Genomic DNA, 68,072 nt, shown 5'->3' with positions numbered 1-68,072 from the left:
GAGAGGCGCCTGGGTTGTGGGATGAATGTCATTGTCGGGGCTCACAGGACTGTGGAGATGGGTCCAACCCGTCCAGGGAAGGATTGTCAAGCAGGGATGGGGAGCAAGTCAGGTTCCCTGGTGCGAGCTCAGAGATCTGGGCGAAGTAGGATGGGGATCGGGGACGAGGGGACCTCCCTGGGCGATGCTGGTGTGGGGAGCAGTGCCCTTGGCACGATCTCCAGGCAGTGGGCAGGGGTCCTGCCAGGACCCCCACTGGTGACCAAGGGAAGCCTCGAGAGCCAACGGAATTCAGGTTCTGTGGCCGGCACTCGCCCCAGGCAGGACCCATTTAGAAAAGCTGACCCCTTATCCAGAAGCCTTTTCCTCTGACCTAACCCTTCCTCAGAGGCACAGCGGGAGGGGAGAGGCTGAGCCCGGGCCTTGGGGTGACAGGGACTGACGGTGCCAGGCCTGGGACACTGTGCCTGCTCTCTGACGTGTGGCTCCAAGCCAGCAGCGACAACAGAAACAGTCCCCACCTGACTCAGGCCAAGGTGTGGCAGCTGTGGGGACCGAAGGGGAAACATTGGTGAGACCTGCCCCTGGTACACCCAGAAGCTTCTACCCTGAACGTCCCAGGACCGGGAGGCCTTGTCACCTTATTGCGCAGGATGCCCTTATCCTGGCCCAGAGGGACCCCGGAGCCCTGAATGGGACCCTCGACCTTGTAACAGAGGTAGGTTCTGGAGGGCCAATCATCATTGCGGAAGTTCTCGTTGAAGGTGTCCTCATCCAGGAGGTGTCTGTGGACAAAGGGGCGGAGGAGAGGCTGAAGGACACGGCCTCCCCCTGGAGCAGTGAGAGTCCTCTTGCTGATGTGTGTTGGGAATAGAAGAGAGGTTTTCCGTAAAAGGTGAAGATACTTCAATCTTTAAAAATCTAAACTATTTCTTATGAGCTCATTGTCTTTGGCTGGTTTCTTGGGCTCCTCCGCCCCAGGCCTTCCCCCCTGCACCCCACATACTGGCCGGAGCTGCAGAGGACGGGCTTCCACTGGCTTTGCTGGGCCACCCAGCCTCCCTCTGCGACCCTTTCTGGGATCCCCCGGGGAGGAGGCCAGGCCAGTGCTCTGTCAGGTGACCCCCAGGAGCTTCCCAGGGCGCTCAGACTCTCTGCTGGCCTCACCATCCCATCCCTGTCCCCGCTGGCCTACTCCCCTGCGTGGAGGGACACCTGGGGCTTTTCCCTCTTGACTTCAAGGTTAGCCCGTGCCGCAGGGTGCACTGGGGCCGAGACATGCCCGTGCGGGACCATTGCCGATAGGAGAACACCAGAGCCTGTGCTTCTGAAATAATCATGGGCTTTTCTGTAATGATGAATATACCACAAGCCCTTTACAAAACCAAAAGCTAAAAGCTAAAAGGGACCTTCCAGTGCACAGTTCAGAAGGGATCCCAGGCAGAAAGACCAGATTCCTGAGGGGATTGGAGGGAGCCAAGGGTGGGGACCCTCACGGATGGGTCCTCAGGAGTCATCCTGGGGGAGGCTGGGTGGACAAGCAGACCGGGTGTCAGATGACAGGGCTCGGTGGGCCTGGGCTGGAGTGGCAGGAGCAAAGCAAAGAAGAGCAGGCGCCCCCAGGGGTCCAGGAGGGACCTGGAGGGAGTGGCGAGCCCCCATCAGGCAGCCGGGAGGAGGGGCTCAGGAGCAGGGCTGACGCAGGGGGCGGGGTTACCTGTCCCAGGCCTCTCTGCCAGCATCCATGTCTAGGTCCCTTCACCAGCTGTGGCTCTGTGTCCACAGCTTCTCTGCCTTGTCCCGCCTGTGCCGTCCTCTCGGGGTGCTTTCCAAGGACCCAGGAGCCTTATATGCCATCAGAGCTCCTGGAAGCGGCTGAGCTGGCATTACGGGGACACACCCCTTGCTAGACTCACGCTACTCATGCCACCCTCATGGGTGTCAACACAGGAGGAACTTCTCTGCCAGCTGTCATGTCCCTAAGTCTTTGGGGTCAAGTTAAGTTTTGGTTTCCCTGCTCTGACGAAGGCCCTACCCGGAAGTCTGAAGGAGTGACCGAGGGCAGGTGAGGTTCGGGGAGGGTGCGGGCTCTCTGGGCAGCAGGGACCAGCAAGGCAGGAAGTGAGAGGACAGGCGTCCCCCCTGGAGGAAGGTCCTGGCCCAGGACACAGGGCCCCTGGAGGGCAGGCTCCTGGGCAGCCCCACCCTGAGTCCCGGTCCGCAGCCAGCACGGCGGGGGCGGGGGGTGGAGGGGGTGGCCCAGGCTCCCCGGGGCCAGCTGGGTGAGACACCTGGGCACCCGCACATGACAGGGGTTGTGGAGGGCGGGAGCGTCTGGTCTGAGAAGTCGCAGCAGGGCCTTCATCCCTGCACCTGCCAAGGGAGGAGGACAAACACGTGCTGAGCTCCCCTGAGAGCACACCGCCCAGCGGGTGATTGCAAACTGGACGTGGAGCCTTTGGCCCATCACCTGCAGGGGAAAAGAAAGGCTCCCAGAGGGAATGGGACTTGGCCAGGACCCTACAGGCATTGTTGGATGCAGGGATGGGGGGATGGAGACATCCCACTGGGCGGCCACCTGAGCCCTTTCTGTTCACCCCCAGGCCTCAAGGAATGAGGGGGGATTCGTATTCCAGCCCCAGGCAGGTCCCTGAGCCCTAGCTGGCCATTTGTCCCCTCAGGGCTGCCCCTCTGTCCCACTCACTCCCCCATTCTGGCTTCCCTTAGAACCCCCAGTCCTGGCCCAGTGTCCCCTCCCTGAGGGATGTGTCTGTCCCGGGACTAGCTGGGCCAACCGGGGCCTGAGTCACACCCTGGCTGCCTGCACCGAGAACCGCTGGGCTGATCACCCTCCCGGGCTGTCTAGTCACATCCTGAGAGTGGAAACCGTAGCACCGTGGCCCCTCCTTCTCGGGCGGGCATTCCCTGTTCCTGGACAGAGGGGAGGGTGTCCTCCCCGTACCTGCACTGAGCCGTCTTCCCATGTCTTCCATCCCCTAGACCCGGTGCCCTCTAGCCCTGACCCTGTCCCCTGGGGGCCAAGGTGGTCTCTGGGCCATCCTACCTGCTGCCCATACTTCCCAGGTCCCAGCCCGTGCACACAACAGACCACACATAGCTCGCAGTCTCCAGCCCCCCTGAGCGGGAGCCCCCATCCCTGCCTGGACCAGGGCTGCAGAGGCCAGGCCTGCCCCTGAGGATTTGGTCCCAGCTCTCGCCTTCCAGGGGGGAGGATGCCGCCCTGATGCAGGCCTGGCTCTCCTCCAGGACCTCCAAAGTCCCTCCCTATTGAGTCCAGAAAACAAAAACAAAACAAAAAGGCGTGATTTGATGATGTTTCTTCCAGCAACTACCCCTTGGGGAGTGTCAACATTGTCTGCTTTCCTGCCCTGGGGAGTGTGCTCTGGGTGTGTCTGGGAACCCCGAGGAAGGTCCTTTTTTTAGTCACTCTGTGTGTGTGCGTGCGTGCGTGTGTGTGTGTGTGTGTCTATCTTTTGATTCGGGGCAGCTGCCCGGGCACAGCTGTGTGCCAGGTCCCACATGTGTTTGTGTATATGGGATGCCTGAGTTCCCGGGGCAGCCTGGTGAAACCACGAGCTGAAAGCAAGCATAAGCCTCTGGTCACAGAACCAGGAAGCAGTGCCACCCGCCCTGGGCGCTGACTCAGAAATTAAGCCGCAGCTTTGAGCCCTCTGTGGCCCCTGCCCTGAGGTCTGTCTCAGTTCTGAGCACCAGCTCCAGGACGGCATTCCCCTTCTCTGTGGCTCTTGTTGGCTGTTCCTCTCCCCCCTCCCTCCTCTCTGGTCACAGTCCTGGACGCCCCATCCTTTCCCCTGCTCCTTCCCCAGGAACTGGCCCCATCCTGCATCTCAGGGGTGACCACTCTGCTGAGGCCACTGCTCACCCTGCCTCCCCCACGTGGGGCTGCTAGGGTATGAGCCAGAATGTCCGGAGGACTGGGGGGTGCACTGTGCGTTGAGTGATTTATTAAACAAGGATAGCCCCTCTATTTTTTTTTATTAATAACATCATCATTTATTGAGGAATAATGATCTCAGACATAGTCTAAAGCATTTGACATTTGCTTTGTCATTTAACTGCCACAACAGCCCCCATGGTCCTTCATTGCCACTGTCCGTGTGTTTAGGGGGAGAAACCCAGGGCCCCTGAGTATGGAGAAGCCTGGGCTCAGAGTGAAGTCCAGGACTTTCTGACTGTAAATCGTCCCTACAGAGACTCCACGGGGGGAGCTGCTCCGAAACCGGGGATGCAGGACGAGCACATGGGGGCCGAGGGAGGGAGTGTCCACCCCCCACCCCGGAGACTTGGGGGGAGGCGTCGGGATAGGGCTGCAGGTAAGGAGCCTCAGCAGAGAGGTGAGTGGTGTGGCCAGAGCAGGACCAGAGCCAGAAAGAAGGGTCTGGAGAGAGAGGAGGGTAAGGGGTTTGGTTGGGGACACTCAGAAGAAGGGGCCAGCGAGTAGGAGGGCTCAGAGAGGGGGAGGACAAACGCGGTCTTCGAATGAAACACCCTAGGAACTGTAAATGAGTGGGTCTGTCCCGGACCACACTCACACTGGGTGACCACACTTCCCAGGCACAGGCCAGGGTGTTAGGTTGGCCCTGCCCTCTTTGGCCCTAGGATGAGAGCCGGTGCCTGGAGGTGGGCAGCCCTCTGGTCGCAGAGGAGAATAGCAGAAGACGATCACGAAGAGCTGAGCTGGGGGGGTCGGGGCCCCGAATTCTGACAGCATCCCTGACTTTATAAAATGGAATTTTCTTTTTTTTTTTTTTTTTAAGATTTTTATTTATTTACTTGACAGAGATAGAGACAGCCAGCGAGAGAGGGAACACAAGCAGGGGGAGTGGGAGAGGAAGAAGCAGGCTCATAGCAGAGGAGCCTGATGTGGGGCTCGATCCCACAACGCCGGGATCACGCCCTGAGCAGAAGGCAGACGCTTAACCGCTGTGCCACCCAGGCGCCCCTATAAAATGGAATTTTCTATGCGACAGAGAACACCCAGGAGCCCGGGAGAGAACTCTCGCTCAGCGCAGAGTGAAGGCCCAGACACTCTGTTACATTTTGGTGATTTCCCTCTTCTTCTGAGAGCCCAGGATGGAGGCCAAACCCCTGCTTGCCAACAAGAACCCTCCCATCCCCCCCGAAGTCTACACACGCGCACACACACACACACACACACCCGGGGCACAACTGTAGGCACAGAAAAGGGAGGGGGGATAGATCCAGGAGCTCACAGACTCAGGGCCTAGGTCTCCATCCCCAGGAGGAGGGGCTGTCAGAGAACGGAGCCAAGGCCTCGCTGGCCCAGACAGGTGATAGCCACAGCTTTCGGAGTAACCGCAGTTTGTCAGAGCCTGAAACAGAGACAGGCCCCAGACGCTTTCCTCAGAGAACTCAGAAGTGGGCATGGGAGGGCCCCACAAGGTTCCGTTTGCCTTGGGGGTGGGAGAGACTGGGTGTGTTGGATGCGGCCACAGCCTTTTCCTGCGTGAATGTCTGCATCTCTGAAGCAGGTGCACGTTGGTAAAGTGAATAATACCAGTACCGGGAGTCAGTCGTCCCACGTTCTGCTGTGCTGCGGGTCCCCAGCACAGAGCAGAGCCAGGACTCCAGCCCAGCCCAGAGGGGGCCCAGAGCAAGCACTGGAAGCCAGGGGCACAAATGGGAGGGTTCTGAGCAGGGAGAATGCGCTGTGGGGAGAAGGGACAGGGACAGCAGCACATGGCTCATACCAGCCTACGTTTTCCTTGCAGGCTGAGGTGCAGCTGGACATCAGGCCTCTGTCTCCGGCCCGTGAGCCTTGCGGGTGCGTCACGTTAGATGACTTCCTCCTCTGGATATCCCTGGGACCTCAGGACACACAATTATGACAAACCCTGGTGTCCCATATCCCTGTGCCTGAGCACCCAGGCCCAGGCACCCCAGGACGCACACAGCTCCTCCTACAAGCACCGACGTGACAAAAAGGAACCACCCGGGGATTACTGGACACACCCAAGTGCCTCTCCGGGTCGGACCGAAGACAGGATGTTAAAACTTCGCAAGAGGTAGTTGTTGGAAGAAACGCATCATCAAGTCACGCCTTTTTGTCTTGTTTTTGTTTTCTGGACTCAGACGGCAAGTCACCAAAAAATCCACAATGCAGTCACTCAGGGCAAACGGGGCAACCCAGATAGAAGACAGAGGTCTGACACGGGGAAAAAGGTCCCCATAGCCAGTGTTTTCAGAGGGTACGTTCCAGGAAGCCCTGACCCCCATCTCCCCAGGGTCCAACTCCCCAGGGTCCCATCTTCCCAGGACCCCATCTCCCCAGGACCCCGGTCCCAAAGCTTGGCCCATGACCCAGGGACCACCAGGAGGTGCTGGGAAGGGGCCATGACACGGCCTGGGAAGACTGCTCCATCTTGGGCTGGGCACGGGCCCCCTGTCCTGGCCTCTGGCTCTAGGGAGGGGAGGCCACCCACAGGGGGCAGCGCTGGGGCCTCATCCAGAGCAGCCCAGCCTGGAGTCCAGACACTAATGGGACCTTCCACTCCCTGAGCCCCAGAGAGACTCAGGCTGAGCCCACGTGTGTGCGCCCTCCCCGGGGTCCTCTAGCTTCAGTCTGTGTCTCTGACCCCAGTCTGGACCCCCCGCCCCCCGCCCGGGGCAGCCCGCCCTGTTCCCAGTTTTCCTGACAGGGGAACGGGATCAGTCCTGGCATGGGCTGCCCCTGCCTGGAGTTTGGGGTAAGGGGGCACACATTCGCTCTCAAGAGGGACCCAGGCCCTCCTTTCCCTTCTGGGACCGTCACACGCTTTGAGGGAGAATTCTAGCGGGACTCCCCTAGGGATCTTTTCACATGTTCATTCAGTGTTCCAGAGGCAGATGTGGGGGACAGGGCTGTCATTCCCCATAGAACAGGATTGCACTCTTCTTGCTTCTAGCCTCGGAGACTGAGGGAAGCTGCCTGTGTGTTTTGAGGTCATGGCCAGTCTGTGGTGTGGAGTGCTCCTCCTGGACCCAGAGTTCACCACCAGGCTCTACTGTGGCCTTTACCAAAGCGTGTCCTCCCTGGCCTCGGCGACACCGGGCCAGAGAACACAGTAGTCCCTGGGCCTCTGCTACACCAGGGAGTCAGGCTCCGGGGAGAGGGGAGGATGTGGGGGAGGATGCCGGGGCGGGGGTCCTTCGGGAAGGACAAGGGGCACGAGAACAGAGGGGAGGCCCACCCACGGCCCAGGCGCTGTCTCCTCGTGCTCCTGCCCTTCGTAGCCCAGACTCAGACAGGTGGCTCAAGACATAAGGTTCAGGGGAAGGGCAAAGCCCTGTTACCCACGATGTACCCTCTGGTCTTCCCAAGACAAGGAACCCCTTGCCACCTGCAAAACTGACCTACGGACTTGGAGACACCCTGGGCCAGTCTGGCCTGTGTTTCAGTGGGCAGCTGGGGGCAGCCAGTGCAAGGGAGATCAGGCCAGGCTGGGGCCAGGGGAGCCAGGAAGGAGGGGGTGCCGGGAACATTCCAGAACTGGAGACCTCAGAGCTGCTGGCAGAGGAGCTAGACTGGCAGGGAGACTGTCCCCGGGGAGGCAGGAGGAAAGTGTCCTCCCTGCCATGTAGCCCCCGTTGGTCTCCCCACAAAATGCTACAGGACCATTGAAGGGGCACCTTTGCTCAGCAGAGCCAGTGATGCAGGCTGAGCCCAGAGAGACACGGGTGCTCTGGCTGCAACAGCTCCCTGGGACGGCAGGGGCCGATGTGGGGGGGGGGGCTCCCCCTCAGAAGTCCTCCCGGGGCCAGGGGCTTGTGCCCAGGACCCCACACTCCTGGAGCCCCCTCTGCCCCCAGCACGGGACTGGGTGCACGGGGGTCCCTCCACGGAAACCTACGGTGTGGGGGGACCAGCAGCGCTCCCTCGAGCAGGGTGAGTGACCAGAGGGACTTTGGAGGTCCTGGAGGAGAGCCAGGCCTGCATCAGGGCGGCATCCTCCCCCCTGGAAGGCGAGAGCTGGGACCAAATCCTCAGGGGCAGGCCTGGCCTCTGCAGCCCCGGTCCAGGCAGGGATGGGGGCTCCCGCTCAGGGGGGCTGGAGATTGCGAGCTATGTGTGGTCTGTTGTGTGCACGGGCTGGGACCTAGGAACTATGGGCAGCAGGCAGGATGGCCCAGAGACCACCTGGGCCCCCAGGGGACGGGGTCAGGGCTAGAGGGCACCGGGTCTAGGGGATGGAAGACATGGGAAGACGGCTCAGTGCAGGTATGGGGAGGACACCCTCCCCTCTGTCCAGGAACAGGGAATGCCCGCCCGAGAAGGAGGGGCCACGGTGCTACGGTTTTCACTCTCAGGATGTGACTAGACAGCCCGGGAGGGTGATCAGCCCAGCGGTTCTCGGTGCAGGCAGCCAGGGTGTGACTCAGGCCCCGGTTGGCCCAGCTAGTCCCGGGACAGACACATCCCTCAGGGAGGGGACACTGGGCCAGGACTGGGGGTTCTAAGGGAAGCCAGAATGGGGGAGTGAGTGGGACAGAGGGGCAGCCCTGAGGGGACAAATGGCCAGCTAGGGCTCAGGGACCTGCCTGGGGCTGGAATACGAATCCCCCCTCATTCCTTGAGGCCTGGGGGTGAACAGAAAGGGCTCAGGTGGCCGCCCAGTGGGATGTCTCCATCCCCCCATCCCTGCATCCAACAATGCCTGTGGGGTCCTGGCCAAGTCCCGTTCCCTCTGGGAGCCTTTCTTTTCCCCTGCAGGTGATGGGCCAAAGGCTCCACGTCCAGTTTGCAATCACCCGCTGGGCGGTGTGCTCTCAGGGGAGCTCAGTACTTGTTTGTCCTCCTCCCTTGGCAGATGCAGGGATGAAGGCCCTGCTGCGACTTCTCAGACCAGACGCTCCCGCCCTCCACAACCCCTGTCATGTGCGGGTGCCCAGGTGTCTCACCCAGCTGGCCCCGGGGAGCCTGGGCCACCCCCTCCACCCCCCACCCCCGCCGTGCTGGCTGCGGACCGGGACTCAGGGTGGGGCTGCCCAGGAGCCTGCCCTCCAGGGGCCCTGTGTCCTGGGCCAGGACCTTCCTCCAGGGGGGACGCCTGTCCTCTCACTTCCTGCCTTGCTGGTCCCTGCTGCCCAGAGAGCCCGCACCCTCCCCGAACCTCACCTGCCCTCGGTCACTCCTTCAGACTTCCGGGTAGGGCCTTCGTCAGAGCAGGGAAACCAAAACTTAACTTGACCCCAAAGACTTAGGGACATGACAGCTGGCAGAGAAGTTCCTCCTGTGTTGACACCCATGAGGGTGGCATGAGTAGCGTGAGTCTAGCAAGGGGTGTGTCCCCGTAATGCCAGCTCAGCCGCTTCCAGGAGCTCTGATGGCATATAAGGCTCCTGGGTGCTTGGAAAGCACCCCGAGAGGACGGCACAGGCGGGACAAAGCAGAGAAGCGGTGGACACAGAGCCACAGCTGGTGAAGGGACCTAGACATGGATGCTGGCAGAGAGGCCTGGGACAGGTAACCCCGCCCCCTGCGTCAGCCCTGCTCCTGAGCCCCTCCTCCCGGCTGCCTGATGGGGGCTCGCCACTCCCTCCAGGTCCCTCCTGGACCCCTGGGGGCGCCTGCTCTTCTTTGCCTTGCTCCTGCCACTCCAGCCCAGGCCCACCGAGCCCTGTCAGCTGACACCCGGTCTGCTTGTTCACCCAGCCTCCCCCAGGATGACTCCTGAGGACCCATCCGTGAGGGTCCCCACCCTTGGCTCCCTCCAATCCCCTCAGGAATCTGGTCTTTCTGCCTGGGATCCCTTCTGAACTGTGCACTGGAAGGTCCCTTTTAGCTTTTAGCTTTTGGTTTTGTAAAGGGCTTGTGGTATATTCATCATTACAGAAAAGCCCATGATTATTTCAGAAGCACAGGCTCTGGTGTTCTCCTATCGGCAATGGTCCCGCACGGGCATGTCTCGGCCCCAGTGCACCCTGCGGCACGGGCTAACCTTGAAGTCAAGAGGGAAAAGCCCCAGGTGTCCCTCCACGCAGGGGAGTAGGCCAGCGGGGACAGGGATGGGATGGTGAGGCCAGCAGAGAGTCTGAGCGCCCTGGGAAGCTCCTGGGGGTCACCTGACAGAGCACTGGCCTGGCCTCCTCCCCGGGGGATCCCAGAAAGGGTCGCAGAGGGAGGCTGGGTGGCCCAGCAAAGCCAGTGGAAGCCCGTCCTCTGCAGCTCCGGCCAGTATGTGGGGTGCAGGGGGGAAGGCCTGGGGCGGAGGAGCCCAAGAAACCAGCCAAAGACAATGAGCTCATAAGAAATAGTTTAGATTTTTAAAGATTGAAGTATCTTCACCTTTTACGGAAAACCTCTCTTCTATTCCCAACACACATCAGCAAGAGGACTCTCACTGCTCCAGGGGGAGGCCGTGTCCTTCAGCCTCTCCTCCGCCCCTTTGTCCACAGACACCTCCTGGATGAGGACACCTTCAATGAGAACTTCCGCAATGATGATTGGCCCTCCAGAACCTACCTCTGTTACAAGGTCGAGGGTCCCATTCAGGGCTCCGGGGTCCCTCTGGGCCAGGATAAGGGCATCCTGCGCAATAAGGTGACAAGGCCTCCCGGTCCTGGGACGTTCAGGGTAGAAGCTTCTGGGTGTACCAGGGGCAGGTCTCACCAATGTTTCCCCTTCGGTCCCCACAGCTGCCACACCTTGGCCTGAGTCAGGTGGGGACTGTTTCTGTTGTCGCTGCTGGCTTGGAGCCACACGTCAGAGAGCAGGCACAGTGTCCCAGGCCTGGCACCGTCAGTCCCTGTCACCCCAAGGCCCGGGCTCAGCCTCTCCCCTCCCGCTGTGCCTCTGAGGAAGGGTTAGGTCAGAGGAAAAGGCTTCTGGATAAGGGGTCAGCTTTTCTAAATGGGTCCTGCCTGGGGCGAGTGCCGGCCACAGAACCTGAATTCCGTTGGCTCTCGAGGCTTCCCTTGGTCACCAGTGGGGGTCCTGGCAGGACCCCTGCCCACTGCCTGGAGATCGTGCCAAGGGCACTGCTCCCCACACCAGCATCGCCCAGGGAGGTCCCCTCGTCCCCGATCCCCATCCTACTTCGCCCAGATCTCTGAGCTCGCACCAGGGAACCTGACTTGCTCCCCATCCCTGCTTGACAATCCTTCCCTGGACGGGTTGGACCCATCTCCACAGTCCTGTGAGCCCCGACAATGACATTCATCCCACAACCCAGGCGCCTCTCCTCTGGGCGCCCCTACCCCATTCCTCTCAGCACAATGAGCCCTTTTCTATCACCCGTGGGCGAGGCCCAGAGCAGAAGCTCCTGGAAGTGCTGGTGCATAGGTGGGAGGGACGTTCGGTGGGGGTGGATGGGATCCCTGACTGGAGGAAGCACCCACTTCCACAGCGTCAGGCCAGGGTCCTTGGAGCTCACCTGGCCTCCTGTCTCCCTTCCTGGGGCTCTTCCGCTGCTGTCTGCAGGGCCCCAGTTAGGTACGGGTCCCGAAGACTCTTCCCTTGGGCACAAGCTCAGAGGACTCCAGAAGCTCAGGGGTCAAGTTCAATCATATTTTAAAGCAATCCTTAAAAGTCGAAATTCCTGCAAATCCCATGACAAATCAAATCACAACAATGCAAATGAGGACCAGTCAGGTGCCCTGCCATGCAGAGCCCTAGTGAGCAGAGGCAGAAAGCAAAGTGCTCAGCACCCCTCATCGGGCTCCTAGGAATTTGCCCTCCTGTGCTTGTCTGCCAGTGGTGCTGACCCGGGATCCTGGGAATACCGCACTGACATCCCAATCAGCTCCACGCTGAGAAGGGCTCCCCCTGTATTTTGTGCCTGAGGCCAGGACTTCCCTGCCTGGCCCTGGTCCCACCCTCTCCCACGTTCACCACCAATGACAGAAACCCTTCCTGCCTCTTCTGTGCTCAGCCTGCCCAGGGACCTGAGCCCTCCTGCCACGCGGAGTGCTACTTGCTGGAGCAGATCCAGTCCTGGAACCTGGACCCGAAGCTTCACTATGGGGTCACCTGCTTTCTCTCCTGGAGCCCCTGCGCTAAGTGTGCCCAGAAGATGGCTCGGTTCCTGCAGGAGAACAGCCACGTGAGCCTGAAGCTCTTCGCCTCCCGCCTCTATACCCGAGAGCAGTATGATGAGAATTACAAGGAGGGGCTGCGGACCCTGAAGAGGGCTGGGGCCAGCATCGCCATCATGACCTACAGGGGTCAGCGGGGCCCTCCCGGGGGTGGGCAGAGGGCAGGGAGAGGCCTGGGCAGGGCGGCTGCTGGGGGGAGTGGTGGGCAGGAGTCGTGTCCCTGGTGGTAGACCCCGTTGGCTACCTGCGGAGGGGAGGCTGGAGCCTGGACAGCACAGGACAGCAGGGTCTGTGGGAAGAGAGAGGCAGGGCAGGACAGGTGTCTCCGGAAGGGGAGGGAGCATGAGGGGTGGGCAGGCCACACAGACCCTGGGCTTCCAGGAAGAAGGCCAGTCAGGCTGGCTGAGGTTCCAGGCTGAGGAAAGATTCCCAGGGTCAGGGGAGCGCCCCGGAGGAGAGTGAGCAGAGGTGTATTTAGGAGGGGCACAGCCTGTCCCTGGGAGTCAGACCCCCTGTGGGCCCTGGGCCTCCCCAGAGTCAGGCTCATGTCCCTCCTCTGCTTGCTGCAGAGTTTGAGCTCTGCTGGAAAACCTTCGTACTCCACGACCAGGAGGGAAGCTGCTTCCAACCCTGGCCATTTCTGCACAAGGAGAGTCAGAAATTCTCTGAGAAACTGCAAGCCATTCTCCAGGTGGGGGTCCTCCTTCCCTTCCTGCCACCTCCCCTGCCCTCCTCCCCCCTCTCCTCTCCCTGGCCTTTCCCTGCCCCTTCCAGAGCCTCCACTGGCTTACCTGCTCCCCCCTGGGGGTCAGCTCCACCCCTCTGGCTGCCTGGGACAGACACCTCTGTTTCCTGTCCTCCTGTGTCCCCTCCCTTCCCCATCTCTGTGGCTGCCAGACCCCTTCTGTGTTCCCTCTGCCCCCCTGTCTCACTGCCCGCCCCATGCCACTCCACCTTCTCCTCCTGGAGCAGGGAGCCTGAAGCATGGACTCCAGTCTGGCTAAAGACCGCAGGAGACCTCTGTGAACAGCAGAATCAAACACTTCCTCCCGGGAAATGCAACCTTGCCCTCCACCCCCATCTCCAGAGGGATCCAAAGAAGCCAGCAAAAGCCAAGGAGCCCAGAGGAAGTTGTCTTGAAAGCAAAATCTGAGTAGATTTACTTGTCATGGGAAACCTGTCTTAGGTTCCGAATATACCTGATGAAGATTGCCCTCGTCTCTGTCAGAAGAGTTTTCAATTTTCAGAGAATAATTACTTTAATTGATTTCAAATGCAAAGCAATGAAAGGGGATATTAAGGCTCTCCTACCAAAGGTTTTCTCTGGAAATGTGTCACAATGCCCAGAGAGCCACACCAAGGCTTGTAACCCTGTGCAAACCTGCAAATACCTCTCCCTTTGCGGTGGGCCCTTCGGGGAGCAGTCACACAAATTCCCTCTGTTGCGAGTAAGAATCAGCTAAGCCTTATGGGGGGGGGGGATCTAGAAATCAGAAACCTGCCCCCTGCCAACCTGTCCTATTGTCAGCCATGCTGATCTGCAATGACAGCCTCGCTGTAGAGAATAGAAAGAATGAGTCTAAATATTGGGGAGGAACCCTCACATTTGAGGTAGGGGGGAGGGTGGGAGGTTCTCCAGTCCTCACCCCTGCTACCTGCCCTGCCCTGAGAGGAAGCCTGAGGGAGGGGCCTCCCTGCTCAGAAGCTGAGCTCTGCTGCTTCATGACACAGGGCACCTGGGACAGAGCCCCCGGGTCAGGGCCCACACAGGACAGGGCACTGGGCAGAACCCCCCGCAGGCCTGGCATCGCCCTCCCGCTGCTCTCTGTGGAGTCCACACCCCTGAGTGCAGCCCTGGCAGCCGGTGGGTCCGCACAAGGCCTTCCTGAGGCCCAGCACAAGTCCCCGGTCCCTCCTCACAGACTTCTGCTCCCCTGTCAGGGCCTAAAGGGTGTCCCAGCCTCACACAGTGACTGTAAGGGGCTGGAGAGAGGCTTCATTCAGGTTGGGACAAGGGAGGGACTGAGAGGAAGGGATAGAGGACCATTGTCAGGCGGGGAGGAAGGGGCTGTCACGGAGGGCTGGCACCCCAAAGTGGAGGAGCTGGAGGAGAGAAGCGAGCCAGAGAGAGGGTAGAAAGGAGAGGAGAGGAGCACAGCGGGGCCCAGGTCTGCCGTGGAGGACGGGACAGAAGGAGCCTGAGGACAGGACTCTGGGAGAGAGGGGCTGCCAGCCAGGGAGAGCTGCCCTGGGGGGTGGACTTTGGGGCTGTAGCCCAGCAGACAGGAGGGGAGGGGCTCAGCGCTCCTATCAGCACCTGCCCCACCCCCCTGCCCCTGTTCCCCAGCTCCCCTCCAGGCACCTGTCTTCTCCTGCTGGGCTCCTGGGCCCCAGGGCAGCCTGCCCCCAGACAGCACCTCCTCCAGCCTGCATGGCTCACTCCCAGGAGAAGAGAGAGGGGCACTGACCCCAGACTTCGGAGCCTGTGCGTCCTTCCGTGGGCAGGAGCCGTGTCCATCCCTGGCAGGTGGCAGAAGGGAGACCCCAGAACAGGGTTCCCACTGGGGATTCCTCCGGAGACCCTTTTGTGCTGCAGAGGGAACCAGATTGTCCTCGGGGCTCGTCACCTGGAACCTAGGGACTGACCGGGGGCTGTGTAACCGGTCAGTGTCCAGGGCTGAGGACAAGGTGTGACATGGTTGTTCCTCCACGCACAATGCTGCCGTGGAACGGAGGGGATGTCTCCGCTCCCGTGGGTCCCTCAGTCCGCAAATACTCCCTCCGTCCTGCTCGTTTGGGCTCCTGGCTTGAGCAGCCTGGCGCTGGGAGGCTGAGCTGGTTGGGCAGCCTTGGGGCCCTCGCCAGAGTGACAAGTGTAAGAATCGCGGTTTATGCAACTTTACAAGCAACATCCTAACCTCAGATACCACGTTCAGAAGGAAAAAGAAAGGGGCTCCCTTGTAGGGGAAGAAGAAGTTATACAGGCTCCCGCAGGAAACAATTACTTTTCAGAAAGGAAGCCGACTTGGCCTTCATTTTCACAGACAGAACTTTGGCAACAATCTCAATCACTCCCGTGTCCGAGTAGAAGCCCACCGTTAACATGCTTTCGTAAACGTTGGCTGAAGTAAAGCTGTAAACGGAACGCCATGTGAACACCCCGTGCCCATGGCCGACTTCAGAAATAGACACAGGACAGCCGACCTGGGTGCCCGGGCCCCCTATGTCCTGCCCCCTGTAAGGTTCCGGAAAACCAGTCACCCCTGCCTTCCAGCTCGGACTCAGGAGGGGCGAGGGAGTCAAGGGAGGGAGGGGACAGGCACAGCCCTGGGAGCGGGGCGGCCTCTGGCCTGCAGGCGGTCCCTTGTCCCACACTTGCACACAGACTGTGCCCACACCTGCGGGCCTGCTCCCCCGCCCTCCCCAGCACATCATTCTCGGTCCCCCAAGTCTGACACATGTCGAAAAAAGAATGCATACTCTTCAAATACTGGGAGGACCACATCGATATCCAAAAGGACGCATAATATTCTCTCCGTGGGGCTGAGCCCTGGAGACTCACTTGATCCCACCAAGCCCCTAAGGAGCACATCTAGGTTCTTTCCAAACATTCAGAATTCTCCGGAACGCCGCAGCGCTGAGTTGTGTAAATGCTCTGGCATTTTGGACAGATGGTCAGAGGAAATCCCCAAAGAACTGGTTGCGGGAGCTTTGGTCCCTTTGACAGACTTCCCCGTGACAGCTTGTGTGGAGCTCCTCTCCCACTGGAGGCTGTGAGAGGCGCCTGGTGACACCACCACCCCTGGCCCTCCTGCATCTGGGGGGTCCTGGCAGGGGAGGAATAGGACCGTCCCACTGCCTGGGAGCAGAGCAGCCCGAAACCACGTCCTGGCCACTCTTCTGGAACAAAATCCCTGTGTACTGAGCTCAGATCACTCTGGAGAACGGCCCCACCTGCCACAGCGGGGCTCAGCAGAGTCACCCAGTTAGAGGGTCCCATTATGGCCGCCTAAAGCTGCTCCGTAAAGGAGAAGGGGTGCATGTTGGGACCTGTGTGGTCAGAAGCCATGGGCAGGGGAGAAGCCCAGTGGCCATGGGGACAGAGGATCAGTGACCTGGGGCAGGGGCCCTGGGGACTGTCATCACACATAGGGGGCCTGACAGAGGGAGCAGGCAGGCTCTGGGTCTCCGGGGTGACCATGTCTCCAACTCCAACAGAGAAAAGCATGAGATGTGTCCTCACGAATCAGCTGAATTCAGGGCTGGGCTTCCCCCCGGCACCAGTAAAGGCAACAAAGGCTTCCCAGGCTGTTACCAAATGGTTCGAGACACAGAGATAAAAAACCACCTGCCTGGTCCCCAGGAAGCCCTCTGTACCTTCCTTTTTTCTGCCTCCAGTAGCCTGGTGCCCCCAGATGACTTTCTCTTTCTCGGACAGGAGATGGGTGGCACGAGGCTAACCTATGTTACCATCTGGTGCAACTGGCCAGTGGTGCCCGTGTGGCTTCACAACGACGTCCTTCACAGCCAGGCACCAGGCAGGGACAGGCCCAGACATGCCTGATGTATAGGAGAAAAGTGCAGCTGTAGGTGGGCTCTTCTCAGTCATACACCTGTCCTCCCAGCATGTGTAGCTCAAAGGTATTGGTGGCGTGGCAGTGGGTGGGGACAACAAAGATGGAAGCCTGGTCCTGAGTCGTCCCCTCAGCTGTGTCCCCTCAGCTGGAAGGGCCAAGTCCAGACTGCAGGGTCTATGGGCGGGTAGAGGGGGGTCTGGGGGATGGAGAGGCTGGGTCACTGGCTCCTCCCCTATCTGCTCCAGACTGAGATCTTCTTGAGGACAGGACAGTGCCTGGCCCATCCTTGCCTCCCAGGTTCCCCCCGGCGTGGGACCCTGAGTTGGGGCTCCCGCATGCTGTTGAATGGCTGGGGGACACAGTGAAGGACCAAACCAGTCTTGCCTTCCCCGTGAGCGGGAATCTCGTCATGTGGAAGTGTGGCCCACATGCTTGGAGAACATTCTGGGGAAGCTGAAAGCACACGGGGGCTGCCGGGTCCCATGGTCCATTTCCCGGAGCCCTGGTTCTGAATGTGCCCAGAATGCCTATGTCCCTGACTTGAGCACAGAGCCCCCTGCCTGAGGACTTTGTAGCCTGGACCCCAGCACTGGTCATCCCCACAGATGGCCCGGAGCTGGCACCGGGCACAGGGGCCTCCTGGGGGTCAGTGGCCTGGCCGGGCTGGTGAGGAGTGCCAGCCAGTCCCCAGAGGGAGGATTCTGGCCTGTGGTGAGTGTGGGGGCAGGGTACTGGCGTAGGTGACACTGGGGACAATTTCAGTGTACCCCTAGGGCAAGGAGACAGACAGGGGGCATGTGTGGTGGTGGTGGGGTCTTCTGCTCCCTGCAGGGAAGCTGCCTGTCTCCTTTCCCACCACAGAGTTCCCAGGATGCTGGGAGGACTCAGGGACCCCAGGGAGGCCTGTGAGCCCTGGTGTGGCCTGCACACAGGTGCTGGAAGGGTCCTGGGGTGGGACGCCGTCAGCCCCTCGGCCCTTCCCTTTCCGTTTCCCCCCTCACTGGCCCTTGGTCCCTTTGGGGGAGACCCTCCTTTCTGTAGGTTTTCCTTCTCCCCCAGGCTCCTGCTGCCTCTTTCCAGTCCCTGTGCTCACTTCAGCTTAGCTCTGCTGTCCCCAGTCAGTCCCCTGTCGTTCTGTCCCTCCCTCCCTTCTTCCGTGTCTTCCTCCCTACCTCCCTCTGTCCCTGCCTCCCTCCATTTTTCTTGTCGTGGATCCTTTGCTTCTCTCCCACTGCCCAGAGTGTTTTACTGTCCTCTCTGATCCTGATTCTGTTCCCGCACTCCACTTTCTCCTCTCTTCCCTCATGGCGGCCTCTTTCCTTCCCTTGGAGCTTCACCGCTCACAACTAGACTTGATTTTCTCTGTGTCTCTCTTAGATCCACCATGAAGTAAGGCCTTGAGTTTCTGCTTCGACCCTTTGGGACTTTCCTCTCCAAGATGCCCTGGCACGAGTCACCTCACACGACCATGGCCTGAAAAAGCCCTTCTTGGAGATGCCACCTTGCAACCTGAGCCATGTCCCTATGTCACCACAGACAGCTGACACCCCAGTGTGTCCCTGTGCCCGGGTGTCTCTTTGGGCTCCTCAGTAGAGTTTGGAGTTTGTCTTTTCATCGTGGTTCTTTTTGAGCAGGAAACAGCATCCTTTCCTCCCTCCCATTGATGTCCAGCTGCTATGGGAGCGGCTGTCGCAGCCCAAGTGCCCTCTGATGCCCAGCTCAGTCCGTCTTGGGAACAAGCACTCACCTGCTGAGACAATGGATGGAGGCTCTGTTCCACCCCACTGCTCACTCAGTCCTTGGCTCAGCAACTCTGATCACAGGCTGTGCCCTTGCCTTTCAACCGGGCCCCATAAAAGGGGGGCTCCTTAAAATAGTCATGGGGTATATTAGTTACCACAATAACAAAAGTTATTGGGAACCCATTCTTACATATTTCAAAAAAATATTTTTAATAGTGTTGGCATCTACTAAAACACCCAAGCAATTTGTAATCAGTAGAGTAAGAAAAAAATCTCTTCTCTCATGCCTCCTGCCCACCCCATCCAGCCCTTTAGGAGAGTCCTGTTTCTTGTGGTTGTAGATCTTCAGTCCTCCTGGCTGCAGGATAGTCCCTCCGTGAGCACGCTGCACTTCCTTTATGAGCTCCGCTGTCATGGGCACTGGCTGCAGGATAGTCCCTCCGTGAGCATGCTGCACTCCTTTATGAGCTCTGCTGTCATGGGCACTGGCTGCAGGCAGGTGACTGTGGCAGAGTTCAAGAGGCCATAGGGGTGTAAGAAGAACTGAGGCTACCCAAGCCCAACTTCACCAAAGCTACACTCTTTCCCCAGAACATACCTCATTAACTCATTCACTTAGTCTCTTCAGTGTTTTCCAATCAGATATGGGCTCTGGTGTTGGTCCTAGTGTGAATTCCCTGATTACCAGGGAGGGATGAGGTGAGGTCTTTGTTTTAGACTCTACAAGGGAAGTCCTATCCACCTTCTTCCCCTCCCCCCCACTCTTATTTTTTTAAGATTTGGCTCTACCAATCTTCTATTGGCTTTCTTGCTAACTAGCGATACTTCACAACCTCATTCTAAAAAATCTACAAATCTTCATAAATACAGAATAATGTAAGATAGAGATGAAAATGTCCCTTCCTGCCACCACAGAAATTGAGGGAGAGAGATCTTACTGTGTCATAATATTAGTTCAAAGAACTAGTTCAACGAATCTGAATGTAAGATTAAAATCTCACATTCACAGAGCATCAGTCTTGATTTTCGGTGCTATTGTGTGAACACCAGCAGCTGTTACCCAGCAGTATAGAGTAGTGGTAGGAGGAGAGACTCTGGAAGCCAGCTACCTGAGTTCCAATCATGCCCCTACCACTTACTGGATTATGACATCTGACAAGTTCTTTAGCCAAATTATAAACATATGAATTGGAGATAATAATAGAACTTTCATCTATTTGTGTTTTGTGAGGCTTTAATGACTTTGTTCATATATATATCTACATATATTGTGAAGAGTGCCTTACCTATAGTAAACATGATAAGAGGGTTTGCTGTTACCTATTACTAGAAATCTGTCTCTGAAAACAGCACTAAACATCATCTTGTAAAAGTATCTTAGATCCGTACACTGAAAACTACAAAATGTTACTAAGACAAAGCAAAGAAGATGTAAAAACAAAGGGAGAGATATGCCATGTTCATGGATCAGAAGGCTCCATATTGTTAAAATGCCAGTTCTGTAGATTCCATGTAATCCCAAGTGCATTCTCAGGGTTGTGCCCCCTTGCAGCAGCTCTGATGCATGGACTTGGCCAGGCTGAAATACATTTGCAGAATTCCCCTTACAGTAGTCCTAGATAGAGGTGGGCCCCAAGAGAGGCTAGTTTGGCCAATTGAGGGGAATGCTGTGAAGAAGCAGTCTTCTCTAACAGGCTCCCATGTTGAGGTGCTGACTTGACTCACCTCCTTAGTGTGAAACCACAACAGTAAGAACCTCCCCCACATCCTCCTTGAGCTTCTCCCACCCTGGAGTGAGGTGTAGTTTGCTAGCCCTGTGGCAAAGGAAGTGTTAAGAAAGAAAAAAACAAACACAAAATGGAGTCGGTTACTCCCCGTGACAGCAAGCCAAGACTCAATTGCAGGGTCAATCTGTCCTAAGACTGTAACCTTTTATCATTCAATCTGAAATTTTGTAATTGGCCCTAGAGAGGTCATCTGCTTGATAAAAACCCTACTGGTCCCTTCCCCCCAAAAAGAAGATGTGCAAGACTGAAACAACCTTCTCTTTTGTTTTGCTAACAACTTCCTTGCTCCACCCTCTACCTATGAAAACCTTCACTGGTACAATGCCTCAGAGCATCTCTACTTGCTAGGTGTGGTGCTGCCCAATTCCTGAAGCGTTTAATGAAGCCAATTAGATCTTCAAATGTACTCAGTTGAGGTTTATTTTTAACAGGACCCCACAGGACACCCAGACCACTAAAGTCAGGGGCAAGAACAAGGACATGGGTTTCTGCCCATCCTCACGAGCTCTACAGCGCATCCCTTAGGCTCCAGTTTGTCCTTGCTCTCCCACACCCTACATCCACCATCCCATCACAAAGTTCTTGTGCCATGGACTTCATGTCTGCTGCACACCGGACATGAAGACAGCACCTTACTGACACTGCTTAACCTGCCCCTACCATGGCATAAAGTCAGAGTCCCATAAGAAGTCCTCGTATGTTCTGTATGATCCAGCAATCCCACCTCTGGGTATATAGAGCAAGATAGCTCTGTAGAGAGCAAGACAGAGTCACTCGTGTCAAGCAGTGAGTCATGTCAAGCGTTGATGTAAGCAGCCCAGGGCACTGTAGGTAGGACCAAAAATCCCCAAAACCAGCACAGGCTGACAACGCCCGACACTGAGAACCAGCAGGCCCAAGGGCAAAGGCTGACTAAAGTCCAAAGGAGTTTTAAAAAGAACTGTAGCAAACTGTGCATCTCTCCTGATGCTGATTCTTTTACATCTGGCCGCATCAAAAAGGCAACTGTGGCCGAAGGCTCTGCCCAGTTGATCTCTGAACATAATACAGATCCTCCACTGCTTGAACGTAATAAGCAGCAAGTGCCAAGAGCTGACCAGGACTGGACAGAGGCCTCGTCTCAATTGTGTGCCCACAGACCGACTTCGAGTTTGGTTCATCAACTTTGTAACCCTTGTATCTTGTTTGTTGTGTGACCTTGTCTTGTGCTTTGCTTGGTGTGACATGTATGAAGCCAATTTAGAAATTGGGCATATGAAATGTCATTGAGTTTGGAATCCTGAACTTGCTTTACAATTACATTAACCTTGCTTTAGGACTGAATAAAGCTGGCATTGTAGAAAGACAACTCCTGCATGCACCCTCATAGCATGCTTGTGACAATAGCCAAAGGAAAGGAAATCAGTATTTTGAAGAGATATTTGCACCTCTATGTTCATTGCAGCATTATTCACAATAGCCAGGCTGTGGAAACAACTTAAAAGTCCAACTGACTGATGAATAGATAAAGAAGATGTGGGAGATTGTATATATATATATATATATATATATCTGAAGGGAATAACAAAAGTATTATAATCAAAACCTAGTACTTTGAAAAAAATAAGAGAGAAAGCAAAAATAAACCAAATTATGAGTAAAAAAATGGGGTCTTTTTTTTTTTTTTTTTAAGATTTTGAAGTAATCGCTATACTCAGTGTAGAGCTCAAACTCATGACCCCGAGATCAGGAATCACGTGCTCCACCGATTGAGCCCGCCAGGTACCCCTGGGGTTGTCTTTTACAGAAGCGTAGAAAGTCGGAAGAGAATACTATGAACACACTTGCACCAATCAGTTTGAAAAATGAGACTGAATGGATAACCTTCCAGAAAAAATATGATAAAAATGATACCAAAAGAAATACAACACATGGATTAACCATAAACCATTAAAGAAATGCAATTTTTACTTAAAATGACCACATAAACAACCGTATCAAATAGCCAGCCCCAGAGGTTTTATGGTAAGTTCAATCAACCATGTAAGGATCAGAATTGAACTTTCCTAGGAAACTAGAAAAAAGTGGAACTCCCCAACTGATTTTCGATAGGTACAATAATCTTGATTTAAAACTAAATAGGAAGAGGATGCCTGGCTAGCTCAGTCAGTGGAGCTTGTGACTCTTGGTCTTGGGGTTGTGGGTTCAAGCCCCATGTTGGGTGTAGAGATTACTTAAAATTTAAAAAAAATAAAAAAAAACTAAATAAGAACATGAGCAAGAAAAATTATAACCATATTTATTTATAAACGTAGATGCAAAAATCATATTAAACTGTTAGCAAACATATTCAAGCCAAGAAAGATTTAAAGACTATGGGACTTCAACTATACTCAAAAAAAATTATTAAAAAAAAAGATAAATAAAGAACTTGGGGTTACAATTTTCTTTTCTTTCTTTTTTTTTTTTTTAGATTTTATCTATTTTTATTTGAGAGAGAGAGAATGAGTGGGGGGAGGAGCAGAGGGAGAAGAAGACTCCCTGGAGCGTGGTGTGGAACTCTATCAGAGGACCCTGGGATCCTGGGATCATGACTTGACCCGAAGGCAGATGCTTAGCCAAAGGAGCCACCCAGGCACCCTGGGACTTACAATTTTCTATTTCCCTCTTAGAAGAATTTCCCTTAAAATGGAAGGACAGAAGAGTCCCCTTTACGACTGCTACTGTTCAACACTGTGCTGTTGTCCAAGCCAGTGTCCCAGGAGACACAATAAAGCACAAGAGCTGTGGGGATTGCAAATGAACAGAAACTATTAGAAATAGTAAGCAAGTTCTCAGTGAGGTGGGTGGATCCAACTTCAACTTAGGAAAATTAGTAGTATTCCCAGATACTAGCAACAAATGACAAGTGTAAAGGTAGCTGAAGGCTACAATAGCTCCCCAAAAGTTTACTAGAAGTGAACCTAACAAAATGTGTGAGACCTTTTTGAAAAAGTACAGGAAACATAAAGAGAAGACCTATAGAAATTGAGGTATATATCATGTTAATGGATAGAGACCCTCTGTTCCAAGATGTTTATGCTTCCCAAAATTTCTTCCCCCTCTCCTTCTCTCTCTCTCTCTCTCTTTAGCAAAGGCGAGACAGTGCCCAAGAGGAATACCTCCATGATGACGTGGAAATGCCCCCTGTCAAGGCTGGGCCTTATAATAAAGGGTAAAGAAGCAGCCAAGGAAACCTGCACAACCAAAGAGCCCAGGTTGGGGAGGAAGCAGGAGGGACGCGGTGCCCATCACTCCTTTGTCAGGATTATAGGCAGGGCTGAGGGTGAGGACTCTCCCCAGTCTCCAGGACACCAGCTTCAGGGGCAGCTCCTCTATTTTGCATCTGCTATGAATCTATCTCCCAGCCAATGCGCCTTCGCTTCTTTTATTCCCATCAGGAAGCTCCCATCCCTGCTAGGTGCAGCACTGGCCCAGCTACCATCACTCACGGGGCCTCCAGGGAGGTAGCAGGGAACACAACTTCTGACCTCCAACCTCCAACCTCCAGAAAGGCAGCCACAGAGCCCCGAGATTGAGATTCAGCTCCGGGTGTAAGGCAGCACCCCCCCCCCCCCATGCAGCAGTGTGAGGAGGTCAGCCCTCCTGTCCCTGAGTCAATGAAAGGAATCCTGTCAGTCGCAGTTGTTATGGGCTGAATGTTTGTGTCCCCCAAATTCATATGGTAAAGCCCTAAACCTCAGTGTGGTGGTGTTCAGAGCGGTGGGGGGGTGTCTTTGGGGTGATTACGTTTAGGCAATATCATGAGGGTGGACCCCATGAGGGGATTAGTGACCTAAGAAGAGGAAGAGAAACTAAAGCTGTCCCTCCTTCTTCCTCTCCCTCCTTCTCCACCTGTTCCTCTCCCTCAGCTCTGTCAGATGAAGGCTGAGGGGCCTTAGGCAGAGGACCCACCACAGACTTAGGAGCTCAGAGCACATCTGTGCCCTCACTGCTGGGGAGTCAGGAGAAAACACCAGAGTCCTGACATGAGATCCACACTTCCATTTCTCTTCCACTCATTCAGCAGACAGGTGGAGAGCAACACCTGGGCCCAGACATGGGGGCGCAGGGGTGATGAGGAGAGGGCTCACTCTGCTCCCCAGAGAGCCTGCCTCTCCTGGGAGCTGGCCTCCCCCGCCTCCATCCTGCTCTCCCCTGCCAGCCTGTCCCAACCCCCTCTGACATCCTACTTTCTCTTTCTCTTTGCAATAACTCAGGTCCTGCTGCCTGTCTCCACCCCAGGGCAGGAAGCCTCGCCCCCCCCCCCCCAGAGAAGGAGAGAAGGGGGGTCTGAGCCCAAGGAAGTGCAACCACCAGAGGGCCCTCCCACCCCTGAAGCCAAAGCAGGAAGGAGGTGGGGCATCTGTGGAGGCACCCGGGAAGTCTCAGATCCCGAGGCTTTCCTAAAGCAAAGCTGGGGAGAAGAATGGAGCCCTGGCATCACCACCCAAGGTACTGCAGCTGCTGCTCGCTCTGTCCACGCGCCCCCACCCTGCCCCCCCTTCCACAGCTCCTCCTTCCTGGTGGCCCTGCCCATGTGTGCCACTGTCCCTGGCCTCCTCCTCCTCCCTGCTGTCCTCCTTCCCTTCTCTCCCTCTCTGGGCTCCTTCTCTGCAGGACCCACTCCTGCCTGGGTCCTCACCCTATTCTGGGGACGCTCCCACTACTGCTCCGAACATACCCCTCCCGCACCTCCACCCAGCCCCGTGATCCTCCAGGCCAGCCTCTGGGTCTGAAAGTCTGTCGGGCCTGCCCCTCCCAGCCTGTGCCGGGTGATGCCATTCTCTGAGGCTTCTGGAAGTTTCTGTTCTCTGTTAACGCTTAGAATTTAACTAAAGGATGAGCGAAGAAGTAGGTGGATTTAGTTTTAAGCACTTTGATTGATTTTCTATCGTATTTACCCCATTGTAAACACGGTGTGAGGCTAGCTCTTGGAGGCAAAAAGAGAAGTCATCTGTTGCTGGGCTCTCCCAATCCCGCGCAGACACGTGAATGCAGCCTGTTCTCGACCTTACCCGCAACCTAGGTGACCAAGCTTCACCCTTCACGTTTGTAACGACCGCTGACTGGCAGCTGGGGGCAAGATGCCAAGGTCAGGAGAAATGCGCATATTTAAAATGAAGAGGAGAAAGAGGCAGGTCGAGGACCATAGTCATGGGAGGTCCTTGCTGGAAATAGCTTGGAAATAGCTGCCCAGGGACCGGCCGCAGCCCCATCACTCACTAGCCCTGGGCTTGGAGAGGCTGCTCCATCTCCTGCCCCTGCTTCCTTTCCTCTACAGTGGGGGTGGCTCCCACGGGATCTGGGGAGGACTCTGTGAATTGAGATATTTAAAGCACTTGGAATAGTGACCTGAACCTGTGCATTAACCTGATACTTAAAAAAAAAATGCAAAGATAAAAAATCAGGAACGAATTGAACCGCAGTATTAGAAAAGCCGTTCTCCGGGGATGGAGGGTTCCTATTTCTCTTTGCAATTTTTCTAATGCGTCGGAGGAAGAATGGGCAGGAAAACCGGCGTGGCTGGCAGGAGCAGGCCTGCAGGGGCCCCTATGGGAGAGGTCCCTGTCCCTGATGTCCCCGGCAGCACCCCGCCCATCCAGTCTGGAAAAGCAGCAGGCGATGCTCAGGACCCCGGAGCGGGAGCTGGGCAGGGAGCCCCCGTGCCCAGGGGAGGCCAAGGGTCAGGGACAACTCCAGAGAGCATTCTCCGCATTTTGTTTTCTGTCTTTCGCCCCCAGAAACCCAATGGAGTGGATAAGTCCTAAAACCTTCTTCTTCCAATTCCCAAGCCTGTGCTACGCTTGGGGGCGGAAGTTCTGCTACCTGTGCTTCCAAGTGGAAAGAGGGGGGCACCCCCTGAGTGACTGGGGGGTCTTTCGAAACAAGGTAAGGCCCGTTGACAGGCAGGAGCTGCGTCAGTTGGGAAGGGGGAAAAGAATGGACTAAAATGCCAGGTGGAGGCTCTCCGCGGGGCATGCTCCTTCCTCCGACGTTGTCCTAAGCCTTTGGCCCAAGAGCTCCCTGCTTGATCCTCCTGGAACGGGATACGGGATGGCGTTTGACTTACCCTGTGAGCCTGGCTCTAAGAGTCTGCCGGCGTTCGAATCCAGGTCTTGTCCTGGAGCTTGGCCTCTAGCAGTCTCTGATGAAAGAGCATCTTTAGAAAGTCGGGGCCTACTGGACACCAGAGCCTTTTCTGCTCTAGTAATGGTTTTGCCGGTTGAGTCCTCCGCCGCCCCACCACTGACCCCTCCCGATCCAGGACCTGTGATCCCTCAGGGGAGAGCCTGCACCCCTCGTCTGCCCGCCCCCGGCCTGCTCCCAGCCACAGCCCCGGGGTCCCTGGCAGGTGGCCACAGCACCAGTGACCAGCTTCCACGGCTGCTGGAGCCAGGCCACCCCCCTGCAGCCCTGCCCCCTCAACACCTGCCACTCCTGAGAGATGTCCCACCACACCACACCCCTACCCTCTCCTCTCTCCTGACACTACAGACTTTTCAGAGCCTCTTTGCAGGACAGAGCCCTTACGGGCTGGGTCAGGGGTAGCCCAGTACTAACCCATAGAAACGTCATGGGGGTCACGTATGTCATTTAACGTTTTCTAGTACCCAGTGTTCAAAGACTTAAGAGAAATTGATGAACTGGGTATTGATAATGTATGGGATAATATATCTAAGATTATTTCAAGTTATAATTAATATAAAAATTCTTCATGAGGTCATTTACACTCATCTTTTTTACGTTGTTGGAACAAGATGTGTACTTTACACTTGCCCCACATCTCAATTCAGACAAGCCACGTGTCAAACGCTCTGGAGACACGTGGGGCTAGCGGCTTCCCTGCAGGGCAGCATGGCTATGTGGCCCTCCCCAGCAGACAGCACCCACGGAACCAGCCTGGACCCTGGAGGGCCTGGCCTGGGGCCAGGGGGATGCTTGTAGGATGGATGGATGGGTGGATGGATGGATGGATGGATGGATAGATGGATAGGTGGATGGTTGGATGGACAGATGGACGGGCGGATGGACAGATGGGTGGACGGACAGATGGATGGATGGAGAGTGGATGTTGGAATTGATGGTCGATGACTGTGAGAAGGGATGGCTCAGTCAAAAAAGACAGGGTGGGGAAAGATGGAAAGGAGGGATAAATCAATGAACACCATGCCCCTGGGACTCCTGCCCCCTCGTCCGTCCTCTCTCGGCACCCAGCACTGCCATGCTGTCTGCTCTGCCAGCCAAGAGTATCCCCTTCTCTTCTCCGCCTCTCCCAGGTCCATCGCCGGGCTCCCTACCATGCAGAACTCTGCTTCCTCTCTTGGTTCCGTGCCCAGAATCTGTCCCCTGATGAGAATTACCATGTCACCTGGTTCTCATCCTGGAGCCCCTGCCACACCTGTGCAGATGAGGTGGTCAAGTTCCTGGACCAATACAGGAACGTGACCCTGGACATCTTCGCTGCCCGCCTCTACTGCTTCTGGGATCCACCCTTCCAGAATGGGCTTCGCGAGCTTCAGTCTGCAGGGGTCCAGCTGGACATCATGTCCTTTGAAGGTGACAGCAGAAGGAGCTGGGACAGGGCTGTGGGAGGGAGTAGGACCCGGGCGGAGGTGGGGAGTGGTGGAGGGTCTAGAGCGTCCCTAGGGAGAGTGAGTGGGAGGAGAGTCTGGGAAACTGAGGCAAGGACTGGTGGCGCCTGGCCGGGAGGTCACGGGAGGGTCAGAAGAAGAAGGCCTCCAGGACCCACCTGACTTCCTCCTTCCCTCTTTATCTCAGATTATCAATACTGTTGGGAAAACTTTGTGGACCACAAGGGGATGCGCTTCCAGAGTCGGAATCTATTAAGACATAGGGATGTGCTGGCCACAGAGCTTGAGAATATTCTTAGGTGAGGACGTCCTCAGCCTCCTGGCCTTTCCCTGCTGCTGCTCTTCCTGGCTCCAGCCACCTTCACCTCCCTCCCCAGTCCCTCAGCAGTCCCCACTTTCCCCCTGCGCATCCTCCCTCCTCCCTCGAGACTTCCCTCTCCACCGGGAGGTGGCCCCCTCAACCTGGCTCCTCCCATCTCACCACATTAATCAAATCTCGTTAATAAACGGAAGGTCAATGGGCCTGAACATGTCTAAGTGTGAAAACTGGAAACTGTGAGAGACATCCTTCCTGAGGATATGACTTCTCAGAGAACCAGGGTCCTCTGCGCTCATCACGGGGAACCCCCGGTGTCCTTCTGCGTGTCCCCGTCTCCCCGACTCGTAACAATATCAGGCAGATTGGATCCGGGCCCACCCTAAAGGGCCTCCTTTTAACAACCATCTTTTTAAAGTCTGTACGTCAAATGTAGTCGCATTCGGAAGCACTAGGGTTGAGACTTTAGCTGACGGATTTGGGGGGCACACTGTTCAGCCCAGACAATGACCCAGGGCCTTTCTGAGCTGAAGGCATGGGGCAAAAGCAAGATCCTTATTCTGCTCTCTGCCTCCTGGGTTCCGCCTGAGCGGCCCCTGCCTCACCAGCTTCCCTTCCAGCCCTTGCTGCCCTGGACCGCCCCGCCCCCCACAGTCACTGCCTCTCACCAGGTCAGCACCACCCCTGCCCTCACTCCCACATCCCTTACCCCCTTCCCACATTGCTGCCAGAGGGGACAACAGAGATTGCAGCCTGGAGACAGCAACGGAGAGTGAGCTAGAAATGAATTATTCAGTTTATGTTTAAATAAGGCTTTTTTTTTTTTAATGTAGGATTGGGTTTGGGAGGCCTGAGATCATCAGAACTTTTCCAAAAAAGCAGAATCAAAAGTGGCAGGCGGCTGAGAATCAAGTCGGGGAGACAGGGAAGCGCGCAAGCAGTCGAAGTAGAACAGGGACCATCTGGGTCTTTGACCACAGAGCCGACGACCCCATAAACATACTGGGGGGAAAGTCAGAGGCAGGGCCCCCTGGGGTGGTCTGGACCAGGGCACGGCGAGAAGGAGCAAGAGGTCAACCTGAGACGGTGGGATTCTGGGCAGGCAGAGGCAGGAAAAGCAAGAGGGCAGGTGTTCGGTTTGGAAGACATCCCTAAAATCACTGTGGAGAATGTCTTGGGTCCCATTCAGACCAGCTGTTTCTCCCTCTGATCTTGGCTGTCTAGGTGTGAATTGTTGGTGGCCCTAGACCGCTGTCCCTTCCCTCGGCTCCCTGTCTCTCCTGCTGCCTGGGGGCCAAGGGCAGAGCTCAGAAGAGCTCGGGCTGCCCCCCACCCCAGTCTGCCCTGCTGCTCTCCCTGCCCGCACAGCCTCCACGCAGGGAGGCACGGAGAGGCACATGTGGACAACGCAACTCTCGGAGGCCTGCATCGTCAAAACGGGCCAAAGGAGCCAGCTCAAAATATCCCCTCCTTCAGGAGGAAAGAACCAAGCGGAAGGCTAGTCTTAGAGATCTGTGGGGGCCTTCAGGACATTTCCTCCAAAGCAGTCACGCTCCCACTCTGGCACACTGCCGTTCTCTGCCCATCTCCAATGGCTAGCAAGAGTTCAGCCCTCCTGCCCACCCTTCCTGCTTCTCGGGCCAGAGGCGTCTTAGCTGTCATTTTGACTAACACCTGAGTACGCAAATCTGATCACTTTCTTGGAAGGGCCGGGGCCCAGCTCATTCTGGAAGCTTCTTCCATTGGCTGGGGCCTCTAGACATGAGACCAGATGGCAGTGAATAGTGAACTATTCCCTCAGATCCTCCAACTCTTGCCCGTGCTTTTGTTACCCCCTTGGGGCCATCCCAGGGCCAGTAGGGCAAAATAAGGTGTGCGTGTGGCAGGGGCCACCAGCTGGGAGAAGTTCTGCGGGGACTCATATATGCATGTCGTCTGGACTGGGGGTGACAGGTGGCTGCTCTAAGGCCTCCTATCTAGGATTCAGCTTTTCCTCTCTTTGTTTTTCCATCCAGGGGTCTTGGTGGACCTGTGACAAGGCAAGCGGATAGCTTTCAGGTCACACATTTCAATGTCAGGTCCTAGAGATGTCAAGACCTAGGAGGCCTTGTGGGGGCAGCAGTTTCCCTCCTCTTGTGTCCCACCCCCCAACTCCTACTCCAGGAACACTGAGGAAGAGGGAAGGGCCAGGCCAGTACCCTTGGAAGGCATTCCAGCTCCGCCATTTGCTTGCTGTGTGGCTTTAGAGAGTAGCTTAGCCTCTCTGTGCAGGGACCTCATCGAAGATGTCAGGATAATGGTAAGCCCCTCCCAAAGCTACTGGGGGCTTTGGTAGCGGAGAGAGTACAGGCTCTGCTCAACACACCTGCCTTCTCCAGGGTTAGGGATGAAGATCTGACCCATAGACCTCACCTTCCAGATGCCCAGAGTCCTGACACGATACTGAATGACTCTAAAGGGCAACACAGGGGTAATGGGGGAAGGGCTCACTCCACTCCTCAGAGAGCCTACCCCTCCCCAGGAGCCAGCCTCCGTCCTGCTTTCCCCAGCCAGCCTGTCCCAAGCCCCTCTGGCACCTTACTTTCTCTTTCTCTTTGCAATAACTGGGGTTCTGCTGCACAGTGGGGCCTGTCTCCATCCGAGGGTGACTCAGAGAAGGAGAGAAGGTGGGTCTGAGCCCAAGGAAGTGCCACCACCCGAGGGCCCTCCCCTGTCCTCCCACGTCCAAAGACAAAGCAGGAAGGAGGTGGGGCATCCGGGGAGGTCACTCCAGATTGGGGCTTTCCTGAAGCAAAGCCAGTAAGAAGAATGGAGCCCTGGTGCCCCAGACAAAGGGCAGGCCTGGGACAAGCCAGCTGAGGCAGGCAGCTGCCTAGGGACTCCCAAGGTCAGGTACGTTGGGAGGAAAGAGGGTGGGTGGGAGCCCAAAGAAGCACAATCAAGCTAGGGCCTCCCACCCCAGCCTTTGTCCGGCAGGAAGGGGGTGGGTTCACCACTCAGACTGCTGTGGGAGGACACCCAGAGTAAGGGGCTTTCCCAAGGCCAAGAGCAGCCTTGTGAGAGGGGAGTGGAGCTGGAGAACCTGGGCCCCAGGCCAGGATGGGACGAGCCTGCCAAGGAGCCTGGGACGGGGCTGCAGGGACCCAAGTACCACTGCTCGCTCAGCTCTCTGCCTCCTTCCTGCTCCCAGCCCGACTTCTCTCCCTCTCTGACACCTCGTCCAGTCCATCCCCGTCCAGTCCATCCCTGACCGTTCCTGCCTCTGGCTCTTGCACACCACCTGGGCAGGTGCCCATCCCCCCACCCCAGCCCCACCCCTGCTGCCTCCAGCATCCTGTCTCTGTCTCCGTGGCCCTATCCCCTAGGCCCATCCCCTAGGCGTGGCCCCTGGGTCTTTCTCAAGCACTTCCTTTAAGCTTAGTTATAGACTTTAGATTCAAGGACGATTGAGACAATTGTTGGAGTCAACTCCAGATTTATATATTTTATTTTAAAGACTTGCACGGTTTTGCAAAGAATGCTGTAATTTCTGTAACCGACCTGAGCAAGAGTTCATCCGCCTTCCATTTTGGCTGTGAGTTTCTCAGACTTTCCTTGTTTTTGATGACCTAGACAGTTTTAAGGAGGACTGATCAGGAATTTTGTTGGATGTCCTTGGGATTTGTCTGATGTTTTTCTCATGCCTTGACTGTAGTTATGGGCTATTGGGAGGAAAACCACAGAGGTGAAGTACCATGTTCAGCACATCATATCAACAAGCCCTGTTTTTTATATTTCAGGAAGCCAACAGAGAGTTGACGCTGGGCTTCTGTGCTGAAGAGACAGGCTAGTTACTGGTGTGCTACCACCCAGGGGAGCCGGGAGCTGATGCTCAAAGGTCCTGAACTCCCCGGTGGTTTGCAAGTAAGGGTGTTTAAGGGCAAAAACTCAAGGTTAGGGGTCCAGGCTCGTGGCTTCTTCTGATTTATCTGGGATTAGGTAAACTTCAAGATTGATTGACTTGTCTTTCTGGTACCAACCGGTCTGGTTTCATCCAGATTGTGGTCAGTGGTCCTACCGCTTCCCTGGTCCAGGTCTGCAGGCCAGCTCAGCAGAAGCAGAAGCCAAGCACCTCGTGGCTCTGGTGGCTGCTTAGATGATGTTGCCTGGGTAAAGTTCATCGTCTTAAGCAAAGCATCGTCTAAGCTCCCACTGGCGTTTTCCCCAGCAATCTTTAACTGCGGGCAACACGCCTTTCTGCAGACTTAATTCTATGGATGGTTTCATTTCTCTACTGTGGAGGGAAAAATCATCTCCAAGACAAGAAGATAAATTGTTTCCAGGGAAGACACTACCAAGTGTGCAAAATTAAATTAGTCTTTAAATGCTTCTTACAAGTTGTTTCCATCATCCCTCGATTTTAGCTATTCAAGGTCAAGCTTCAACGTTTGTGCCATAAAGATAGTGTACTTGTCTAAAATTTGAAATATTTCAGCCCTGAGTGTCCGGGTTTGCCAGGGATTGGGGAGTCTCTCAGGGCGTGGGAACTTCAAGGCTAAAATCGGGAAGCCGCGGGGCAGCTGGTTGTGCTAAGTGTGCGATGAACGGATGTTTCCGATCCGATGTTCGCGCTGAGCGCAGCCAGGTGCCCTAACTGAGACTCGCAGCTCTGGGGGAGGTCACTGGCGGGCAGTCCAAGGCCAACATCCAGGGATGTCTTTTTCAACCACAGTCATTGAAATGCACCTGAGGCTTTACTAATCAGCATAAAGGGTGTCGGAGATGGGTTTCCATGATGAAATAGTGGCTTTGTCAATTAGCGTAGCAGATGACAGAAATGGTCTTTTGTTGGTGGAATCCATGGTTCAAAGAGTTGGCTGGAAATATGGGAAGGCACCTCCGGCCTTGAGGGAGCACGGGATCCCGTAGTCTGTACAGGAATGGCACCCTTGGCTTGATACCTGTGTCCGGTTCCAAGCGTCTGTGGTCACCTGAACCAGACTCAGTAGTCGGCCAGGTCACATGAGCTTCGGGTGGAGTTTCCAGAAGGAGAGTGGGCTGCGGCCCCATCGAGCTTCCCCAGCGCGTTCAGACTGGTTGGCGTCTGCTTGGTCAATGATGTCCACATGCAGTGGGGCTCCGCCGGATGGGTTGTCAAGCACTTCTCGGGGGCAGACAGGAAGGCTCCTAGTTCTGTGTCCACGTACTTGTCTCTTTGCAGCGCCGACGGCTGTGCACGCACGCTCACATGAACCAGGTCACTCTGCGACTGAAAAACGAGCCAGATAGGAGACGGAATGCTCTCCAGAGCACCGTCACAACTGGGGGGAGGAAAAGCTACGTGAGTCCTTTAGCCAAAGTCTCGGTCACAACACGTCCTTGGTGACAACAGTTTTTCCTGTTCACCAGCCTCTCTGCGCTTTGTACAGTCAAGATTGTCATACCCACACCTAAGCAAAGAGCACAGAGTTAGAAGAAATACCAGTGCAGCCCCTCCCTCCCCAAAGAGAAGGGCTGTGGCATTGGACAGCAGGGTTGAGATGTCCGTGGGACCTGAACAGAGGGGTCTGGGGCACAGGACAAAGATGGGTGAGCCAAAGAAGGACATATGATGTCGAGTTCTCAGGGTGGGGCCCCCCAGCCAGCCCAAGGCATCTGGCCAGCAATGACCTCCAGCGTGGGCGTGGTGGGTGCTCCCCCAGACCAGAGGTGGGGCTGTGTGCAGCTGGGAGAGCTCACCCTCTTCCTTCTCCCTTCCCAGCCCTCCTGGCCAACAAGGAAAGAGGAGAAGGTCCCTTCCCTCCCCACCCCAGGGGCCCAAGTGGACCCAAGGAGTTGGGTTCAGAAGGTGACAGAGCCTGGGGTGACACCAGAGGATGCTCTTTGCATCTTTGGTTTTCTTCCTCTTGCGCAGAACCACGATGAACCCACTACCACGAAAAGTATTCTACCATCAGTTCGGCAACCAGAAGCGGGTCCCAAGGCCCTACCGCCGGAGAAAGACCTACTTGTGCTACCAGCTGAGGCCCCAGGATGGCCCCGTAACTGCCAGAGGCTGCCTTCAGAACAAGGTGCCCGGCGGGCTGTCTGGACACGGGGCCGATGGGGAAAATGCCGAGGCTTCACCGGGTCTCAGTGAGCCCTGCTTCCCGGGAACTCGGCATGATTATCCCGTCCCTGGGCCTCCGCAGAAGCTGTTCCCTCCAGCAGAGTGCTCTTCCTGCCCCTCTTTGAGGATATAATATTTACTTGTCCTCTGGATATCAGTTCAGTCGCTGCTTCTGAGAAGCCAAGCGGTCTTCCAAGGACTGAGCGCTCAACCCCACCTCCAAGAGCCCCTCATACACCTGCCCTCTGCCTTCCCACCTGCCCCGTCCCGCCTCCCTCCCATTCGGAACTGCTTCTTGGGAACCCCATGCTCGAACATCTCCTGATGTCCAAAAGGCGAGGTCTGCTGAGCATCTGGGATGGTGTCATGGGGGTGTCTGTCTGGCAACCCGTCTCCTCCGGGGGGGGGGGGCGGGTCGGGTCTGATTCAGATCAAGCTGCCGATGCTCTGGGGGGTGCTGAATTAATGGATGAGTGAGAGAAGGAAGGAAGGAAGGAAGGTTCTTTCCCTGTCCTAGGCAAGTTCACAGGGCAGAACCCCTTAGCCCCAGTGGCGCCCTCAGTATGTGACCTCTGTTCTCTGCGTTGTAACTAAACCCTTCTCTCTGTCTGGGACCCTGTCTAGAAAAAGCGCCATGCAGAAATTCGCTTTATTGACAAGATCAGGTCACGACAACGGGACTCATCCCAGACATTGGAAATCACATGCTATGTCACATGGAGCCCCTGCTTCACCTGTGCGGAGGAACTGGTGGCGTTTGTCAGAGACCACCCCCACGTCAGACTGCGGCTCTTTGCCTCCCGCCTGTATTTCCACTGGCTGAGGAAGTATCAGGAGGGGCTGAGACTATTGCACAAGTCCAGGATCCCAGTGGTCATCATGAACCTCCCGGGTAGGGAGAGGGCCGAGCTGTCAGGGGACGGGAGGGTTTGCAGCTCCAAGGACGGAAACGCCACTGGGGGAGAGGGGTGACTGGACTGAAGGGTGGTGGCCCAGCAGAGGCCCAAGCTGTGACACCGCCAGGAAGGGCAAAGGAAGGAGGGGTCCCTGCCGTGGCAGGGTGCACGCTTGCGGCTCCCCTGGCCCGGGGGCCTGACTGCCTTCCCTCTTCATCTCAGAGTTTCAGAACTGCTGGGGGGAGTTTGTGGACAACCAGGACAAACCTTTTCAGCCCTGGAACAAGCTGGAAACGTACAGTGAAAACATAAACCGTCGGCTCCAGAGGATCCTCGAGGTGAGAAGCTGTCCCCGCTGCAGGCTCCTGGCCCCCCTCTCCCCCTGCGACCCCTCTTCCCAGCTCCAGCGCCCCCTTGTGTCTGTCACTCCTCTCCTTGCTCTCTATCCCCACTGTCCCCCCACACCTTTCTCTTTTCTCCCAACACCCTTCCCTTCACCCCAACAGGGACTCCCACTTCCTTCCTTATCTCCCTTTTCTTAGGATCTTGTCCATTTTCTGGTTCCCTCGAGGCCTCGATGGCTTCTTTGACTTGGCTCTTCTTGTCCCCTCTCCTTAGCTTGCTCCCCGCACCGCTGGCTGCCAATAACACTTTTAATTGTTCTCTTTCTCTCTCAGCAGCCCCAGAATGATTTAGAAAATGACTTCAGAAATTTGCAACTTCGATGACCCTCAACCCCTTCCCCCATTCCTGGAGCCCCTCAATGCTTCATGAACCGGCTGACTTTTAGAAGCAACGTGTGAGTTCCACAGTCACACCTGAGCCTCCCTGGAGTCCAGAAAACCTTCCTCCTTCGTTCTTTTGTCTCCTCTTTTTTTTTATAAGTAGGTATATATTTTTATAACTGAAAAAATAAAAATAATTTTTAAGTCTGTAAAACTTGGGTGACTTTCTAAAAGAGAAATCAGGACTTTCCGTCATCAAAAAATGAGTATAAAGGATTTTTTATCCTACCGCACCAAGGAAAAAAAATGTGTTTGAGAATTCCCTCTAAAGTCTAGAATAGTCGGATCATTTTGTCATCCCAATATTCTCTGTTCCTTCTCAGCAATCTACTGTGTGTCTAAATAAATAAGGTAACACAGCTGAGCGCACACAGTTGCTCAGAGGACTGCCTGGGGGGGGTCAATAAAACCAGTTGACGCGGCGTTATTCGGTGTTCTTCTTTGAAGCAATAAGCACGAACACCAGCTGATTAAAACACGGGAAAAAAGATTCGTTATAAAGATATTGGGTGGCTCCTTGAAGCTCTAGGAAAGAGGGAGAGCTAGATTCTGCCGCTTCCAAGCCAGGACGGAGCCCCCAAATTATGGGGCAGAGCCTGTCTAATAAAGGTGGCCCCGCCCACCTCAGCCGCGCCTGGAAGCTGGTTGCTGACCTAGAGCCCCCGCCTTAGCTGCCTCCACTGCCAACCCCGCCCCCCGCCCGGAACGGAGAAAAGGAAAGGAGAAGAAAGGAGTGACAATAAATAATGAACAGAGCGGGGGCACCTGGATGGCTCAATCCATTGTCTTAGCGTTCTAATGAGGGCAATAAGACAAAGAAATTCCATGATCAGTGTGAACATTGGAAAAACACATAAATTTTCTGTTGTTGACGATTTGACACCCTCCAAACCCAAGAGACTCCAGTTTGGTTGGGGGGGAGGGGAGAGTAAATAAGACAGCTGAATACAACATAAATATCTAAAACCTTTTTTTATGGGGCGCCTGGGTGGCACAGCGGTTAAGCGTCTGCCTTCGGCTCAGGGCGTGAGCCCAGCGTTATGGGATCGAGCCCCACATCGAGCCCCACATCGAGCCCCACATCGAGCCCCACATCGGGCTCCTCCAATGGGAGTATGCTTCTTCCTCTCCCACTCCCCCTGCTTGTGTTCCCTCTCTCGTTGGCTCTCTCTATCTCTGTCAAATAAATAAATAAAATCTTAAAAAAAAAAAAAAAACCTTTTTCTCTAGGTTAACAACAATCATCTAAAAATGGAAAAGGGGGAAAATATTTCACTTAAAATAGCAATAAAAAGTATTAAATCCAATTCATACAAAAATCAGTTGTACTACTATACACCAACAATGAACAGTCTGAGAAGGAAATTAAGAAAGCGATCCCATTTGGGACTCCTGGGTGGCACAGTCAGTTAGGGGTCCAACTCTTGATTTTGGCCCAGATGGTGATCTTAGGGTCATGAGTCAGGCTCTGGGCTCAGCGGGGAATCTGCTTGGGTTTCTCTCTCCCCCTCCCTCTGCTCCTCTCTCTCTCTCTCAAATAAATAAATAACTAAATAAGAAACTATCCCATTTAATTAAAAAGAAGAAAAAACTAAGGACTAAATTTAACCAAGCAGGCATAAGATCTATTAATGGCCAATTGCAAAACATTGTTCAAAGAAATCACAGCCACAAATACCTGGAAAGATGTCTCATGTTCATGGCTTGAAAAACTTAATGTTGTTAAAATGTCCACAGTACCCAAGATGATCAGCAAATTCAGTGCAATCTCCATCAAAATCTTAATATCATTTTTTGCAGAAATGGGAAAAACCATCCTAAAATTCGTGTGAAATCTTAAGAGACCCCCCCAATTGCCATGCAACCTTAGAAAATACAGAAGTTTGGAGAAAGATGCCAATCTCCAAAATTAAAATCTGTATAACAAAGGAAAACTTCACAGTCCCCAATGCCACAAATAAATATTGCAAATAAATAATAATAATAATAATAATAATAATAATAAAGAGACCAAGCTTAATGATGGAAGATTTCAGCTTAAATCTCCTTCGAGTGTACCTCTCAATAAGGAAATCAGTCTCGATGACTCAGATCCTGCACTCTCGATGGGCCTGAAATATTCTGTGTCTGTTTGGCCTGTTATTTAAGATGTCTGCAGGGGTCAAAAGGATCAATCACAGTAGACTTGTGATTGCCATCTAGGTTTGAAGGAGCTGTAATTAATCACATTATTAATAATGTTTAAATGTTCAGGGAAATTGATTTCCAGAGTTCTATTACTTTCATAAATTGTTCAATGCACTAAGTACCCATACAATTGAGTGATCCCCTCCAGGCACAGAAACCTCCCGGATGTTAAAGGATTATCAAAAATGTATTAGTTACATTGAGACTGCCTGAAAGCAACGGAAATCCCCCAAACAAGGGGCTGAAACTAGCCGGGAGCAGGGGCCGCTGAGGATGGTCTGTTCGCCTCCAAGCTCCTAGGTCTCCGTTCACATCCTCTGCCGTGGGAAGGCGCCCCCTGCCTTTGTGCAGAGCGGCACTCCCGAATGGACGATTATCTCAACAGAAAAATCCAGATATAAGCTGCAGAGCGAGGATGACCCAGGCTGCTTCCAGCTTTCCACTCTCGTTCTTGGGATGTGTAGGGTCTTTGTCCTCGTGGCCCCAAAATATTGCGCAGTTGTAACATCTGTGTTCTGTCAGCTAGGATGGAAAAGAGGAGAATAAAGGGGCAAAGGACCCACCTGGCAGTCTCCTAGGAAGAGTCCCAGAAGCTGTCATTGGGCCTTTACCGTCACATCCCACTGACCAAGACTTAGTCATTTGGCCACATGGGGCAGCAAAGGACTCTGGGAAATGTAGCCTTTATTTGGGAGGGCCATATAACTTGGGAAATGTCAGGGGTTATACGTTGACAAAAAAGAGAATAAATAGAGTGGAACAATTAGTCTCTGCCACATAAGTGAGAAAGTATCTAATAATAAATGTGAAATGTGTGTGTGCTGAGTGGGAGAGCATCCCCTCCAAGATATATGTCCTTTCCCAGAATCTCAGAATGTGACCTTATTTGGAAATAGGGTCGTTGCAGATGTAATTATTTAAGATGAGGTCACACTGAAGTAGAGTGGGCTTTTCATCGAATACAATCCGTGTCCTTATGTGAAGAGGGGAGACCCAGACCCAGACTTGCAGGGAGAAGGGCCTGCGAAGACCAAAGGAGAGCTTGGGTCTACAAGCCAGGGAACGCCAAGGGTTGCCAGCAACACCGGAAGGGAAAAGCCCCCACCTGTAGAAGACGCAAGAAAGAACCTCCCCTAGAGCTCTCAGGGAGATCGCAGCCTACGGACACCTTGATGACAGACTTCTAGCCTCCAGAACCAGAGAATACATTTTTGCTGCTTAAAGAAATTCAGTCTGTGGTACTTGGTCATGGCGGCCCGGAAACGAACACAATGTATATACAAATGGCGGTCTTATTAACTAATGATCCCCAATTTACAAATACTTATCTGTGGTTGGTGGAGGGGAGGGATACTATTCTCGAATGTCACAAAAATTATGAACTGCATAGGAAAATCCCTAAGAAGAAAGATGTACACTCTATGAATATAATTTTAAAATGTGGATGAAGGATATAAAAATAGAAGCTAGATGAAGTGAGGAAAAAATTTAATATTCTTACAGAAAATATTGTACTTTTTCGTTTTTTCTCCTATAAATTCACAGCACTCTTAACCAAAATTTCCTTTGAATTTGTTTCCATAATTGGGCCTATCAGTTTTAATCTCAATATGAAGAGAGAAAATCTGCAAGAACAGCCAAAAGAATTCTGAAAAAGAATAACAATGTTAGGAGGGAAGAGAGATTGCCCAATGAAGGGTTTTAAAGCTTTAAGAATATTGAACCCTAAAGCTAGAATAGTTAAACTAGCTTACAACGGCTCCCACTAGCCAAATCTGAGAAATTCTGAGCATTCAAGTAAATAATGATATATGAATTATAGCCCATTGAGTGAAATAGGGAGACCATGAATCCGTACTAATATAAATACATAACTACATTGAAAATGTGATGAAGAATGGGAGGGTTACATAGTTTCAAATGATCTCCAGAAAATAGCTCTTCATTTCAACAGGAAAAGGAGTAACTAGAGGATACCACCTTAATCAAATGATCCAAGAGGACCTGCGAAGCGATGGGGCAAACAGACATCGTGTGCTATGTCTTGGGTACCGTGAGAACACAGCATCACCTTGGTAATGTCCCTGTTGAAGATGCATGACCTGAATCTAATCATGAGGAAGCATTAGATGAGCCCCAATTCAGGGGCAGACTGCAAATTGCTCCCTCACTTATCATTGGTCCTATAGCACCCCTAGTGGTCGGGAGCGGCATTTCATCGGGTCAGTTGTTTCTCCCCAAATGAATGAAGGTTCTGTTAGCAGGAAGACAGTTGGGTATTGGGGGTTGTTATGGGCTGAACTGCGTCCCCTGCAAAATTCCTTTTTTTTTAAAGTAGGCTCCACGGCCAATGTGGGGCTTGAACTCACGACCCTGAGATCAAGTTCAAGAGTCACAGGCTCTACCCACTGAGCCAGCCAGGCACCGCATCCCCCCTTGCAAAGTTCCTGAGCTGAAGCCCCAATTGCCAGGACCTCACAATGTGACTGCATTTAGGGGCAGAGCCTTTAAAGAGAGGTTGAAGTCAAATGATGTCACAGGGGCGAACCGTAATCCAGTAGGATTGATGTCTTCATAAGAAGAGCAGAGTACCGGGGCACCTGGATGGCTCAGTGGGTTAAGCATCTATCATCGGCTCAGGTCACAATCCCCGGGTCCCGGGAACCTGTTTCTCCCTCCCCCTCTACCTGCTTGTGCTCTCTTTTTGGCTCTCTCTCTCTCTCAAATAAATAAATAAAATCTTTTAAAAAAGAGAGAGATTAGAACACAGACACACATGGAAGGAAGACCAGGTGAGGCTACAAGAGAGGTGGTCATCAGCAAGCCAAGGAGTGAGGCCTCAGAGCAAATAACCCCACCAGAACCTTGATCTCAGCCTTCCAGCCTCCAGGACTGTGAGAGAATTTCTGTGTTGTTGAAGCCCAGCTCTCAGTTCTGGGGGCCTTGGCACGTTACCACGGTGAGTACCGGTGTCAGCAAGCAGCGAGCTGGCTGGGGGAAGGCAGGGCTCAGGAGAGTCCACGCACCCAGGCCTTTCTTCAACAAGAAGTAGGTATGAAACAGAGGACGGGGTGGCGGGGGGTTTCACAGCTATTGGAACCGCTGTCTTCCCTCTTCCCTGCTGCGTTCCCTGACTCTGATGTCCCCATCAGAAGCACACCGGGGATGCCCCCCTCCCCCATCGTAGGGGCCCACCTGGCCAGTCATTTCTGGGGAGCTCCTGGCCCAGCTGACTACTCTGTTCACGTGTCGTAAGGCCCTAGACGAACAGGTCACAACCCCCAGCACGGGGGGTGTTCTCGAGGTCTGTTTGAGAAACTCGACTCTGTCGCTGGGAGGCCAGCCACCCCTCCTTCACCTGTCCTGGATGTGCGCTTTACCTTCTGCCCGTGTGCTCTGATGTTCCCTCTGCTACTCTGCCCTTGGCCACCTTTACACCTTCTGGAAATTCCTCAACCTTTGTCATGTGTTGAATGGCCCCTCCTTTCCAGCTTTCCGGTCCTGCTATCCATATTTCTCATTTTAGTTTTCAGTGTTGATTGGTCGTTTGGTTGTCATTTTACTGGGATTTTAGGAGGGAGGAGAGGTAAAGGCTTGGCTCAGCTTTGCCCTCTTGAACCAGAAGTGCAGGCGGTGTTGGCTGGAGGGTTGGACAGATGGAAGAATAAAGGGGAAAGTGTGCGAAGAGCCGAGTGGATGAAGACCATTCACTCTTCCTGGCGGGCAAAGCACAGCATAGCCCAGTAACTGAGGGCTGGCAGGTGGGCGGCTCTAGGGTCAACCTGACCGCTGGCTTGGTCGTTCGACCAGAAATCTTGCCCTGCCCTTCTTGGCCGCCCCGAGACTCCCTGGGCTGCAGCGCTTCCTCGGCAAGACTCCTTCTTGTCTCAGGTGGTGCCGGGCCTGCATCCCACCCACGCCCTCCCAAGGTCTGAATGTACCTGGTACAGAGAGAGGCTAAAGAAACCACTGGAGCCACTGGCTGAGGGCGGGAGAGATGAGACTCCCAGGAAAGAGCACCAGAGCGCTGGGCTGGTAGGATGACACCAGGCTCAGACGCCATCTGAGTCCACCTAAGAAGGGCGGTCCAGGAGCCGATGGAAGGCCCTGTTGTGCAGTGCAGGGGTGTGTGCAGTCCTGGGGCCCGGCTGCTTCTTCCCCTTTCCCCTCAGATTTGCAAGGACAGTTGGGAGACTTTGGAAAGACAGGACGACTGCGGGCTGCCCCAGCAGAGTCCCAGCAAGGGCGGCCTCCCTCTCTTTCCTCCACCATCTGTGGAGGTGGTCCTCTCTCACTTCTCCACTGTAGCTGGTCCCCACGCAGCCTCTCCAGAGCTGGACCCTCCTTCCCTCTCTTTCCTCCCGTCCAGCTTCCACCCCGTCAGACTCCGCAGCTCCTCTGACCGCGGGTGGGAGCTCCCTTGCCCTCTGCACAAGCACAGCTCGTAAGTACAAGAGACTCGACGCCCTGGGCATCCTGGACGCTGAGGGATAGAAGCCCGTGGGTAAGCAAGCCTGTCTCGGTCCTTCTGGGGGAGGCTTTCGAATGCTTCTCAGAAAGTCTACGTGGAATTAAACCCCTGTTGCTCACAGCATCAACCTCAATGGTTCCCAGCCCCTCACTCTTGCTTCCCAGGACCACCTCCTAAATAAAGCACCCGCACCCAAGCCTCATCTCAGAGCACGAATGAGGGGTGCATGCGCGGGGCAGGCTGGGAGGCCTGCGGACTGAGTGGGGCGATAAATGGCCCAGGAGGAGGTGTTGATGTGAGAGCACCCCCCCACACACAACTCAGGAGTTACCAACTGACCAGGACACCTGCCGCCGGCCCCCGTGTCCTGCTAAGACGGCTCCATGAGGCCCGGGCCTGGCGACAGCCCATTCCGGGATAGAGATACTGTGACGAGGGGTCTGAAGCCCCTTTTTGATGTTTAGCCACTGACAGCTTTTATGCCTACTCCCCTCTCCCCCCCTTGCACCCCACACCTGGGCAAACTGATAAGAAAGCCTTCTTTGGTACCAGCGGGAGATTCAAACCCAGTCGGTACAGGGGCACTTGGCCCGGCCTGCCCTCTCACAGCAAGGAAACCCGGGCCAACTGCCTCCCTGGGCGCTCTCGGGCCGTTACGAGCCACACCACCTACCCCATCACCGCCACCGTCACCCCGCAGAGGCGGGCCACAGCCCTCCAGGATCTAGTGTATGCGCTGAACCATCGGTGCTGCGTCCAGGGAGAGCCGCGGGGCGGGCGCCGCACCGGCCCTCCTCACCCCTGCCACTTAGACCCTGGCCCCAGTTTCCAGTGGAGGGAATGCTCCCACCGGGGGACGGTGGAAGGAACGCCTCAGAAGCCAGCACTGCCACTTGGTCCCTTGGGCAAGAACGGTGGTCCCTTAATTGATGCGGTTAACCAGCTTCAATGACCCAAGATGCCAGGCTTGCTGCTCCATACTGCGGGCAGAGGGGTCACTGAGGTCCCTTCCGGGGCCCCGGGGCCATCATAACCAGGCGCTTCCGGCAGACTCGGCTGATATGACGAAGACGAGTCAGCAAGGGCGCAGACTCTTCCCGCAGACTCACCCCACTGGGCGAACAGCCTAGACCCAGGGGCACCGGGGCCGAGTGAGGGGCAGAGGCGGGAGATGAGGGGCGTCCAGGACAGGCTTGGGGCCGGCGGCAGCACGGACGACTCTCAGCGTCAAGTCTTTGTTTAGAGATTGTCACTGGCCACCTCTTTGAAGACTCTGAGAAAGAGCGAGTCTGTATGGAGAAGGCAGGAAGGGGAGCAGTGCGAGGGGTGGCCGTGTCAGACGCCTTCAGGGGCCCCCAGGGCACTGGTGTCTTGGCCGCGGCTCTGTTTCGGCTGTGGGTGGGGCACACGGTTGCCTGTCCCCACTCCCTGCCCCAGGCTCTTCCAGCAGCACAACACAGGGGGTGATGGATGGCAGAAGCCAGCACGTGCACAGCTCAGAAGTTGGGGGCTTGGGCTAGCGCCCCCCGGGGCAACCCTCGGCCAGCGATGGATGGCGACAGTGAGGAATGCTCCCGTTCCTCATTGTTTGGGAACGGACAACTCTGGGAGCCGTGGCTGTACTTGGGTCACTTCGGGTGGAACGACACAGTTGCCAGACCTCAGTAATGCACCTTCCCATGGCTTTTCTTCCTTCCCCGACCCGTGCTACCCCTCACGCCTGCTCCCGGGATCACTCCCCAGAGAACACCCCTGTCTTGGGCTCTGCTTCTGGGGGTGACCCAGGTACCTCCATGCCTGCTTCTCCTCTTTCAGGCTCTGTCCAGATGAAGAACTGGCTACTCAGCTGTCCGTTGTCCAAACTAGAAACCCGGGCATAACCGTGATGCCTCCGTTCCCCTCACACCAAATCACTGCCCAAGTCTTGACAATTCTACTGCCTAGGTCTATCGCCAGCCTCTCCGTTCTCCCTCTCTCGCGGACATGTCCTCAGCTGTGGCCACCACCATTCCCCTCCTGGGTGGCCGCTGGGAGGGCTGGGACGTGAGCTGATTCTTACCTCCTCTCCGTCGCCAGCCCTGGGCGCTCCCGTCCAGCCTCTACCCTGAGCCCGGAGTGAACTGAAATGCAGAGAAGCTCAGAGGACTCTTGCGGCGGTCACTCATTTTGGCCCCAACCACCGCGCTCCGGGCTCAGACAGCTGTGCCGAGCGTGGCCGCCCAGCAGAGGAGCGTTAGCTCACGACAGTCCCGGGTTCCAGAACCTGCAATTACAGAAACCTGGGATACTGACCACCCCTGGGTTCTAGAACAGAACACACTTGGCAGGAAGCAGAGAAAGGGTGAAGAGATCAGAAGCACTGCTACGCCTCTGATGACACCCTGCAGGGACCCGCACGGGGGGCATCCGCCCATCTACGCGCCAGCACCCCCCACCCCGCTTCATCTCACTGTACATCTGGAGGCCTCCACAAATGGGCTGGCCTGTCTAAGCTCATGGCTGGCAACTGGCAGACCTGGGACCTCCATCCCAGGCTGCCACCGTGGGGGCTGGAGCGCCTTCCTCGGCCCAGCTGGGACACCGCCAAAGCAAAGGCTCAAATGCAAGAGTTTTTTTCAAAATCATCTTTAATGTATTTTTAATAATTTTTTGCCTCATTTACCAGATAAATCATCTAAATAAATAGATGCTATACAGTCTCTTACCAATATCAGTACAAAAATAAACCGCGCTCTGCATCCGCTCTAGCCCTCCCAGCACACGCTCACGCAGAAAACGCATGTGCTTGGAATCAGCCTGCACCCCCAACCCTCCCAAATACATTCACGTTGTCTGAACAAAGCTCGACGCTCATTCCGTGCAAAGGCAGCGTTCTTGTGCTGAGACGTGGAGGCCAGGCTGGCCACTTACAAAGCAAAGCGAAGCCACCTTACACGGGCATAGCGCCCCCCGCTGCAGGAGGGGAGTCAGCGATGGGATCATCACCTTGGAGGGATGACAGGGCTCGGCTGGGCATTGCAAGTGGCCGTGCCAAGGGTGGGGGGAATCCTCTCTTCGCCCCATCCTACAGCAAGAGGAAAGTACCGACCGGGCTCTCTACATTCAAAATGGGTGGGGGCTGGGGAAGGAAAGGCAGGCGGTCCAACTCTTTCTAAGCGCCCCCACCCCTGCGAGTACTGGCCTTCTGGGGTGGGGTGGGGTGGGGCGGGGTGGGAGCTCAGTGTCCCAGGCCCCACCCGGACGCTCAGGGCTGGGCAAAGGCCTGCAAGACCACACCCAGCCCCTCATAGAGGTCTCCGTCCTGGGGAGCCGTGGGGAGCCCCGGCTTGCAGGGTTCTGCCCTCTCTGAGATCCCCTCTACCCTGCACGCCTTAAAGGGCCGAGGAAGAGGCGAGAAGCATCCTGCTGCGGCAGACAGAACATCAGCTGTCTTGCTCCACGAATGGTCCCCCAAACCCCCCCGCCGAGCCCGCAAATTGCACAAACAGCTCTTTGAAAGTGCCCATGAGGCAGGAAGAGGTCCCATGTCCCCTGGGGGGTGCGTGTCTGCCTTCTATTGCAAGCTGCCAGCCCAGCCCCAAAGCCACGGCCAACAGCATTCGATCAGAGAGGAACCCCTGGCCACCCCTGTCCCACCACCCTCACATCTGTTGGGAGCCTGTGTCCTGGGACAGTCCCCCCACTCCAGGCTGCCCTTCCGGAACCCAGGTTCTCACAGCTGGATGGGGCAGGGTGGGGTGGGTTCTGCTGTCCCTCCTTCCCTGGTCTGCCCCCCACATACTCCTCTAGAGTCAACTTCCCAGGCTGGGAGGAACCACCAGAGGGGACCACCCCCAATGGAAGCACTGAATTGACCCTGGACAACGAAGGATTAAGGAGGAAGGGGAGAGAGAGACTCAGGGATTTAGGAATCTTCCCAGCAGGGCACCCCAAACAAAAATGGGGTCCAGGCTGTCTTTGGTTTGGGAACTTGGGAAGAAGGGGTCTGGGGGAAGAATCACCCTATCCTCACCTCATCAGGATTCTGCTGAATTCCTCAAGACCCATCAGAGTGGGGAGAGAGCAGGCAGCCCCTGCACCCCCCCCCCCGCCCCTGCCAGTGCCCAACTCTGAAGATGGGGGAAGGGTGGAGGGAGCCGGCCTTTTACTTTTGCTCCCCCAGGTGCCCAGCCCCACCTGGCTTTTTCTCCCTTACAGGGCTGGAGCAGGGGAGCAGCCCCTCCTCGAGGCCTGGGAAGCTACTTGGCCACAGGGCACATCTGTACAAAGCAGGAGATGAGAACCCCTCCTCCTGGAGCCACAGCCCCTTGCTGGGTGGGCGGGGCTTCTATACAGCCTGAACCACCCCCCCCACTGCCTCCCGACTTTGGGAAGACTTGGCAGAGGTCCCCTCGTAGGAACAGGAATGCTAGGTCACTCCTGGCTGTGGCATTTAGGATGAACGGGGAAGGGACACAGAATGGAAGGAGGAAGGGTTTCGGGAGGCTGCCCTGAGAAGGTGGTGGGGCGCTCCCTCCCTCTCTGGGAGGGCAGCAAAAGAGAGGAGTGGGTAGGGTTGAAAAGTCACCTGAGTCAGAGAAAACAAGAGCCCCTCAGGGGAGGAAGGACAGGGCCCAAGTGCCTCAGAGCCTGTGTTGACCCACGGCACACCTGCGGCTGGCCAGGGAAAGCCACAGAACCACATCGCATGCCCGGGGCCTCGGCGGCCATCTGGGCCTCTGTGCACAGCTGTGAGCAGACTGTGTCGGGAGAGCTCCCGTTACATGACGTGCTGGGCAAGGCTGGTAAGTGTGGGTGCCCGTGACAAGTTCTGAGGTGCTGGGAGTCACCCCACAATTCACCAGGTTGGGGTTTCTAAACAGGAGCTCTGCAAGACCCCCTGTACGCGTCCGCAAACACAGCAGCCGGGGGTGCCCGTGTGGCTGCGTGTGCATGGGAGTGTTTCTCACAGGCCAGGTGATGGGGGGGGGGCTCCCAGTGGAAGGGGCTCAGCTGGCAGCCACCCCCAGGGAAGGGTATGGGACGCACCCCAACAACCTCAAAGGCTTCCTCCTGCCCCCTCCTCTTGACCCGGTCATTTTTGGTCAAAGCCAGCCTCCATGTTCCACCGCAAAGCTGGAGTGGAAAGTTAAAAATAAAGGCCCTCCCACCCCCCAAAAAGGAAAAGGGAAACCAACCAGAAAGGCGGGAGGTGGGGGGGCTCAAGGGAGAGGGTTTGGGCCCTCGCATTCTCCTTTGGGTCCTGGGACGAGCTGCTGCATTTCTAGAGAAGAACGGTGATGGAGGCATCCAGGGGTGGGTGGCCCTGTCTCCATCCTAGCCCAGAGATGACCCCCTGACTGGCAGGGCAATGCCAGGCCGCCCCATCCCCAACCCCCAAAACAGACCACCAAGCCTTTCTGTAAACATCAGGCGCAGAGAAAGGGGCGAGGTGGCGGGAAAGTGTCGGGATCTTGCCCCCTGCTCCTGTTCCATACTTTTTTAAATAAAATAATTACCCCGCCCCCAACCCCTCCCCATCTCTGGAAGTCCCCACCCCAAGCCCAAAAGCAAACAGTTTACGAAGAGTAAAAATGGTGACTCAGAACTTCCCGCCGCGGTCCCGGAAGAAACCTTCAGCCGCCTGGGCCTCACGGAAGGTGACGGTGACGGAGTTGGCGGTGATATCGGTCACTGTCACTTCACTTGGGGGGAGCACGGGTGTCCAAGGAGGGGGCCCCTCGGCCAGGTCTGCATCTGCGGCAGGCACGGGAGAAAGACGGAGAGATGAGGACGGCCTTGACAACACCGCTGAGAAGGCGGACTGGGAGTGGGGGCAGCATGCAGACCCCTGCCCGCCCAGCACCGCGTCCCCCCTCTGAGTCTGCAGCCAGCTCCGGGCCTAGCTCAAGGCTGGACACCTGGGAGGGGGTCACTACATTTGTCTTCCCTTGCCTGGACCACCCCACCCCAGCGGGACCACAAGAAGCGCTCGGGCGGTGCCGGGGCCCCTGCAGGCTGTGTGGTCTCAGGAGCGCCCTGGGCCCTCTGGGCATTGCAGCAGTTGGCCTGACGACTCAAGGGAACTCTCTAGCTCTTGGGGGCTCTGGGACGCGGCTGAGGGGCCCGGCCACCTTACCCTCCTCCTCGGGGGGCTGCTCAGCAGGCTCCCACTCGCTGGCCGCCTGCAGGACGTCCGGGGCTGCGGGCTCCTGCAGGAAGAGCTCCCGTGGATGGCTGTGACTCTCCAGGTCGGGCCCGCGGGGCGGGAACTTCTTGCGTGAAAGCCGCAGGTACTTGTGGGCCTTGCGCGGCTTGCGGAGCGGGAAGGGCAGGGCGGGCACCAAGGGGCCCTTGTCCACCAGCTCGGGCGCCCCTGCCTTGACCACCCCCTCAGGGCTCCCGCTGCCGAGTGGGCACGTCAGGGAGAAGCAGAGCTTCTCCTTGCCCTTGGCCTTGTGGGAGCTCCGCAGGTCCATGCTGTACAGCCGCTGCGGGGGCAAGCCAGGGCACGGCGGGTCAGCCCTGCCCTCCCGGCTGCGGCCGCGCCTTCGCTCATGCTGTTCCTCCCACCTGGAATGCCCTTCCCTGTGTTCCGTGGCCCAGAGCCAGCCATGACCCCAGCCCCCACCCCGGCCCAGAAAGCCACCCCTGACCAGCCCCAGCCCCAGGCCCAGCCTGGTGGCGCCTCATCTCCCCGGGGGGCTGTAAGGGGCTCGGGGATGGAGGCCACACAGCAGAGGCACATATGAGAGTACAGACTGAAAACTGACCAAGAAAAAGCAAATCTGGATTCATGAAGCAGATAAACTAAGGAGTTCTTCTTCATCACGGGGAAGGAATTTTTGCCTCCCAGAGGACCCCCTGGGCTGGAACAGCCAGCTCACCAAGGAGATGGTGTGAGACGGATGCCCTAAGGGCAAGTACCCGAGGGGGCACGCGGCACTGGGTGCCCCGTGTCACGCAGCCATGGCGACAGTGCTCTGCCCACAGCCCACGGGATACTCCTCCGCTCCGAGCTGCAGCATGGCCCCTGCGGGCCCGGCCCTCCGTGGATGCCGCATCGCACTCTCATTAGGATGGGGCTGGAGGGCACGTGTTCCACCACTTAAGGGCTGGAGTTTTGTACTCTAGGGATTTGTCTTGCTGACTTTGGCCAAGATGTGTACAAATCCAAGAAAGATCCTTGGTGCTAAGGTGTTGGGAGCGCCTGGATCCCTCCAGGGCAGCACCTTCTGCTGCCACCTGTCATCAGAGGCCAAGAGCCCCCAGGAAGAGAGTGAGGCCATGAGATGGGGCCTGTAGGTCCAACATCCCGCAGCTGGGAGCAGAGATCACACACACAGACTCCATTCTTCCGTCCAGCCCGCTAAGGCCCGTCACTTGGCCTGGGGTGCAGGTTGTTAGGGGAGGAGGGCTGGACAGGGAGAGGTCGGGACAATACTGCAATGCTGGGAGGGCTTATCCTATTGCCGTTTTATCAAAACCCACTCCTTCAGCCTGGCTCAGCGGCCATCACGAGCCCAGTAAACTCCAATCTGCAAGGCGATTCGTCTTTGCCCTTCTCCACCTCCCCAAGAGAGGACCCAGCTACCGACAGGCATCCAGCAGCCTCCGGAGTCAGACCTAGGTTTGCATCCAGCTGTGACACCTGGGCAAACTCCTGGCCTCCTGGAGCCTCAGTTTCTTCGTCAGTGCCACGATGGAGAAACTGAAGTGGCCTGCCTCCAAGACTGCCCCAGCAAGGCCCGCCTCAAGGAATTCACAGCCATGCCCCTCGGGCCGGGGGACTAGCTCATTAAAGACACTGTGCTCCGCCCTTGCCCTCACTCTCGGATCATCTGCTCTGGGGGAAGCTAGCAGCCATACAGGGAGGCCGCGAGGTCCACGTGGAAAGTACCAGGCCTCTGTCAACAACCAGTGCGGACTTGCGGCCACGTGAGTCGCCACCTTGGAAGCAGATCGCCCCGCCCCAGGCAAACCTCCAGAGAAGTGCTCACTGGTTGACATCACGACTGTAACCCAAACCGGAATCACTGAAGAACCAGCTACAGGACTCCCGAATTCCTGACCCTCCCAGACTGTGTGATATGCAAAGTGTGTATTTGCTCTAAGTTGCTAAGTTCGGGGAAGACATCTGACAGATGCTACCTTCTTCCTGGGACCCACTTCACGCCAAACCCCATGGAAAATACCCACTGCGTGAAGGGAAACCCATCTTCTCTGCCCAAAGCCTCAGATGATCTATGCTCAAGAGTGGGCAGGAGACTGGCTGTGGCTCACACTGTGTGCAGACCAAGAAGCCTTCGAATGGCTGGGTGAAACTTACTCACTTAAGGACAGCAGGTATGCTTATCGTCCCAATGTTACCGATAAGAAAATTCAAGCTCACAGAGGCAAAGAGACTTGCCTCAAATCACATCCCTTCGAACTCCACCCTCTTTCCAAGCAAAGCAGTGAAGTCAGCAACGTGGCCCCAAGACCTGGGTAACTTGGGGTGTCCTGGAGTCTAGATGCCCACCTGTGGCAGACAACTGGAAAAGGGGGCCCCATAGGGTTCTCCTTTCTCAAAAATGTCACATTTCTAGGGCATCCCAAGACAACAGTCCCAGAATTCTGAGTCTCCCTTTCTTGGGTTCTAAAGTTCCAGGCTGCCGCATTTCCTCTAAAGTTTATGTTTCTGAGGTCTTCAAATATTATAATTTTGTGTTTGGGGGACTCTGAGCCTCATAAAGGCTTATCTACAAGATTTTAAACTTTCAAACTTTTAGGCTCCCATCAGCCATATACCCACCCTCCCCCAAACCCCACAGCATCTCCCATCCGGCTGTCCTCATTCCCCCCTCCCCCCATGGAGACTTACCCACTAAGCGCCCCCACCCCACAGTGCCCTGGGCAGAGCAAGGAGGGTAAGTGGCCCAGCTCAACTAGCTGGTGCAAATGCACGGGGTGGGGGCGACCAGCGGGAGGAGCAGGGGGACCTGTGGGTGGGCACCCAGGCTGGCGGGGTTACCTGCAGCAGAAGCCGCTTGGGTTTCGGACCTCTCTTCCTATACCCCGACGCTCGGTCTCTCTCCTCCCTGGGGTGCAAAGCAGATGGCAGAAGAAAAGCAAACACTGGTGACATTTAAGGGAAAGTAAAGCATCCGCTCCACCTCGCGCTCTGCTGTCTACGGGGAAAGGGGCACCCGCCATAGGCCACCCCCAATCCTAGGACAGGGACTCCTCCGCATTGCTCTCTACACTGTAACAGCGGGGTCCCATGTTCCAATCCCAGGGCCTCAGTCTTCGCATCTGGCAAAAGTCGGGAGGCCACGGCCACTGGTCCTAATCGCTGAGGTGGGGCTTGGGTGACGTCCCCAAAAGTATGTGGGTGTTTGCTGGGTTCCAGAGTCACGCCGGAGCTCTGCTCTCCATGCCAGTGGGTACAGCCTCCGAAACAACGCAGATCCCGGTATCCACTCTCGGGAGAGAGGTACAGAAACCTGTCAATCAAATGTGCCTCCAGTGTCCCAGGGGAGCTGGTGAGAATGGGAATGGGCCTCTTGTAAGTGAAGCTCTCCCCAGGTTTGCCCCCATTTGGGATCTGCATGACCCTGGTGGGGAGGACAGGCTCTCGCCTGTATCACCTGCTTTGGGAAAGGGAGAGAAACTTGCCTGTACTGAGTCCCTCATAGATGCCAGACTCTCTGCCGGGTGCCCTCCCCACATCCCAAACACACAGACACAACCCGAGGACGCGTACAAAGCCACACACGACACACAGGAGACAACACAACAGAGACTCCGACAACAGTGCCGGGAGTGGTGGAGAACTTCAGAGCCACTTTCGTTCTGCCCATTTCGTTTCATTCCACCCCACCTCCTGTGGCCCCCACTGCAGAGGCCATGTGGACAGCAGGGAGAATGTGGAGGCTGGGAGTGCATTCTCCCTTCCCCTATGGGCTGTGTGATCCCAGGCAGTCTCTCCATCTAAGCTGGGGAAACCAGCCGTCCAGGCAGCTGTTTCCACCACTCAGCCTCTCCCTCAGCCCTCCACCCTCCTCCCTCCTGGGGGGGGGGCAGCGCTGCCCTCTCTTCCCCCACTGGCTGCCCTCGGGGCGCTGGGGGAGCTGCAACTTGCACAGAGGGCCCTCCCTCCCTCCCCGTGGAGCTGGCTTGCCTTGGGGCCGAGGAGCCAGCATTTGATCCCGCTGTGACACCAGCCACGGGGCTTGCCAGGATAGACCTGCTGGCCTTTGAGGATGAGACTCTTCTCTCAGAAGCTGGTGCTGGGCCCCAGGACACCCTGTGCCAGGCCCAGCTCTACCCTGACCCACGGAGGACCTTGGCCAGTCACTTCCCCTCTGGACCTCAGTGTCCTCGCCTGGAGCCGAAAGAGGGTCCCTTCTGCCCTGGCCACCAGGGCTCTCGGGAGGAGCAAGAGAGGGCCCTGGGATTTATCCAAATGGAAGGTAGACAAGCTAAAATAATGACGTGAGGTTGGGGAGAGAGGGACAAGAAAGAAGAGAGGAAGAGGAGGAGGAAGTGGGGGGGTTGGGAAGGGCTGTGGGGGAAAAGAACGATGAAAGCGTGTTTACGGTATTTCTATGAGCGCTGTTTACAACCATCATGCCTGAACACTGCACAAGGCACCGCTCCACCCAACCCTCCTGCCACCCCGTGAGGGAGCCACGGATACTACCCTCACCTTACAGTCATGGAAACTGAGGCACAGAGAGGTGAAGTCACTTGCCCAGCGCCAAAATTCTGATGTCTGCCGCTGAGCTCTGGGCTCCAGGCCTAACGAGGGTCGGGCCCGGGGCCCAGTCAGGGCCAGCAGGGCAGGCTCCACATGATCTTGGTTTCCAATCTGCAGCGTGCATACGTGTGTGCATGTGTGCGTGCGTGCGTGCTGGCGTGTATAAAGCGGAAGGGGTCCATTCTATCCAGTCCTCACCACCCAGGGCCTGGTTTCTGTTGGCCTCGGATTCTGCCCCTCAATGTTCAGAGCTGCAGGGCAGGAGCACCCTAGGAGTCGCACCCTCTCAGCCTCTCCCTGCAGGCGGGCCTCTGTAGAAGAGCCCCCTGGCCAGACTCCTTCTGAGTCTTTTTAAAACCCTGCAAGGCAGGTGTTAAATGGACATCATCCTGGGGCGCCTGGGTGGCGCAGTTGTTGGGCATCTGCCTTCGGCTCAGGGCGTGATCCCGGCGATCTGGGATCGAGTCCCACATTGGGCTCCTCTGCTGGGAGCCTGCTTCTTCCTCTCCCACTCCCCCTGCTTGTGTTCCCTCTCTCGCTGGCTGTCTCTCTGTCACATAAATAAATAAAATCTTTAAAAAAATAAATAAATAAATGGACATCATCCCTCTTTTACCCCCTTTCACCAAGACTGAGAGAGAAGAAGTAGGCCAAAAGTCACACAGTGGGTCTATAAAAGTCTCCAAACTCTCCCTTTGTTCCTTAACTATTAAATTTTCTGACTCATTCAAAGTAAGATCCAAATCCTCCACCAGGACTTACGTGGCACCCCCTGAGCTGTGCTCCCCCTTTCTTCAGGTGCTCTATTCCTGCCTCATCTCCCACACCTCACCCAGCTCACACCAGTCCAGCCGGCCATGCTCAGAGCCACGCTTGCCTCCATGCTCTTTCTTAAACACTGGCTCTCACCCCAGGGCCTTTGCACTGACTGTTCTCTTCACCTGGGATGTGCTTCTCTAAAATACTTGCTGGGCTCATTCCCTCAGGTCTCTGTCAAACACCCCCACCTAACCACCCTACTGATCCCTGCACCCCCACCCATCCCTTCCCCCTGCCCTCCAACCCTGTCTTTGCAGCAGTTATGACCATCTGATATCATATACATTTATTGTGGTTTTTTTTTATTGTATGTCTCTGCACTGGAATTCGAGCCCCATGAGAATAGGGATGTTTGTTGGTTTTGTTCCTTGCTGCATCCCCAGCACCTGGGGCACATGGCAGAACCTCAATAAAGACTTGTTGAACAAGCAAACAAATGACCCTGAGTTATGGTCAGGGAGATAATTCAAGCTTACTGGTCTACAAAGTGCTTTCATACACCTTGCTCCCCATGAGAGCCCTGTAAGGTCAGCACTATTGTCCCCACTTCACAGATGGGGAGGATGAGGCCCCGAGAGGGAGAAGGCCTTGCTCACCACCACACAGCTGGCGAGTGGCAGAGCCAGGATTCTAACTCGGGGCTGGGACACCTGCCTGACGCTCTCCTCACTGCAGTCCAGGACATTCCATAGGATTCTCCCAAGCACCACAATCCTTTTAGATCAAGACCCCACCAAGCGCCCAGGAGCCAGAGAAAAGTTGTGGGACAGGGATGCCCTGATTTATAAAGGAAAGAACAGGGGAGAGTTTTCCTTGGAATGGGCAGCAGAACACTTCCTGGGCAGAAGCAATGGGAAGGGAGCAAGGAGGGGCAGGGGGAGAGCATCTGACTGGGAGTCAGTAGGCCTGGGTTAAGTCCTGGTTAGACGGCTTCCCAGGTTTGAGGTGCCCCCTGACAAGCTCCTTAGCTCGCAGAGCCTCAGCTTCCTCATCTGTCAGATGGGACTCTCATCCCGTCTCAGGAGGTTATCGCAAAGGGCCAAATGGAAACGATTTCGTGTAAGATCCCGCCCTGTACCAGTGGGCAGGTTGGGAAGAGGCAGAAGGATTTGGGCTGTCTGCTGGCAGGAGGTCAGTAAAGCTGGAGCTCCTGTAGCAGACGGGGATGGCTAGACTCAAAAGGCTCCCACATCAGGAGAAACAACATTTTGTCAAAGCTTCCCCCTGAGATGCACCCTCATTGCCCATGGGTGGAGCTGCCAGTCACTAACCGGCCTTGGGAATCAGAGCAGAGCACTGGCAGATAAGGGAGTCTGAGGCCTGGTGAGGGGGCGGGGGAAGCTCTGCCCAGGGCCCCTGAGCTGGGAGGTGGCCAAGTGGGACGGACCAGAACTCAGACATCCTTGCTCCGAAGCCACAGTCCCCCCCTCCCCCCCAGCCTTTCTCAAGCTTCACTGGACTTTTCTTCTCTTGGTGAGAGAGTCTCTAGATCTCTCTCTGATCTGTTGCCAAGGCCATGACTGCCCATTTCGGACATGGCTGCCCCTCACACAGGGCATCTCTGTAAAGCATTTTTATACCCTTCACAGCAATTGAAAGCCCTATCTTTGCGGGAATCAGAGCCAGTGTTATTAGGGATGGCCCATTTTACAGCAGAGAGACTGAGGCCTGGGGAGGTTAGAGAAGTGGCCAACATCACTCAGCCACAGGAAAGGGAGCCTGGGCACTTGGCTGCCCTGGGACCTGACGCCCACCCCCTTCTCCCAGCTGCAGACTAGACCGGGCTGTCCCTGCCAAACCCCCACCCCGCCCCCCGCATGCCCATGCCCCTCCTTCAGAGCCAAGCCAGCAGCGGGCTCCTTATGAAACCTCAAAGCCTGCCTTATGCCCAGCCCCAGTGGCAGGCTAAGGCCCCCTTACTTCTCCTCATAGGCCATGACCAGGCGGGGGTCCAGGATGTGCTCTTCCGGCTCCCACGTGCTGTACCTGGGGAGAGAAGCAGGAAGTCAGAAGCTGCCCTGCTCCCCACTGGCATTCCCCGAGGCTACAGCTGCTCCAATGGGGCCCACCATCTGCAAGCTCTCGCCCCCTTCCTGGTCCACATAATTGCCACCTACTCCCAGGAGCCGTCCCTGGCTGCCCAGGCTAAGTGAGGGGGCTCCGACGACGCCAGAACTCCCCTCATTCTGAGCACCGATCACACCACCCTGCAAATAACTGCGTCCAACTCCCAGTTAGACCTCATGCTCACTGCAGAAGCACAGGGCACTGCTGCCAGGACTCCCTTCTTGCGAGACGCATGAGCATGTGGTCAAGGGCAGAGGCTCTGGCGCTAGACTACCTGGGTTCAGACCCCAGCTCTGCCCTTGCTAGCTGTATAACCTTGAAGGATTTACTCAACGTCCCTGTGCCTCCATTTCCCCATCTGTAAAGAGCTCTTGTGCTGCTTAACACGTTCATCTGTCTAAGTGCCCAGAGCGCAGTGCCCGGTGCACAGGAAGTGCTCCTCGCTTAGGGCTGCTGTCCTGCCGCCCACCCTTCCAGCCCTGGCCCGGGGCGCAGCTTCTCCGTCTGGGCTGAGCCGCTCCCTCCCTCCTCGGCACACATCTGTACCTGGCATGCAGCAGGAATTGGGTAGATGGATAGCGACTGAATGGTGATCCCACGGCAGGTCCCCTTGGTATTTCCAGCGGGCACCTTCCACCACCCCCAGACCACAGAGCGTCCCCTGCTGGGCCAGCCTTGGGAGTGACAGCTCGGCAGTTCCACAGCTCAAGCCACCTCTGCTCTGCCTGCACTGCTATTCACTTACCGGCTCACTTTTTTGGTTAAATAATTTTATTTTAAAAACAAACTTTAGGGGCACCTGGCTGGCTCAGGCAGAGGAGCATGTGACTCTTGGTCTCGGGTTGTGTGTTTGAGTCCCACGTTGGGTGCAGAGATTACTAAAAAAAAATAAACTTAAAAAAAAAAAAACCTTTACGACTTCCATAAATGGAAAAACTAGTGTCACTCACCATAAACAGATGCTACTGAATAAAAAATGCAAAGTTTTAAAACACGTACCTGAATGTGTCCATATACACACGTTTTCAAATATACAACATGCGTACAAACATATAAATACACATATATGTTCATGTGCATACACGTACATGTACAAACAACACCAAAGCAATGGACTATGATTCTGGCCCCGGCTGCACCCAGGTCTGCTGGACAAGAAGGGAGGTGAGCAGGTATGAGGGAGGTGTCAGGAGGCAGTAAGAAGCCGGGTGGAGCCCCTGCTCCTGCTGCCTCCTAACCAGCCAAACTAAAACCTTCATCTTAATCTGTCCTGGGACACTGACCGCTACCAGTAATTCAATCCAGATTCCAACCACAAGCTCCCTGAGGACAGAATCCTTTCCTCCTTCCTTCCACTGACACTTCTGCGCACCTACATTGTGTTGGGCCCCGCGTCAGGCTCTGTGGAGTCAGCAACAAAGGTCTGAGCCCTGAGGACCTCACAGTCCCTACCCAAGTGCCCCACGCCCAGCCTGGTCAGGCACAGCCGCACCTATCTCGTACAGGCTGTGCTCTCCGCCTGAGGGCCAGTCCCTCCATGACCTCCTTCTCATCCTTCAGGAGCCAGGCCCCTGTAGCTTCCCCTGACATCGTCCTTAAGCTGTCTCACTCCCCTCGGAATGAGCCCTTCCCTCTACTGCTCTCCAGCCTGGTGCACTTGGCTGGCAGAATATAAGCCCTCCCCAGGGTGCCCAGCCCAGCCCCGGACCCGGACCCGAGGTGTTCTGAGAATGGCTACAGAAGCCACTGCAGAGTTCTGCTCACTCTAAAGAGATGCTAAAAGTGAAACTGGGGTTTTTTGATAGTTTGCATAAAGCCCGAAGTATAAGCAACCAGAGATTGGCAGAGACTCCAAAACTTCCTCTTCCAAAACAAAGGTTAAATTTCCTTAACTGTAACTAGTTATAACAAAGGTGGAATTTTGTGTTCCTCCTGTGTCCTCTGCCTTGCATTCTCTCCTCTAGCTGTTAAGATGTCTTTACAGTGTTCTAGTCCTCTGTCCTGCCCACTTCCCCACTGCCCTGCCCATTTTTTTGTTGATGTGGGTGCTGTGTGGTTCCCGGCAAGTCCCTAACCTTCTCTGGACCTCAATTTCCTCATCTTAAGAATCACCACCACCTCCATCATGGTAAGAGCACGACTCACTGCCAGGGACTCATCTATTCCTCATAAACCCATGGGATAGGTTACCCTATATAAAGATGAAGAAACGAAGGCACAGAGGGTAAGCATCTTGCCAAGGTCACTGAGACGGTAAGTGGCCAGTCTGTGGTTGGAACTGTTGAATCTTGGCCACCCTCTACCTTTGGGTCTCTCACTTGTCACTGCATCTGGCTCCCCACCGGGCTGTGATGTCCTTGGGAGAGGGCTAGTGCCTGACTGACCACGGCTTCGCACACGGTGGGTGCATAGAAAGGCTCAGTGGATTCAGGGGGGATTGCTACTGGGCTGGGGCAGCTGGAGGTGTGTAACAGTGGCAAAAGGTCAGACTAAGAAGCAGAAGGCCTGGTCCTGCTCCATGCTGCGGGAGAGAAAGGCTGGGGGTCTGCACTAGCGTCTCACTCTCCAGACACCCCCGCCCCCTAAAGCGGAGCCATTAGCCCTGCTCCGCTGGGGCCACCGCGAGGGCAAACGCGCTTTGCGAAGAGCTGGGCGCAGGCAAGACCAGAGCGCGCACCCGGCGGGCGGCAGGGCTGGGAGGAGCGAGCAGAGGGACCCGCGCGGGCAGGGCGGGAACTGAGCGCTCCGCGGGGGGCGGAGAGCCCCACTTTGCCCCGCCCCGCCCCCTGCAGCGGAGCCGCCGTGCGCGCGCACGCACGGAGGTGGGCGCGCCCCGGATTGCCAGGCCAGCCAATGGGGAGCGGGGGCGGGGACGGAGCGCGCCGGCCCCGAGGTAAACACGGCCACGTGACCGACCGCCCCGCCCCCTAACCCTGGTAAACAGTCTCGCGGGGGCCCCGCCTGAGCCGCGCTGCGCAGGCTCCCGCCGTGCAGGGGGCGGGGTCTCTCAAAGCCAGGCCCGCCCCAGTCCCCCCCTCCAACTTAAAGCCCTCCAAAATGAAAAGCAGCGCAGCGCAGCAAGCTCAGGTCCGAGATTGAGGGGCTCGGCGATGCGCAGGTTAAGGCCGCCGCTGGGGCCTCCGTTTACTCATCCGTGAAGTGGGACTACCAAAGGTCCCCGAATTTGGGGCTTAATGTGACCATGAGATGTGCTAAGCCACGTGAAGCACTTAGCTCAGTGTGATACGTAAGAAAAGCAAATACGCGTTAATTAAATCAATTCCAATAGAGTGCGAAAACCTCCCAGCCCAGAACCCTGGACTCCGCTGCTGCCGCGGAAACCCAGCTTTGGAAGAGGTAGGCGCGCCTGCTCTGTCCCTGGCACTGTGTTATGAAACTTTTGTCTCAGGCAGCCTTCCACGGGGTCCTGTGAGGCTAGGGCCTCATTTTACAGGTGGAAAAATGGAGGTGCAGAGGTTGAGGGCTTTGTAAATCTACAGAACTACGGTTCAAAGGCAGCCTGGTCTGGCTCCAAAGCCTAAGCACGTCTTACTGAATGGCCAAGAGAGGAACAGGCAAGAGATCCTCAGTCACCTTTGGCAGAGCTGATTGCTTATCACAGGGGCTAGGCCCCCAAGCCCTGGGTCAGGCACACCATAGTGCAAATCATTCCAGCTGTATCTGCCCCTGGGCACAGACTCCTCTGCTGGGGATTTCTGTGTGCCCATCTGTAAAATGGGTTGCCATGAGGTCATTATAAACTGGCCAATGCCTGACTCATACCAGGTGCTTACTGATTAGCAGCCTGGCTATTGCTGCGCCCACTGACAATATCATTACCAAATCTCCAGAAAGGCAGTCCTCCCTAAGAGATGGGGTAGTAGTCACAAGTGGGAAAAGAAGGAAGGAATGCATTTCCAAGGACGGAACAGCAGTCCTGGGCAGGCTGAAATCAGTGGGGTATCTGAGGGTCTGTGTGGGTCAGAGAGCCTGGAACTGATGATTTAACATCCTCTGCCCTGAGCCCCCAGCCCCTCCCTGCGCAATTTGCCGTACCTTCCAGAACAAACAAGACAGCTCCTCTGCCCCATCTGCTGGGGATGAAGGGCAGTCATTTGTCTGCAGCTGGGGAGAGAACAGCAAAGCATGTATGGTCTAACGGGGGCCTGGCACAGAGTGAGTGTGTAGCTAAACTATGGTTTCTGTTGTTAACATAAGCCTCGTTGAGCAGGGCAATGAAGGTGCCGCAGAGCAGGAGAATCGAACTCTCCTCCCCACCAAGGCTGGCACGACCCTAGCCAAGGCTCCGGGCCTGCAGGGAACAGCCTGCCCAACTACCCACTCCCCACCCTCTTTCTCAGCTTCTTCTCCAAGCAAGGGCCCCTGAGGAGGGGAGACTAAAGCCAAAGGAGCCCGGGTTCTCCCCCCGACTGAACTTGTTTTCCCCCAAGTGAAATGGGGTGATGCAATGGGTGGCAGGAAGTAGGTACCACACTGCATGGGGTTGGAAGCTATATTCTTGTCATGATCTCCCCTCTTTGGGCCTCAGTTTCCCCAACTGAGGACTGATCTAAACCATTTCCAAGGCTACTTTGAGCTCCTATGAGGAATGGAATCTCCCAGATTCCTTTCCTGGCTGCAAGGAAACCTAGAAGCTGAGCTGTCCAACTTCGTGTTAACAGCAAGCATTTCCTAAGTGCTGGTCACCTGAGAATGCACCGGGTACTTTATCTCCATCACCTAACCCTCACAATGCTGTGGCAGAGGCTTCATTATTCCGATTTGTAAGTCAGGAAGCAGAGGCCCCAGCATGTGAGCCAGGCTAGGAACCCAGAACCAAAGTGCAGGGGAGCCAGGGGTGCCCCAGGTCATCTGGGCAAACGGCTCCCAGAACCCCTCTGGGGAGTCACAAGAGGCAGTCATTAGGGCCCACTTGCTGGTCTCAGCATGTGAAGAAACAAGTGGCCTCAGGGCCCACGGCTCAGACCAGCAGAAACTGAGGGACTGTTCTTGGAGTGCTAGGCCCTTCTCTCCTGGCAGAAGCTCTGATAGGCAGACAGATCCATCTGGGAGTAAAAAAGTGGAAGAAGAACTTTTCATTGATAAGTACCTCTGTTTAGAGAAGGAAAGCTTTCAAAAGATGGAGTCTACAGAGGAGGGAAAATCGCCAGCAGTGCCTTGAAGGCCGACAGGCTGGTGACTACACTCCAACGCAAGGCCTTCTGGTGCCGAAGCTAAGGGAGTGCGGACCCAGGGAGTCAGTGCTCCTGCTGCCTGCCTTAGGCATCTTCCTTTTTTAACTCTGCCTCCACTCTTACTCCTCCTTCACCGAGTATAGAAGGCTACCTCTCATCCGCCCGTGAGGGGGAGGGGATCCTCCTCCAGTTCCAGGGTGTGGGGGAACGGCAAGCAGGGGCAGCAGGAGTGGACCAGTGCATTCTCTGATTGGCCAGTCCCCAACCCCAACCTCAGGATGCCTGTAGGTCACCCTGAACGCATGAGCCCAGGCCTTGCACCCCGCCAGGTGAAGGAACGTGAGAGGGGGGAGCTGGGCCTGCCCTATAGAGCCTATTTTGCAGAGCGGGAAGCTGAGGCAACATAGGCTGTATTTCCCTCTGCTGTGTCTCCCTGCCAGGCCCCCAAGATGCTCCCAGAATCCAATACCAGGTTAGCCCTCAACATAAACATGACAGAAAGCCCCTGGCACAGACAGCAGAAGCTCTGGGCAACGGGGGTTTCCAGAAGTCAGTCCCTAGGAGGCAGGGCAGGGAGGCAGGGCACCCACAAACCAATGAAGAGGCCCCACGACTTGCTCATTCCCTCCCACTGCAACCCCCCTGTTGGGAGGTGATTGGTTAGTAGGAAGGTTCCTGATTGGACCTTAGCAGGAGAGGTGGAGCCACTGGGAGAGGTCCTAGACCCAGCACCCTGCCCCCCAACTCTGAGATGGAGGAGGCACTCAGGAGATACCCTAAACTGGGGAGGCTCAGTTCAAGTCCCACCTCTGTCTCCACTTGCTGTGTGACCTAAGGTAAGGTGCTTACCTTCTCTGAGCATGTTTTCTCATCTTTAGAGATCAACATCATACCTGCTTTACAAGGCTATATGGAAACCTGTTTGGTAGACTGGAAAATGCTGTCCAAAGGCAAAGTGGCTCAGGCTCTGGTCCTAGCTCTATGGCACGGAGGACTCATGCCCCACTGGCTAGACTTGTCTTATCCAGCCCCACAAACCCCCACTCAGCACTGTATTTGCTCTACCTCCGTCTGGCCAGCAGCCATCTCTGAAGCCAGGATGTTGGACCTTCACCTCCCAGGTGCTAGGAAAAGCCAGAAGAGGGGAGAGGAGGCTCCAACCAGAAGATGGAGCTCAACCCAGAGGCGAGCAGGAGAGAAGAGAAGCTGGGGCCCACCTGGACCCTCGTGTCCTTCTAGCCCCTCAGCTGGCAGAGGGGAAACCGTGGCCCAGAGAAGAGGATGATTTAATCAAGGTTCGACTGCCAATGACTACAGCAGCTGGAGCTAAAAGCTGGGTGGGAGAGAGGCAAAAGGCGGATGGAAGGGTGAACAGGTAGGCAGACACACACACACAGGGGAGCCTTACTTTGGAGGCCATCCTTTCCACTTCACCAGATATTCGACTTTACCCTGGGAAGAAAGAGAAGCAGACACAGTGAGATACGCAGCTGCCCTGACAGCCACTCACAGGACAGTAAGGCGCAATACTTTCTGCAGACTGGTGCTCCCCCGAGACATACACAACCCAGGGACACTGCCCCCCTTGCTCTGCACCAGATCCCCACCAACCCAGAGACACCCGAACTTTGGCTGCTGCATGACTACCCCAGACTGTCCTTCCTGGGAAAGCACAGGAGGGCATCTGGCCTCAAACATTTCTGGGGCTCCTGTGGCAGAAGCTCAGAGCCCATGTCACACATGGGGAAACTAAGACCACGTGGGGTATGTATCGCCAAAGACCCAGTGCCCAGAGTTCCAGTGCTAAGACCATAACTCCTACGTTTTTCGAACAGAAGACTCCCCAAATCCTAGAAAATTCCTCACTGGCGCGTTTCCCATGGTTCTAGCCCCACCACCCCCCTCCCTGGGAGAGGCTGCCTCTGGCCCAGGGGTGACAGGCCAGTGACTTTAGGGCTCTTAACTCAAAAGACCCTGGAAGGACCCCAGAAAAGACTGACAAAGTCTCCACCTTCAGAAGCGATGGTCACCCCTCCAGAAGTTAGAAAACAGAGCCTCACCCCTCCCTTCCTCACTGACGGGGGCCTGGCTTTCCAGTCCCACCCCATCCACACAGGAACTTTAAGACCAAGATATGTCACCTCCTCAAAGAAGCCGCCCTGACCAAACTTTCTAATGCCATCCCTCCCACCTTCCAGTTCTCATTCTGCATAGCACACAGGCCCACTGGAAGGCATCTGTATTTATTTCCTCGTTCGGCGTGTGTCTTCTCTACCAGGATGCCAGCTCCATGAGGGAAGGGATGCATGCTTCCCTGGGGCTTAGAATGGTGCCTGGTACGTAACAGACCCTCAATAAATAATTCTGAATGAATGGCTGAAGGAATGATGTCCTTCATTCTCAGGCACTACCATGGAGAAGGAGGGTAACCACTGTATCCGCTTAGGCTACTGTGCATGGAAAGCACTGGGCTTTGTGGAATAAATTAAAATCCTGGAGGAAGGGAGGAGGAGGAGGGGCAGCCCCAAAAGTTCAACCCCATCAAAGCAGGGGGGAAGAAAAGCCCATGGCCCACCTCGACCTTCACCCTTGGCTCAAGATGCCAGGACTGAGTTTTCTCACTCCAAAGATGAGCTAGCCATTAGCCAACTTGAGCTCCTGCTCTACCTCCATCTCTACCTTGCTGTGTGACCTTGACCAGGTCATTTCCTCCGCCTGGGTCTCAGTCTCTTGTCTCTGTCAAACAGGAGAAGATGACCTCTAAGACCCCTCCCAACCCTGCCACTGGGGCCTCCCAACGGGCTGCAGAGAGGAGATAAGGGAAAAGGACGGTGGTGAGTGCCAGAAGGACTTTCCCGAAGGGCTTCCATCCCCCACCACCGCTCTGAGGCGACCACTCTGCAAACAGGTGCACAGGAAGTGTGAACCGCCAGAGTCCAGCCCCGAGGCGCGGGTACCCGAACCCGGTGTAACAGATGCCTCCTTAAATTGCAGGGTGTATGTTTTGGAGGCGAAGGGAAGGGGGAGGAGCTTAGAGGATGCCCCAGCGCTGTAGGCGGCTTCACTAAGCTTGGCCGGGCGGGGCTGAGAGTTGGGGTGGGGAAGACAGAGAGGTGTGCGCTGCAAGACGGGGAGAAAGCCGGAGGTGGGGGTAGAAGGAATCCGAAAAGGTCGAAGTCCAGAGTTAGACCTCAGAGGCAGGAGGCTGAAGCTCCGCCTCCAACTTCAAAGGTGTCGGTACCGAGTCCGGGGTCCTGAGTTCGAGACCCAACTCCGATGCTAACGCACCAGTGAGCCTTTTCCTCAACTTGGGCCTCAATCTCCCCTTATTTAGAATGAGGGGAGGTTGAGGACGGACGGCGTTCGGGATCCCTACAGTCTGACCCTAATCTCCAGCTCTGGCGGGTTCAGCTGTCCCCAGGATGCCGGGGCGACAACTTTTATTCTACTAGTCCTACAAGGTGGCAGGGGAAACTGAGGCACAGACTGGGGAGACGAACCCAGCAGCGCGGAGCTGCCTGGGCCCCCCGCCCCACTTTCCCCCTCGCCGCCAGCGTGGAAGGGACGGTGCTGGGGACAACAGGGGACCCCATAGGGGTCCTGGGAGCCGCCCCCAGGCAGCCTCACCTTCCGCACGCGCTTCTTCCGGATGCTCTCCACCGCGAACACCTGCTCGCCGATGGCTGACAGCTCCATGCGGGGCGGCGGGCGAGCGGGCCCGGGGCCGGGCCGGGCCGGGCCGGGGGCGGAGCTGCGGGGCCGCGGCTGAGGCGCGCGATGCTCGGGCCGGCGGGGACCCCGTCACCCTCGCCCGGGCGCGCACGCGCACGCGCACGCGCGCACACCCCCTCGCGCTCCCTCACGCCGCCGACGTTCCATTTTTGAACCTGCGCAACGTTTTCCTCTGCGCGAGCGAGCGAGCTAGCGAGCGCGCGAGGAGGGGGCGGGGCGGGGGCTCGGCTCGCGCCCGGCAGGTCACGCCCCTCCCTCCTGGGCCTCCCCCTCCCCGCCGGTCCCGCCCAGCCCCGCCCCCGATGGAGTCCCGCCCCGCCCCGCCACCGAGCCGGGGGCCGCGCGCTGCAGCTTCGCGGCGCCGGCCCGCGGGACTTATTTGGCGCGGGCGTCGCTTGGCGCCGGGGCGGAACGAGATCTTATACCGAGACGCGTTTCTCGTAATGCTCCCGGTGCCTCTGGGAGGCCGGAAACGACACGCCCCGGTTGGGCAGATGAGAAACGGGCCGAGCGCGGAGGCCGTGCGTCCCATCTCCCACCGAGGAGCGGGCGGGGCCGGGGCGCGGACCCCGAGCGGCGGGAGGAAGGCGCCGGCCGAGATTCGCATCTCCGGACCGAGGCCTCTAGATCCGGGCTCCGGAGCGGCGTGGTTTGGCCAGTCCGGAGCAGGCGCCTGCTTGTTCGTCCTTCCGTCCGTCCGTCCGTCCATTCGTGGGCGACTGTGCGGAGGGCCCCAGCTAGGCAATAATTCGCGGCAGGTGTGGCCGGGGCGGGTTTTGCCGCCACGCACTTGGCGTTCGGCACATAATACTCGTTCCACTGTTTGTGAAATGAATGGATGTTGAGGTCCCAGACGGACTCTGTCTCACCCACCCCATCCCCCTTCTGTTTTCGTTCCGGCGCCACCATTCCTCCCCGCCGGGAACCGCGCCCCTCGCGCTCCCACCGCCTACCTGCATGGATCCCAAGTCCTGCCTCCCTGACCCGCTTCCCTCTACACCCCTCGTCCTTTCCGCTGGACGGCGGCGACCACCTCCTCACTGAGCTGCCGCCCCCTCCGAGCCGTATCCACACAGTGCCAGAGAGCGCTTTCCCCAATGCAGATCCGACTGGGTCACCCTAGTGCTTAAAAACCTCCCGTAGCTCCCTATTCCCCTCAGAATAAAGTCCAAACGCCTCTGTCTGGCGCACAGAAAAAAGAAATGATAAATTAACACTTGACTTTTTATCAGAAGCAACGGAAGCCAGCCAGAAGACACTGGAATGATTTATCTAATGTCCAGGGAGAAAATAACCATCATCTTAGAATTACGTACCAGTGCAAATTTCTTTGAAGAATTATGTGCCCAGTGGAAATATCTTTCCAGGAGGGGGAGAAATAATAACATCTACAAATACTAAGACTAAGCCTTTGCCACTAGCAGACCCTCCCTAAAGGAAATTCCTGCGGAAGAACTTCAGACAGGAGGAAGATGTTCACAGACAGAGGTCTGATGCAATAGGGAATAAAGAACAATGAACATTGACAATATAAAACAATAACAATGTCTTCTGGACAAAAAAAGAATTTAAATGCACAAGAACAATAGCATATAACTTGGATGAAAGGAGTTAAAGGGTTCTAAGATCCTTATATTCGTCAGGAGGAAGTGGAAATACCAAATACACTTAGACGTAGGTGAGTTAAGAATGTAAGTTGCCATTACCATTGTAAACTTAAAGAATGGAAATGCGGCGTATAATATTTATCCGAATTATTAGAGGAGGAAAATAGAATGAGAAAGCCCACCCAATCAATCCTAAACCGAGCAAGAACAGAGAGAAAAAATAAATGTAAGACAAATAGATGACAGATACAGATTCAAGAAATGGAAGTAGACTAAATGTTGTAGTTAAAATACAAAGACTATCAGACTGGCTAGAAATCCAACTACATGCAGTTTAGAAGAGAAATCCACAAGAGACAGTCCCAAAATGGAAGGATACTGAAAGGATGAAAGTAAATGTGCAGAAACTACATTACACCAAAGCTAACGAAAAGAAGGCTCGTGTAGTTCCTTTAATACTGGGGGGAAAAAACCAAAAACCCTTGCTAGAGATAAAGAAAGTCCTTCATAATGAAAATGACCCAAGTCACCAGAAAGATGGAACAATTTCAAATTTGTGTGCAAATTCCATAATCTCAAAATATAAGAAACATGAAGAAAACTACGCAGAAAAATAGACAAATCCACAATCCTAGTGGGAGACTTAAAAACACACCCCTCTGTGATTGGTAGAAGAAACAAATATATTCAATAAGAGTCTAAGAAATTTGATTGATGGACCTTCATAGACTACTGTGGCGACAACTGTAGAGTTACGTATGGAATATTTACAAAGACAGCAAATCTCAAGAAATGTCTAAAGTTTGAAATCATACAGAGTACATTCTCTGACCGCAACACAAATAAGCCAGAAGTTGATAACTAGAAGAACTTCAAAAGCCCCATGTGTTTGGAAATTAAGAAGTATATTTCTAAATAACTGATGGATCGAAGAAGAAATCATAATGGAAATTATAAAACGCTTTTATATTGCAACAATGAGAATGGAAATATTACATATTAAAAACTGCAGGGGCGCTTGGCTGGCTTGGTTGGAAGAGGCTGCGGCTCTTGATCTTGGGGTCATGAGTTTGAACCCCATACTGGGTGTGGAGATTACTTAAAAATAAAATCTATTTTAAAAAATTGCAGGCTACAGCTAAAGCATGACTTAAAGGGACATTTACGGCTTTTAATGCTTATATTAGGAAAAAGAAAACTCTGAAAGTAGTAAGTAGGTGCCCATCTCAAGAAGCTGGAAAAAGAACAGTAAAGTAAAAACAAAGGAAACAGAAGGAGAGAGTGAAATAAGAGCAGAAGATAATGAAAAGGACGAGCAAAAACAAAAATTACTTCTATGAAAACACTAATTATACTGACAACCTCTGGCGAAATTTATCAAGAAAAAAAAGAGTG

At 55.5% G+C, this 68,072-nt stretch overlaps 4 protein-coding genes across 6 annotated transcripts in view; 2 read left to right on the top strand and 2 right to left on the bottom strand.

Moving 5' to 3' along the window:
- Positions 1-1,746, bottom strand: part of LOC125282614 (DNA dC->dU-editing enzyme APOBEC-3G-like) — a 15,223-nt gene extending 13,477 nt beyond the window's left edge. The window contains exons 1-2 of the mRNA XM_048217824.1: positions 1,718-1,746; positions 641-785 (exon numbers count right to left, since the gene is read on the bottom strand). Coding sequence (XP_048073781.1) covers positions 641-785; positions 1,718-1,746 — 174 coding nt within the window. The remainder of the gene's footprint in view (positions 1-640; positions 786-1,717) is intronic.
- A 7,730-nt stretch (positions 1,747-9,476) lies between these two features.
- Positions 9,477-18,923, top strand: LOC130544433 (DNA dC->dU-editing enzyme APOBEC-3G-like). Its single transcript, XM_057316140.1, has 6 exons — positions 9,477-9,505; positions 10,438-10,582; positions 11,922-12,204; positions 12,645-12,766; positions 17,258-17,363; positions 18,736-18,923. The coding sequence occupies exons 1-6, from the start codon at positions 9,477-9,479 to the stop codon at positions 18,921-18,923; spliced, it is 873 nt and encodes a 290-aa protein (XP_057172123.1).
- A 5,594-nt stretch (positions 18,924-24,517) lies between these two features.
- LOC113241577 (DNA dC->dU-editing enzyme APOBEC-3H-like) lies at positions 24,518-36,033 on the top strand. Of its 2 annotated transcripts, none has more exons than XM_057316515.1 (8): positions 24,518-24,654; positions 25,944-26,091; positions 27,480-27,759; positions 27,982-28,093; positions 34,004-34,160; positions 34,823-35,090; positions 35,317-35,432; positions 35,775-36,033. In XM_057316515.1, exons 1-8 carry the CDS (start codon positions 24,629-24,631, stop codon positions 35,820-35,822), a joined length of 1,155 nt encoding a protein of 384 aa, XP_057172498.1. In that variant the 5' UTR covers positions 24,518-24,628; the 3' UTR covers positions 35,823-36,033. The 2 variants fall into 2 exon arrangements, with proteins under 2 accessions (XP_057172498.1, XP_048073782.2); XM_048217825.2 differs by having other exon boundaries at positions 35,772-36,033.
- A 9,113-nt stretch (positions 36,034-45,146) lies between these two features.
- On the bottom strand, positions 45,147-65,225 carry CBX7 (chromobox 7). Of its 2 annotated transcripts, none has more exons than XM_026479607.4 (6): positions 64,966-65,225; positions 62,747-62,790; positions 55,997-56,062; positions 51,530-51,596; positions 48,656-49,007; positions 45,147-48,273 (listed from the first exon to the last, which is right to left on the bottom strand). In XM_026479607.4, exons 1-6 carry the CDS (start codon positions 65,032-65,034, stop codon positions 48,119-48,121), a joined length of 753 nt encoding a protein of 250 aa, XP_026335392.1. In that variant the 5' UTR covers positions 65,035-65,225; the 3' UTR covers positions 45,147-48,118. The 2 variants fall into 2 exon arrangements, with proteins under 2 accessions (XP_026335392.1, XP_026335393.1); XM_026479608.4 differs by having other exon boundaries at positions 48,656-48,728; positions 64,966-65,222.
- Between the last annotated feature and the right edge of the window lie 2,847 nt (positions 65,226-68,072).

This window comes from Ursus arctos, unplaced genomic scaffold, assembly GCF_023065955.2.
Source record: "Ursus arctos isolate Adak ecotype North America unplaced genomic scaffold, UrsArc2.0 scaffold_21, whole genome shotgun sequence".
NCBI lineage: Eukaryota > Metazoa > Chordata > Mammalia > Carnivora > Ursidae > Ursus > Ursus arctos.
The sequence above is the reverse complement of the archived record's forward strand: the minus strand, read 5'-3'. Positions and strand labels throughout refer to the sequence as shown.

What these genes read in the sequence shown, in the direction of transcription:
- LOC130544433 (XM_057316140.1), top strand. Translation starts at nt 9,477, where the DNA reads ATGGATGCTGGCAGAGAGGCCTGGGACAG. An exon ending in GGCAGAGAGGCCTGGGACAG is followed by an intron (nt 9,506 to 10,437) that starts GTAACCCCGCCC and finishes CTTTGTCCACAG; the next exon opens with ACACCTCCTGGATGAGGACA. An exon ending in AGGGAGGATTCTGGCCTGTG is followed by an intron (nt 17,364 to 18,735) that starts GTGAGTGTGGGG and finishes TTGTGGTTGTAG; the next exon opens with ATCTTCAGTCCTCCTGGCTG.
- LOC113241577 (XM_048217825.2), top strand. Translation starts at nt 24,629, where the DNA reads ATGGAGCCCTGGCATCACCACCCAAG. An exon ending in GGACATCATGTCCTTTGAAG is followed by an intron (nt 27,760 to 27,981) that starts GTGACAGCAGAA and finishes TCTTTATCTCAG; the next exon opens with ATTATCAATACTGTTGGGAA. An exon ending in GAGGCTGCCTTCAGAACAAG is followed by an intron (nt 34,161 to 34,822) that starts GTGCCCGGCGGG and finishes GACCCTGTCTAG; the next exon opens with AAAAAGCGCCATGCAGAAAT.
- CBX7 (XM_026479607.4), bottom strand. Translation starts at nt 65,034, where the DNA reads ATGGAGCTGTCAGCCATCGGCGAGCAGGTGTTCGCGGTGGAGAGCATC. An exon ending in TGGAAAGGATGGCCTCCAAA is followed by an intron (nt 56,063 to 62,746) that starts GTAAGGCTCCCC and finishes TTCTCTCCCCAG; the next exon opens with GTACAGCACGTGGGAGCCGG. An exon ending in GCAGCCCCCCGAGGAGGAGG is followed by an intron (nt 48,274 to 48,655) that starts GTAAGGTGGCCG and finishes TGCCTGCCGCAG; the next exon opens with ATGCAGACCTGGCCGAGGGG.